This window comes from Cibotium barometz, chromosome 4 (assembly GCF_041138505.1).
Source record: "Cibotium barometz isolate CiBa-2024 chromosome 4, ASM4113850v1, whole genome shotgun sequence".
Taxonomy (NCBI): domain Eukaryota; kingdom Viridiplantae; phylum Streptophyta; class Polypodiopsida; order Cyatheales; family Cibotiaceae; genus Cibotium; species Cibotium barometz.
Genome location: NC_141049.1, coordinates 27,513,971 through 27,586,059, shown reverse-complemented (window position 1 = coordinate 27,586,059; position 72,089 = coordinate 27,513,971). Strand labels below are relative to the sequence as shown.

Below are 72,089 nucleotides of genomic sequence, written 5' to 3'. Positions count from 1 at the left end.
GAAGATATGTAAGTGCCAGCTAATATCAATCTCGCCAGTGATATAAATGTCGAACGGTCATGCAGGCGCCTCGTGATGAGTGTCAGCTCATGTTGAGCTTGAGATCTCAACACTCTCCCTCAAGCTCAACTCGAGCTTATGAACTCCAAGCATATCTCAAAATCTACGGAGCTTCTCAGCTCCCAAGGCCTTCGTGAAGATGTCAGCCTGTGTGCTGACATAGGCCAAGTCGATGTCGCTTGCCAAGACTCTCTCTGATGAAGTGGTAATGCACCTCAATGTGTTTCATCTGCGCATGAAAAATTGGGTTCCTGGCTAACTATATGCTGCTAAGATTGTCACAATATATGATAATCTTTCTATCCACATGCAACCCCAAATCAACAAGTAGCTTGCGTAACCAAGCTACCTCACATGCTGCCACCGCAACTCCTCTATACTCTACCTCTATACTCGATAAGGCAACTATGGGTTGCTTCTTGCTGCTCCATATCACATCAACACTCCCCAATGAAAACATAAATCCACTGGTAGATCTTCTGTCTGAAATGCTACCTGCCCAATTTGCATCTGTGTACCCATATATAGCTCTAATTGTACACCTACTGCATAAAACAATTCATAATCAACAGTGGCCCTCAAGTACCAAAGTGTGCGTCGCACACATCAAGATGTGGTTTGTGCGAAACCTGCACAAACTAGCTCTCTAAGCCAACGGTGTAGCTCAAATCTGGCCTGTTGATCGTAACATAGATCAAACTCCCCACAATCTTCCTCTATATAGTGGGATCCTCTAACACAACCTGCATTTGCACTAAGCTTGCCATTTCGATCTAATGGCACCGAGATTGGCTTACAATCAGCCATCCCATACTTGGATAACATGTCCAATGCATACTGTCGCTGTGACAGCCAAATACCCTCAGGTGTGCGAAGAATGACCTCAATTCCCAAAAAGTAACGCGCAAATCTCCCAAATCCTTCATCTCAAACTTCCTTTTGAGAAGACTTTTCCCCATGCTCAATCTCTTCCAAGTTGTCACCCCCAATAATAAGATCATCTACATATATGGTGATGATCACAATACCCTTATCACTCTTACGTACATACAAAGAGTGATCTGCATCTACCATATGAAAACCAATAGTGACCAAGATTCTCAGCAATCTTGTCATGCCATGCTCGTGGAGTTTGCTTCTTTAGCCCCCATACAAGGCCTTATGAAGCTTACACACATCTCTAGGTGACTTGTATCCACAAAACCTAGTGGCTGATCCATATACACCTCATCTTGCAAGTCACCATGCAATAACGCATTTTTGACATCCATCTGATGGAAAAACCAGCCTTTAGCTGTAGCCACCACAATCACAACTCTCACAGTTGCCATCTTTGCAATTGGGAAAAATGTCTCCCCCCATAATCAATCACATGTGTCTGCGCATATCCTTTAGCTACCAATCTAGCCTTGTACCGGCTTATGCTACTATCACTGTTATGTTTCACCTTATACACCCATTTACAGCCAATAGCTTTCTTGCCTTCAGGCAATGGCACCAAATCCCAAGTCTCATTTCCATACAATGCATCCATCTTCTCATCCATATCTTTCTCTCGACACACATTTCCAATAGCCTCATCAAATTGTGGGTTCTACAACTTGCACAACTTTTGCCATATATGCATAGTGATGTGCCACATAACCATCATACGTCAACCTCTGCACATGATTTTTGACTCTTCAAGATCTTTGAAACTTTGCATTCAAGGCTTCCATAGCCTTCTTCACACCAGGTGTCCTCATTGCTGGAATCCCAAGCTCCTCATCAAGGCTCATCTCCGAGCTGCTAGAATCTCCATTAAGAATGCCCTGCAGAAATGTCAGGCATACTAAGGGACTCAACCACTTTCTCTTTTCCTTTATGTGATGTACCAACTACATTTTCAGGACTGGTATTATGACACAACCTGCCACTCCATGGTCTATCAATAGAACCACTAGATGAGGAGCCTCTTAGTCCACTCAATAACTGTGATTGCTGACCTGCATTCTGTGCAACCACATTTCCACTTATATCAGCCCCAATAGCATCCTTTTCAGTAGCATACCAGCTACTCATCTCATCAAATACAACATCCCTGCTACTTACCCTCAATTCACGTGTCGCAGGACTACTTACTCTCAATTCACGTGTCATAGGATTATAACATCTATATCCCTTTTGCTCAAGGGAATACCTAATAAACACACATTTTTCTGCTTTTGGATCCAGCTTAGTACGTAACTCATCTGGCACATGCACATATGCAATACATCCAAAAACTTTCAAAAGTGAGATGAATCAGGTTTCTTATGCTAGTAAACCTCTCCTCTGGCATTACATCATATATGGCTACAGTAGGAGTCATGTTCATGATATAAACTGCTGTAGACACAGCCTCAGCCCAATAGCTATGTGGCATACTCTTCTCAGCCCATCAACGCTCGTGCTATCTCTCTGCAATATGCCTATTTTTTCACTCAGCAACTCCATTTTTGCTGCAAAGTGTATCTACATGTAAATTATCTCTGAATGCCATTCTTTCGCAGAGAACTCATTATAGAGAAGTATTCTCCCCCTCCATCTGACCTTATGCACTTCACATGCTTTCATGTCTGTTTTTCAGCCCATAACTTTGAAATTTTGAAAATGAGTGAACATTTCACTCTTCTCCTTCATGAAGTACACCCACACTTTCCTCGTGTGGTCATCAATGAATGTTACATAGTACCTACGGCCACCCATAGACATAGTCTTCATCGCAAGACCCCATACATCCGAATGCACAACAGCTAGTACATTCTTGCTCACATTTCTGTCATGTGAAAATACATGTTTTGTTTGCTTTCCAAATTGACATGCTTCACAAACTTTGGATGAAGTCCTAAGTGATGTACTTCATGGATATATTATGAGAGTAGTCATTGTAATAGCATTAGGCCTCTTATGAGCCTAAAGTGCCCAGCTGGCCATAGTTAAGTGTGAACACTTATGGCCATGTATATAAGTGAATTTCTCTCATAATACAACAGACTCTCCCATTGTGCAATTGAGTCTTGCTCTTGCTAATCCTCTTACTAATCTCTCTCCCTAATGCATGCTAGTGAGTGTTTGTAAGTGAAGTGAGAGGAGAGGAGGAATGAGTGCAACGCGGCGGTGTGACAACGTTCGTGGAGACGCGGTGGAATTGCTTCTCAAGGAGTTATAGAGCTTGGAGACCTTAAAGGTTACGAGCTCGGCCATTGGAAAGATCCTCACGACAGTTGTGGTTTACTAGGTAATCTCTTTTTGGATGTGTTTCAAGGAGGGTTAGGGTGAGCCATAACATTTTTGGCGCCGCCATCCCTTGGCTTTTTCCATTGTTTTGCCTCTAATCTATGCATACTCCATTGCTCATTATCTTTATTAATGGTTTTCCATGAAAAAGATGTGGAATTGATGGTGATTTGTGTGAGATTTGGTTTAGAATAGCTCTCTTTTTTGTTTTTGAAAAGAATGCTTTTTGCTTATTTTTAAGATTAATTTGTGTTTTTGTGGTTTTTCATGTTCTCAGGGCTTGCACATAGTTTGTATTAGGCTTAGTTTGCATCCATTGCATCAAACAATGCAAGAGAATGAATTTCTTAGTGAATGTTAGCTCTCTTTAATTTAAACATAGATCTAAGATCATTAATTCTAGTTTAATTGTGTGTTTTTGTTGAAATTGTTTGGATTAGAGTATTAGCAAGCATTAGGAGTAGCTTAATCTTTCAAAAAATTTCTTAAAACCATAAAAAAACCTTTGAATTTGACTAATTTCTCTTAATGGACTGGTTTTTATCATTAAGGGTAATTAATCTCATTCAAGAGACTAAAAATTTAGAAAATATGTTAATTGGGGTCTAAATTGATCATATAAGTAGTCAAAATTGGTGTTTTTGAGTGTTTTGAGAGCATCTAGATGTATCAAATCACCTAATCATATCAAATGTTTGATCAATTGGAGAAATTTGACTGAGACCATGATTAAGAGTCTAATTAATTTTTTATTTTAGATTAATTTACATAATTGTTGATGCACAAAGATTAGCATTCCCTTGCTCTACCCAATGATGTGCTCAATTGTGTGAATTAATTAGGGATTAATGGTTAATTTAGAGTCCTTGATTAGTGTAAAAGAGGAAAAGATTAGTAAAAAGATTAATCTTGGATTAATTTTTAATCACTTTTTTACATAACTCATTAAGGCTAATGAGAATTCAATTAGTAGATACTCATGAGTTGTCAAAATTATCCATTTTGGGAATCATTTATAAAGGGTGTAAGGTGTCATTAAAAGGTTGACTTTTTTTATTCCCACTTACCTTTTTGGAAAAATGCCCATATCCTTTTCACTTTAAATTCAAAAATATTCCTCCCTAAAAAGGGAAATTCGTATTTCCCACTAGACTCCCAAAAAAAAGAGAGAGAGAGAAAAAGGGTGTGAAAAGCCAAGCCGTGTGAAAAGGTCCGGCGTGAAAGTGCAGGCACGTGAACGGTTGGGACGTGAATGGCTTTACACATGAACGGCTTGGGCGTGAACGGCTGGGACGTGAACAGCTGGGACATGAACAACTTGGACATGAACGGATGGGATGTGGCACGTGAACGGCTGGAGACGTGAATGATGACATATACAAAACACAAAAGGCAAGCTCAGGAGAGCATGCTTAGCTTAGTTGAATGTCTTACAGGGTCACCGGTTGTGATTGAGCCTCATAATGCCAATCCTAAAATAACAACCCAAGATTCAAAGCCTAGAAGAGTACCGCCTTCCCTTTCAAGAGGAAGACATACTCTCTACAGAAGAGTCATTTGAGACAGACAATACAAACTATAGGCTTGAGAAAGCACGTGAGGAATTCGATAATTCCCTTACAAGATTAAAACAGTCTCTCAAAACCTCATTCGGAGGAATGTTCTTCTCTCATAATAAAGCCAACATCACATCAACACTTGCACCTTTAATAGCTCAACCTAAGTTATACAAGGACATAATGAACTCCATAAAACAGGACTGTGAGGATTCGCAAGTTTCCAAATAGCCCTCATTAAGAACTGTCAAAGGGCCAAGTGTGCCAGTGTACGCATTGGGTACTCTTGAAATAGCTCTGACCCAAACATAGGATAAAAGTGAATGGGAATATGAAACAGGAACAGGATCTAAATCTGAAACAATAACTGAAACACCCATGGTTCCTTTGGAAGATTCTATCATGGTATGGTTGGATTTCCCTACAGGCAATGATGTTCAACGTAAACGCCCTCAAGCTAGTCATAACATCGTGAGACAATAGACACTTGGGTGTCATTGGGACAACCTAAACTCATCCCTACAAGCAATAGTCTTGCAAGAGGAGACAATGGACAAAATATTGAAGTTCCAGGTTCCTTTAGTTACCCTACTCAAACAATCGATGGCGATATGGAATTTACATTCCATGTTACCCTAGAATCCTTTGAGTATGATGTCGTCTTTGGTGGACCTTGGATAAGTGAATCATTGTATTCACTAGATGAATCCATGTAAACAGTCACCTTTTGAACACTCCTATAGGCAATGTACATACGGGAGGAAGAAACCTTGCAGAAGCTAGAACTTCCAACATATCTTACTGAAAAGATCCTTAGGATTTTGGTTGGATTGGAAATTGCAAATAAAATCACCACAGCTCAAGCACAGCTTTATCCAACACGAGAACACAATCTCATGACCCTTGAGCTATGGGATTTGTTAGGTTAACCAACACTCACGGCACACTCTAAAAGGATTACCTTTACACAAGACTTGAACATGCCATGTATGGGGTACTTTGAACATACAATGTATATTGAAACTAACCCCCTCACTTGTAAGTTTTTTGTGGTCGAGTATTCACTAGATGAATCCATGCAAACAGTCACCTTGAACACTCCTATAGGCAATGTACAATTGCTATTACGAGAGGAAGAAACCTTGCAGGAGCTAGAACTTCCAACATATCTTATTGAAAAGATCCTTAGGATTTTGGTTGGATTGGAAATTGCAAATAAAATCACCACAGCTCAAGCACAGCTTTATCCAACACGAGAACACAATCTCATGACCCTTGAGCTATGGGATTTGTTAGGTCAACCAACACTCACGGCACACTCTAAAAGGATTACCTTTACACAAGAGTTGAACATGCCATGTATGGGTACTTTGAACATACAATGTATATTGAAACTAACCCCCTCACTTGCAAGTTTTTTTGTGGTTGAGTATGTGTTGGAAGCAGATTTGATCTTAGGTCATAAATGGACTGTTGCTTCCCAAGCACCACTGTGCTTTGCTAGTGATAGAGTCATCATGATGGTCAACTACAAAAGTTGACAATAACATACTACCAGGAAGAGGATCCAACTTTAATGGATATCTATGATGCTGAACGCAAAAGGATACAAGCCTCTTCCACAAAAGCCCCTCTACACAATGACCTACCATCTGCGTCAACAATCAACTTCGATAAAGCCTCTATTCCTTCAACCACCCCATCCTCACCTACGAAGTTCAATGCCAAAACCTCGCAATCAACATCTATTCCTAAAGAAGTTCCCACAGCCCAACCATCTATCTCTAACAAGGAACTCAAAGGAAAGACCCTGGAGCCTATGCATCTTCATCGGCAAACCTCACCAAAGGAGACAACCACATGCTCAAAGGCCTCGTCAATCATCAAAACAGACACTCCATAAGAGACTCTAACCTCATCATCATCAACAATGCCCATGAGTCTCAAACCCGCAGCCTCAGCGCCAACCAAAGACAAGGAGGATCCTAAACCTTCCACATCAACCCAAACGAAAACTCCACCACGACAACCACAATCAAGGTATCTTAATAGTATCAAAATGTGGGTGGAGAAGTAGCTACTTGTAGCTCAAGGCTACTATGAAGGTGCCAATCAAATTTGGGTGCCTCGACAGTCACAACCTCTTTCTCAACGCAGCACTCGAAAGCCAAGGAAAAAGAAAAGTACTCCACAACACCATCCACAAAAGCCTATGCAAGTTCCTCAAAGAACTCCACCAATGCAACAAGTGTGGGTACCAAAAACACTACTGCAAGCACAAGGATACTACCAAAGAAATACCAAAGCTTGGGTCCGCAAGCACATAACAAAGTCCCCTAAGCTTGTTCAAAGAAGAAGGCCTCAACACCAAGCACATCGGCCACCAAGTTACAGTGTTCATCAAAGATGGGTGCCTCTGCATGTACTTCAACAACAAGGATACTATGATGGTAATTCCATCATATGGTTGCCAAAATCGAACAATGTGAAGAAAACCTCACCACCGACTTCAACCCCAACAACTTCACCTAAAGTTTGACAAGAATGGAGGCCCAAGAAACAGCAAGCAAATCACTCAACCACTCTCGTGCATTCAACACCAACACAAGAGCTTGTCTGTTCAAGCAAACAATCAGCAGTCTTCCCCCTACTACCTCGATATCATTTCAGCAAATTCAAGAAGCAATACGGAGACTTACGAGCACATCAAGAACAGAATAACAATGCTCTTGTCACCCCTCTGAAAGTAAGAAATGAGCGCATAAGAAGTTGTTGCTTGCAAATAATGACATAGATGACCTATAAAATCCAAAAAAAGGGGGGGTCTAAATCTACAAATTCACGGAATTCCATCTCATGGAATTACAATTCACGTAGCTCCATCTCACGGCTTAAGAACCTGCATTTTCATAATTTAAGCCTCATCACACGGATTAAGACATTTCACGCATTAACCTTTTCCAATAATCTTCAATATCCATTATATATATGTTAGCTTATTGCTTACTATTCTTTTGGCTAAATTAATGTAGCAGCTACTCCATGAGTAAATACCCATACTCATGCACTAGAGAACAATTGCACCAAAGCCTCACCATCAACTTCCAGGTACATCTCTGGATGGGGGGCCATGGTGGGCGAAAGCCTGGTCAATGGTACAACCCATCACCTAGAGATTTTCCTTCAAATTACAAACCTCTCCAAACAACTCCACCATCTTCACAAATCAATGATCTTCAATCCTTAGTGAAGATGTCTATATTAGCCTCGCAAGTCAACGTAATTCTTTCAATCCTCACCAATAAGTGGCTACTTCAACAAACACAGAGCAGTTCAATAAGAGTCTATATGACTGAATTCTTGTACTTCATGAAAATCTACTTCTAAGAGCACTTAATTATGCATAAAAACATAAAAAGCATATGGGCAAAAGAAGACAAGATCAGGTCCTACTCAACAACATTTGACAAGAATCCAGCCACACAAAGGGACATCATCACAAGCCAATTACTTTAAATGATGAATGTCGCTTTTCAATGAATCGAATGAGGAACTGAGAATCACTATCTCGTTCTGATGATTAAGTCTACGTTTCTTCGGATCCTTCTCTCTCTTCTCTCTCATTATTAACATCTCTTCTCTCTTCTCTCCCATTATTAACATCTCTTAGTGTCCCCACTAACAAAAATCACATGTAACTTTGCCGATGATTGCCAAAAACAAAGTGGGCCCAAAAAAAAAGGGACTCACACAAATATAAAAATGCAATCATTCGCAAAAACCCCCCAACCCGTTAGGAATTCCCAATACACAACTAACCTCTTCATTCATTAACTAGCTTTTCTTATTTCCTCCGGAGGAACAAAGACCATTGAACGTCATTCAACATCAAAGCCATCGACAAGCTTGTTCATTCTCCCCACACAAAGGTCTTCAACGCGATCATGCGGACGAGATCGCCATTAGGAAGGGAAAAATGTTAATCCAATTCTAGGATTAACAAGAGCTACTGCCATTATCTTACATCAAGGAGTCATGGTAGATACACCAAAGGGTCATACATTCAAGATATAAAGCAATAGTGTCCAAAGCTACAACTTGGACGGGCGCCCGTAATGGTGTGACAGAGTATTTATGGTGATTCCCGCTTCAAGAGTGTGTGGTAGTAAGATAGGATGAAGTCCTAAGTGATGTAGTAAGATAGGATGAAGTCCTAAGTGATGTACTTCATGGATGTGTGGTAGTAAGATAGGATGAAGTCCTAAGTGATGTACTTTATGGATATATTATAAGAGTAGTCATTGTAATAGCATTAGGCCTCTTATGAGCCTAAAGTGCCCGGTCGACCATAGTTTAAGTGAGTGTGAACACTTATGGCCATGTATATAAGTAATTTCTCTCATAATACAATAGACTCTCCCATTGTGCAATTGAGTCTTGCTCTTGCTAATCCTCCTGCTAATCTCTCTCCCTAATACATGCTAGTGAGTGTGTGTGAGTAAATTGAGGTGAGAGGAGGGACGAGGACCCGTAGTGCGACACGACGGTGTGACAACATTTGCGGGGGATTGGTGGAATTGCTTCTCAAGGAGTTGTAGAGCTTGGAGACCTCAAGGGTTACGAGCTCAGCCATTGGAAAGATCCTCACGATAGTTGCGATTTACCAGGTAATCTCTTTTTGGATGTGTTTCAAGGAGGGTTAGGGTGAGCCATAACACAATTTACCATCTTGCATAGACAATGGCACATCTCCAACATGGGCAATTAGATGAGCAGTGTCATCCCCTGTTTTTCAACAAAACCTGGTCACTCAAGACTCTTCATTTCCTTGAACCACTCACCATGACTTGTCATGTGGTTCAAAGCACATGAATCAACATACCATACATCATCCTTACATGCTGCTACATCATTTCCAAACATAGCATTAACCACATGTTGCATAACAAACAACCTCTCATTATCCTCATTATTTCTGCTAGAGGATACATAGTTGTTTTGCTGCACTTTTCCATTTCGCATGTCACTCTACTTCTTATAGCAATCTGCCTGCACATGCCCAAGCTTACCACAGTTTAAATAGCCTCGTGTATCATTATGCTGCCTTTGCCAATTACAACGACCTCGTTGACTCCCCCTGCCTCTAAACTGGCCTCTTCCACCTGTACGTTATTCTTGTGAATTCTGGGATTGTTGTTGCTGCTAACCATAATTCTGATTACCTATTCGGCCACCACCTTGGCCACATCCACGAGTTCTACCTCGTCCTCTACCTGCACTTGTGTAGAAGGCTTGATGCGATGCTCTCAACTGTTTCTGTTTTTGTGAAGACTGTTGATCTTCACCCAGGTTCTTCATTGACACCAAATCTGTGAAGTTGGGAATGTTCTCTCGAGTCTGAATAAACGTCTTGAATGCCTTGTATTGTGGCCTGAGACCACGCAGTAGACACACTTCCACCTTATCATCATCATCCACAAAAACACCAATTTATGCAAGGGATTCCACAATGCCCTTGATCTTCAAAGCATAATCATTCACGGACATATTCTTCTTCAATTGAATTTTTCGTGCCTTGGTGTTGGTTTCATACAACTTCACCAAGGTGTCCCAAGCCTCCTTAGGTGACTTGGCATCCTGTATATGCCCAATCATAGTGTCATGTATACTGATAGAAAGCCAATACATGACTTTCCTTGCTCCTTGATTCCAATCCTTAATCTCTTATATCTGCAGTTGGATTATTCTCCAGTATTTTCGGTGCCTCCTCATGTTCAGTTTCAGTAATCTTTTCCCATCAAGAAATTGGTCAATCTAAACCTCCAAGCATGGAAGTTATTCTTGTCAAGCTTCTCTTCTGCAATAATGTGGTTTATTCCATCATTCATCTTTTTTGCAACACAAATTTACCAACAAACAGCACTCTTGCTTGACCTACACAAACTGTTGTATTCTCTGCAGCAAACAGCGGTACTATACTACACCCAAACTATCACAACCCCAGTGACCTTACTTTGCATACATACACCCAATGGCAGCTTTGAGACCTCTTTGTAGCACACACAGTGTCTGCACAACCAATCGCCCTTCCTACATTTCCAAAAACAAAGTTCTGCAGAGAATCGAAACTTACTCATAATGCTTGTGAACACTTGTTTTGCGAACTGAAAAACAGAGGTCCAGATGCGCCCGAAACATGTTTTTGGCCTGAAATTTTTTGTCTAATAGGACGCTATAATTCCCCTGTAGCTTTTCTCCCGTGAAGAAAACTCCTCAATCGAAATTCGTTTACCGATGCCTATGGCGAATTACTAGGAGTGTTGTAGACTAGTACATGTATGATGATAGGGATTCGTCCACTGTAGAAAAAAAAGTGATGAAGGATACATGTAAAATTAGGGGAGCATGCACCTTAATATGTTAAGCTATAAAAGAATTTGGTTCAAAGGTTATTTGTTGAGATAAATGTAAGCAGAAGAAGTAAGAAGGGTAGAAGCCAAAGTCCAAGAAGGTAGATTCCCAAGTGATGTAAGCAATGAGGTGTCAAAGTGTCCCTTAAGCTTGTGAAGAGGTGGAGTGACCTTTGGGAGATGGAAAAGCTAGAGTTGATCGTGGATCTAGATGATTCCACGAGAAGCTATATAATGATGCATTCCTATGCTCATTTAAATACAGAGTGAGCTTGATTAATAAAATCATCATGTGATTAGTGTCTTGATTAAGATTTATGTTATTTAAGTGGTTTTTTATTATTTCATCATGAATTTTATTGCTTGTTGCTATGGGCCTCCCTAGGCATGCTAAATTTTTGTAGGAAGCTATGCTACTACATCATTGAGCATATATATGCATCATTGACCATCATTGAGAAATCTTCCAAGAATAGCATGTTATCCACTCCTTCCTCAAGTCTTCATTTGATTAATCATATCCTTATAATTTTATCTTCATCACCTTGAGATGCTTAGCCTTGGGACACCTCTTTTTCTCAACAGTTGGCTTGGGGTAATAAGCTCCTTCACTTGAATATGAGCTTATTGTCTCCTCCAATTCTTTTGAGCATTGTCAATGTCTGTTTCTTTAACTAAAGATTGCATTGTTTCCTCCCATGCCTTTTCTTTTTCTTCTTGTGGTGTTGCCTTTATAACAACTTTGCTTTTGTGTCCTCAAAATTGATAAATCTTCTCCAAGAATAGCAATGTTATCCAATCCTTCCAAGTCTTCATATGATTAATCATATCTTAACAATTTTGTCTTCATCACCTTGAGATGATCCTCCTTAGCCTTGGGATACCTCTTCTTCTAAACATCCAGCTTTGGGTAATAATCTCCTTTACTCTCCTCTCCAATTCTTTTGAGTCAATGACAATTTATGTTTCTTTGACTAAAGATTGCATTGTTTTCTTCCCTTGCCTTTTCTTCTTCTTCTTGTGCTACATTTGTATCAACTCTACTTTTGTGTCCTCGATATAACTATATGGAACTAGAGATTGTGGAAGAGGCCTTATCATCAATAACTATATTATTCCTCCAGCAAATGGTACACCAAACAGCATCAGTTACAATGCATGTTAGGAGAGTTGGCACTACTATTTTTGCATCATTGGCACCAAACAACATCATGTTACAATTACAACTTAGAAGGGCTGGCACTCCTATTTTTACATCATTGGAACCAACTCCTTGGATATCTTAGCTACTCCATCTTGTGGGTCAATCTCATTCCATTTGCTTTTGGCAACTAGAACTAGAGGTTGTGGAAGAGGCAACTAGACCTAGATGTTATGGAAGAGGCCTTAGCATCAGTAACTCAACAATCATAGTCAAGATAATCTTCCACCAAAATAGCTATTTTGGAAGTAATACTTCTAAATTAGCTCTTTTTAAGTAATCATCTATTTTTGGCAAGAGTTCCACTTCTTCCATCCTATATAGCTCCCACCAAATTTTGCATTTAAGACCAAAATGAAGTATTTCTTTAAGCCCTAGTCCCTTAGAATTTGGCAATGAGACTTTAAGCTTTTACAATAATGTAGTATCTCACCTTGTTTTTTTTTGTTCTAGTTTTTTTTTAAAAGTGGAAAACTAGTTAGTCCCAAATACTACAAGTTTTTATGGGCATTTTGAAAGATAATGTTCACTTATTTAGCACCTAAAACACATTCTCATTTGTTTAGGTGTTATCATGTTTATATGGCTGTAGACTAAGGTTCTTATATGGTGATTATCATAATGTATAGAGGATATAAACAATTATGGTGAGGGATATTTAAGCAAGCCAAAGTTGTTATATTTGATACACACACATACACATACATGTACACTATACACACTCAATACACACAATGAATGAGTCCATTTTATGATCTTCTAATCATGAATAAAATCTATCATGTTATGATGATGTTTACTTGATGAGCTCCTTTCAATAGATTGGTATTTAGAGCTTGATAGGTATGGGGGGAAAGAAGAGCCTTATTATGGCATTAACCTTTTATATGACCTTGGGTAGATAGTTAGAGTTTCTTACCTCCTTGATAGTTTTAAGTTGTAGGAGAGGATAGACTAAGTCTCAAACTATCCTTTGGTAAAAATTTTGGTTCTCTTTATCTATTACATCTTTCTATACCTTTTTAGACTGATATGGTAGCAAAAGAAAGGCATGTTGCTCTTAAATGATGCAGATTTTGAAGAAACTTTCTTCTACAAAGTTGTAGAGGACATTGTGCCCTCAAAATTTGAGCTACATATGAATTTGGAGCTAGGAGATATCCAATCTACAATAAGGTGTAGGTTTGTATTAATTCTAGTTTTTAGGTCTTTAATAAGCCAATGTTTACATGCAATATCATATTATGGCATTGGGGTTTTTTGCTCTTCATTTTACAACATAATATTTACCCATAAATCTTGTAATTAAGGTGCTTTATAATTCTTCCAATGGCTTACCCTATCACTGTGTTTGAATTGCAAACTTGAGGTTTTTGCTTATCTCTTTCTCACATAAGCTTTTCTCTCGAGCTCCCCACAATGTGGGATATTGGCATAGTTAAGGTGACGACAAGAGTCATTTCCCTCAATTACAAGTTATTCAAGCATAATCCAAGTGCTCGAGGATGGGAACCAAAGAAAGAGAACCCCACAAGAGCAAGCCCACATTAATCGCATGTGGAGAGGAGCCATACCTATTTTGCATGTATTTGTGCCAAGTTTGGCTGAGAGACCATGGCTGTCTCAAATATTCTTGTACATGGCTAGCTAGGCCCCTTTCATTCCACCATCCCTCATCTGTATTGGCTATCTCACCATATTCATCGACTCCACAGCCTCAATGGGGATGTTACCTTCTCTATTCTCTATGGCACTGTCGTGCTCTTTGACTCCATTGGCCACCATCAACACTAATGCCTGCTGACTTCTCAAACCTTTGTGACCCTTCTCTAGCCACCATCACTATCAGTGCCCTCTGAGACCTCCAACTTCACCAATTCACAACTTCTATGACCGTAGACTCCATCAATGAAGGTCGTGTGCCTTCTCACGACGTGCATGCCACCACCTTGGGCTAAGTGATACTCATCACCACCTTGGGATAAGTGATAATTGTCATACATCTTCTCCAATAGTTCTAGGGCTCATACCATCCTCTAATAGTGGTGGGCATCAATGCCAGTCTATGTGCAATGCTTGTAGTGGTGGGTGCATACGACAATATAACCAAAGTGTCTACTAAGGCCATAGTGTGCTTCATTGCCCCTAGGGTGATGACGAAACCAATTCACCAAAAAGCCAGAGAGCTCCAAAGGCTTTGGAACTCCAGAGGGCTTGGAGGCCCCGATGGCTCCGATGCCTTAGGTGACTCAAGTCCTAACCCCCCCTTGCATCTCAATTTGAGTTTGCACCGTGCCCCTTTTTTGCCTCCCACCAATAAGTTCCCCCTTGTTTTCCCTACCTCCCACCAACCAAAGCTCTTCCCCCCTCACCAACAAAGAAGCCCTTCTACCTTTATATCTTCTTCGTCATCACCTCCATCTCTATTGTCCACCATTGGGTCCATCGTCACCACCTTCATCTCATCTCCATCTTCGGTCTCATCCCTATTACCTAGTTTATTACTATCGTCATCTCCATTTCCATCTAATTATTGTCAAGTCCAACCGTCACCGTCATCACCTTCATCTGTACTTCGTCCCCACCGATTGCGCATGCCACATCGGCCACCACCATCACCACCTCCGTCTTGTCTCTACCTGTCGGTCTAGAGTATCACCTCTAACTCTACCCATATTGTGTGTAGTTAACAAAGTAACTTCTCTGTTAACTACCTTTCTATGCATTTAGACATGATTCGGGTGCATTTCAAGCCCATTTTAGCTTTGTAAGTTTTTCGTAGGAACTTTCTTGGTGGATGTGTGTTTATGTGACTAGTTCATATATAATTGCAATATTTCAAGTTTACAATATTGTTGTGTTGTGTTGGAGATTACAAGTTTGCTCACCAAGCGCAAAAGTTTTTTGCAAGCACTATTTGGTAAGTTGCTGTAGGTAATTATGTATGACAGTCTATCCCAGGATTGTGAGCGACAAGCTTAAGAAGAATAACTTCTAAGCATGAAAATTCAGGATGACCAATTTCCTTGTGGAAAAAGGATATTGGGAGTTCATCACAAGTGAAGAAAAGGAACTATAGATTACTAAAGAAAATCCCACCCCAATTTCCTTGATATTGGGAGTTCATCAACAACCAACAGGTGATGAAAAGGAGCCACATATTGCTGAAGAAAAGGAGCCACATATTACTAAAGAAAATCCCATAGGTGATGAAAAGGAGCCACATATTGCTGAAGAAAATCCCACCCCTGGCAAGTGCAGGCATATAAAGCATGGTATGAAAGAGCCAAAAAGGTGTTATATTGCAGTGTGACAGATTCTATGATTGTGCATATATAGGATGCACAAATTCCTAAGAAGGCTTGGGACACTGTGATGTATAGCACAAACGCTCACAAGCTCGAAAGATGAAACTAAAGCAAGAGTTGCATAATGTGACTAGGGGAAAGCTAAGTATAAATGATTACTTATAGTGAAGCTTATAGATGTCCTTACTTCTATTGGATCACCATTAGATAATGATGATATAGTTTCAATGATCTTGAATGGTCAATACAACTAGTTTCAGACCTTCATTGGAGCCTAAGAGAACTTTTCTAATTTTCATGAACTCTTCTCATCCGTGAGGAGATGAATATTAGGGGAGATTCATCCTCTGAAAATTCATGAGCTTCTACTAGAGGCCAAGGTGCAGGCCATTTTGGAAACAAAAAAACATGGGCAACAATAACAACAAGAATTTAATGTACAAACAAGTGGAAGAGGCCACTCTAGAGACAAGGGGAGCTAGAGAGGTCAAGGTGGCTAGCAAAGAAATCATGGTGTAAATAGCATGAGTACTATTAGTGTGGCAAAGCAGGGCACATGGCAAAGGACTGCTATAAAAAGAACATTGGTATCAACAGTGAAACAGGGTGATGACAGAAGTGAGAATCTATTTGTGATGTAGCACACGCTCAATTCCATGAAGAGAGATGTGTTAGCATCGGGAGATATTTAATATATGGAAGACTTCAAAAATCGGTGTCGCTTGGTTACAAAGGGTAACAAAAATAGCAGGATGTTTACTTTAGATGTAAACATGTATGGGGTGAAGGAAGCAAAGCCATGTTTGCACATGAGACAAGTGTCATTGTAGATATTGATATATGGTATGTAGATTAAATACCTAAGATCAGATTGTAGGGGATAGTAATTTTCTAATGACTTTAGTGAGTTTTCATAGGGAATCAAGAGAGACAGTTTACATGCAGGTACACTCTACAACATAATGGCATTGTGAATAAAGAAAAAACATGCACATTGCAAAAGTGGCACGTGCCTTGACGTCTGAAAAGAATATCCTATATTATTTTAGGGTTAAGGCAGTAGCAACTGCTATTTTCATAATGAAAAGGAACCCCATTATAGTTGTTCATGACATGACACCTGAACATAAGTATACAGGCATAAAACTAGATGCGTCTCACTTGAAAGTGTTTAGATGTATTGCATATGTGCATGTTCCTAAGGAAATGAGAACAAAGCTAGATCTAAAAGCAAATAAATGCATCTCTATTAGTTACGTTTTGGAGAAGAAAGGTTATATATGTTATAGCCTACCACTCGTGTGATGCGAGTAAGTAGAGATGTTATCTTTGATGAGTAGCTGGTATATACAAGTGAAGGAAGATGCAGATATAAGAAGTAATGATGTTGTCACACATGTAGAGAAACATTCACAGGTGCTTAGTGAACCTCAAGAGTCCTCTAGCATTAGATCCAATGTTAGTCCATAGATGGAGGTACATATATATTATGCTGTTTGAGGATAGATGGAGGTACATATATATCATGCAAAGGGAAGGAAAATGTAGATCAATCTTTTATGCGTGATTTGTTAGCAGGTCACTCATATGTGGATGGTGAATCTAGTGGCTCTGAGCAGAGCTTTGATGAGGAGCTTGGCATTCTGCTCTTGGTGCAAGGAGAACTATAACTATTTTGAGGTCTATAAGGGTTCCTGATGATAGGTTGGGATATGATGGGCACACAACCCATCATTATGCTTACATGGTTAAAGCAATATAAGAGTTGGAGCCCACTTGTTTTGAGTAAGCACTTGGAAATTAAAAATAGAAAGATGCCATAGATAAGGAAATGGCAACATTGGATGTAAATGCAACATGTGATTCTCACTGGTGATAGTGATGTTGACATACATGATGTTAGGATGCTTTTGAAGTAGAAGTTTAAGATGAAGGATTTGGGTAAGCTACGGTATTTCTTGGGTACAGAGGTGGTGAGATCACCTCACGGTATTTTTTTTATTATACAGGTAGTATGTCACGTTGTCCAAGTATGGTTTGATAGGTTGTAAGCCTATTTCAGTGCCATTGGAGCAAAACACAAAGCTTTTCACAAATATAGGTGAGCTTTTGGAGGACCCCACTCTCTACATGTGCATAGTGGGTAGCTTGATCTACATGACCATTACTAGGCCAGGCTTAAGCTATGAGGTTGGACTTGTGAGTTAGTTTATGTAGGCCCCTAGGAAGCCACATTGGATGCAGCTAGATGGATTCTCAGGTGTAGCTACATGGGTACACACATCTTAATTGGGCTCGTAGTGTCGTAGACAGGAGGTCTACCAGTGGCTTTATGTTTTCTTATAGAAGTGCTACTGTCAGTTGGAGCAGTAAGAAATAGTTGTCTTATTGAATACAGAGATAGAGTACAAGGGTGCTACTACTATGAGATAGAGAATCAAGAAATAGTTACCATATCGAATATAGAGATAGAGTACATGGGTACTACTATGGCAGCTTATGAGGTAGCTTGGTTTTAGAAGCTACTTGGTGATATGGGTGAGCTTGTTGGATAGGGTCGTTGTCATTTATTATGACAACATGAGCATCATAAAGCTGGCAAGTTACCCGTTCTATCATGCTAGGATAAAGTATATTGAGGCACATTATCACTTTATGAGGAAGAAGGTTCTAGCAGGTCATGTTGATTTGGTATATGTTAGCACAGAGGATCAGGTGAATGACATCTTAATGAAGGCATTGGGTATAGAGAAGCTTTGTAGGTTTTGGAGATTACTTGGAGTGAAGTGTGTGGGTGATAGCTTCCGTACTTATGCCACTAGCACATTTGGTGTGTGGAGTTGAGCTCGAGAGGAAGTGTTAAGAAATCGAGATCAACTAGTGCTGCAAACATTGATGACCCACTTGGGTGATAGATTTTGTATGTTTGGTGTGATTATGGTTAATATGCCACCAATGGATGATAAGGGTGACAACCACATTTGGATTACTAGAGTATGACATACTTGTAGCGCCAAGTCATATAGTCAAGTTCACACTATGGATCGACCATTATATGTTATAGTATGAGAGTACTTTCCCTCATAGTATGTACTCTAATCTCTTTAGTTTATGGTTGTAAGCTTATGGTTGTAAGAGAAGAGAAGAAGATATAAGAAAATTCGGCCATCCATCTCTCTCTGGTGTCTTGCTCTCTCTTGTGTCTGTGTTTGCTTGCAAGGAACTCAATCTCTCTCCCCCCCCATACTATGTTTTATACCCCTCGCTCTCGGCTGCTCAACTTCTCCATTCTCCATCATCGACAACCATGCCACATTCATCATGCCCTCAAGTGCGGGTGTGTTCATCTTCACCAACCGCCATACCGCCATTTTTTATTTTTAAAAAATGCTTGGGTTATCTCGCTAGATGTGTTACCTGGAGGATTGTAACCTATATGGAGCACAGTGTGTGTATATTAAAAAGGGAGTCACTATGCCCCCACTGAAGGGAGCAGCATATTGTACGAATTCCTCTCCTCTTTGAGCTATGAGGAAGATGGTCTATGCATTGTATAAACTCATAGTCGAATGAATATCGTGTTGCTCATCTCTTATTGCTCTGATGTGTTAGAGAGGTGTGGTATGATTGTGAGAGAAGCTAATTTGAGAGGTTATGCAGTGTAAGGTAGTTGGGTTGCAAACAATAATAGATAGTGTCAAGTAGAGGGCTTATGGGTCTAGGTAGTGAGCAACAACTAGTCCTTGGTGGGTATACTTCCCAAAGAGAACCCCTTCTCCCCCATCTCCATCTCCTTCTTCTTCATATATGCATCTATCTATAGGTGAGCCGAGATCAAGTGGCAATGAGACTAATTGATGGAGTCATCTACATAATTTTGATGGTAAGATCTTTTCATTTGAACCTTTACAAAAAGATGGGCGAAAGATTGGATGTATTAGTGTTGCCTAATAATAATAAGTTGAATGGTAAAAAATATCAAGCATGGAAGCTCAAAATGAAAACTTGTTGGTTTTGAGGGACTTTTAAGAGATCGCCACCACAAGTTTAAAGAGAAGACCTTTGATGCCCATTTGGAAGACACCTAAGAAGGGGGTGATGGGTCTAGGTAGTGAGCAACGACTAGTCCTTGGTGGGTATACTTCCCAAAGAGAACCCCTTCTCCCTCATCTCCATCTCCTTCTTCTTCATACATGCATCCATCTATAGGTGAGCTGAGATCAAGTGGCAATGAGACTAATTGATGGAGTCATCTGCACAATGTTGATGGTAAGATCTTTTCATTTGAACCTTTACGAAAAGATGGGCAAAAGATTGGATGTATTGGTGTTGCCTAACAATAATAAGTTGAATGGTAAAAAATATCAAGAATGGAAGCTCAAAATGAAAACTTGTTGGTTTTGAGGGACTTTTAAGAGATCACCACCACAAATTTAGAGAGAAGACCTTTGATGCCCATTTGGAAGACGCCTAAGAAGGGGGTGATTAAAATCAAAGAAGGGATCTCACTTGTAGGTATTTAGCCCACACTCAAAGAGAAAGCAAAATTTTGAAGCCGAGATTTAATAAAAGGTATTAGAGTTTGGTTGAAGAGCTCGAAGAGCATTATGCATGATTAGTATGTTTGTGCAGGACCATATCATTTCACAAATAAATTTGGCAAATTCCCTAATGGAGGCTTGGAATACCCTCTACAACACTTATGAAGCAATGAATACAACTTGATTGCTTTACTTGAAGCACAAGCTTCATAATTTGAAGATGAAAGAGCATAAAAGCAGTGGCATCTTTCTTAACAGACCTTAGAGAGATATGCAATGACTTGCGTGGAATTGGAGATGAAGTTTATGTTGAAATTTGAGCATAATGATGAGCTATGGTGGATCATACACTAGAATCAACATGATTAAGAAAGTGATTAGCAAATGATTAAGACGTAATTAGTGAATAATTAGCAAATAGATTAATGTAGGCATGGATACTCAAAAACCAGCAAATTCTCATTAGGGCTATGCCTCAATTTATAGAGTTTACATCAAGCATCAAATCCCATTGATTTCTCCATGATTCACTCCCAGAATATCTCCACCTTTTACCTGATTCTCTCCACCTCTTCTCTTTTCCCTGAATATCTCCCATAATAACTCCACACTCCTAAATTCTCTCATGCTACCCTTTATTCTCTCCCAGTAGATTCTTCTCACCTTTTCACAGGTTCTTTCACAATTACATCTTCTCTTTTACAGCCTCTATCCAAGAGCTTGTTCCCACACACACCCTATTCACTTGTATTTTCAACAGTTTATGATGTGGACATGGTAACACTTGCACTTAATGCTCTACCTCGCAATTATAAAAGTTTGCATAGAGCTTTGATGGTTCATGAGTACACTCCCTCCTTCGAAGAAGTGCTAGGCATTTTCCTCCAACAAGTGTTGAGGCTCTATGGAGATAAACCCCAAGGGTTCAAGGGGGAGTGAAGAAGCATACAATGTGGGATTAAAATTTCAAAGTTGAAGAGGAGGTCGAGACCATTGAAGAGGCAAATTAAAAAATCCTTCCAATCAACCAATGAAAAGCCAAGGTGAAAAAACTTCTTTTGGTCATCCAAGTCAAAAACAACAAAGGTACAATTCATCTAGAGGAAGAGGAAGTTTTAGATCATCTAATAATCATGTATTTCAAAGCAAAGGTCCTTGTCATTATTGCAGAAAAGAAGGGAATGTTGTGAAAGGGATGGTTGCATCAAGCAACAAGCAAAAAATGTAAATGGAGGAAGGGGAAGAGGAAGAAAATTTCCCAATCAAGGAAGGCAATCTTCAAACTTTGTTGATCAAACAGAGCACAAAGATGATGGCAACAAACAATTTGGTAAATTCATATACATCTTCTCATATGAAATTTCAAGAGGATTAGTTTCCAAGTTTTGTGGGAGAGGATCACAAGAATAGTGTTATTCTTGGAGATAATAGTGCTCAGGGATATGGAAGAGGATTACAAGAATAGTTTTATTTTTAGAGGTAATAGTGCTTAAGGCATCTAGGGATATGGAGACATCCCAAGTCCAACTTCCTTCCGATGAGAAAGGACATGTTAAAGATGCTTTGTTGATTCCAAATTTTTAGCAAGAATTTTACTTTTATTTGGTTGTATTATTAAGGTATGAAAGTGGATTTTTACAAAGATAGGTTACTAAGGTTGATAATCATTGACAGCTCGACGTTAGATATTGCTTGCTTATAGATTTCAAATGCTTAGTGCTTTTGAAAGTTTTCCCCCTTAAAGGCTAATCAAATTAGATTGTGCAATCTAATCAAATTAGATTGTGCAATCTAGAGGCTTCAACTATTTTAGGCAAATCCCTACACCCATAACACATTGCTTATAGTAACACCCGTGAGTCCCTACACTTTTGTCCAACCAAACTAACCCACTGTTAATGATAGCCCACAAACTTGCTAAGATGACATTAGCTTAGCCGTAATCTATTGTAGACAAAGTGATCCACCTTCTCATGTAGCCAACCAACTAAATTGAGGGGCTTGCTTTTTGTAAAAAATTGAAATTAGAGGGTGCTCCTTGTTCCATAGAGCACCAAACGTGCTTCCTTGCTTTCCAAGATCGTTGTTATGTTGCCCAAGCAAAAAATCAGAACAATCTTAGAGGATTAATTTGGTCCAAGTCTTAATTGTTGTGAGTGAGAACCCTTTACTAGAGTGAAGATAAGTTTTTAGTTGTTGTCTTTGAAATAGGAGGGCCTTACAAACACCATTGTGTCATGTCCTTAGCACCATGTTCATAGTAGCTGGGCCTTCAAAACCTTGATTTTGCAAATCATAGAAACCAATTAGAAACTTGCAACAATTTAGACAAACCCTAATTAATTAAAGCAATTAGACAAACTCAATTGCAAATCAAAGCAAAAAATCCAAAGTGAAAACATTAGAACAAAAAGAGAGATAATATTGTTCATAGTAGAGCTGAGCCTTTGAAGCATTGTTGTCACATCCCCATTGTGTCCACTCGGCAATAGTAAGGCCTTTGAAAATGCAGTGCTTGATGTCCCGATGGCTGGGGCAATGTTGTCCCTCCTTTGATGCCATGCTATTCCTAGGTGGGAACAAGAGAGACGAGGTGTGATTGGAAGGGTTCTCATCTTCGTCCGGACTTCAAGAGAGAAATGGGCACCACACTATCGGTATGCGCTTTGCGTCACACTCACTCATGGATGTCACCAAGTGTACCTCGTTTCACTCCATGACTTCTACACACACACACACACACATATATATATGTGTGTGTGTGTGTGTGTGTCGGGGCGTGGGCGTGGGCGCGGCGTATGCTATCAAGGGGGGCATTTCACATGCGAGGGCAACACCACTACCCTAATAAAATCTCAATCTCTTCTCTCTCTCTCTCTCTCTCTCTCTACACGCACACGCACACGCACATACGTATGCGCCAACACAGAAATCTCCTCTCTCTCTCTCTCTCTCTCTACACACACACACACACGCACATACGTATGCGCCAACACAGAAATCATCCGTCTTGACGATGGCAGGGGCTTCGATTGCTGCAGCTTTGCCGGCCATAAAGTTTAAAGCGGAGTTGGAGGTTCAGAAGCTTAAATCCTTGTCTCTTTTCACGGTATGTTGTCTAAACTGTGTTGATGTTAAAGAAGGAAACGCACCCGACGACAGTGCAGAAACCATACAAACCCAGATTGATAACACCAGACAGAAGACTTACGACAGTGCGGGCATATCAACTGACACAAAACTGGAAACCCTAGAAATCTAGCAAGGTAATGCAGGCTGGAGACACTAGGAATCGACATAATTTTTAGGATCTGATAAGAACCAGCAAGATGGAATCCCTAAGGAACCATAGGATCTGGCTGGAACTGACTGCAAACCCATGAAAATCAGCAAGATAATGCAGTCAAAAAACTCTAGAATCTGACATCATGCCCTATGAACTGATATGAAACGCTAGAAAACTAGAAAGAGAATGCACATGTCACTCTACAAGATGACAGGAAATCAAATGCTAGGAAGTGGTAAGAAGCCCTAAAAAACTAGTAAGGTAATCTCTTACCCTAGAATTGTTTGAAGACTTTTGACGCCCTTTATTTCTCGAAACTTGTAGGTGCCAAATGCTCTCAGTACATCTGAATGCGATGCTTTCATAAAGTATGCAGAGGGATTAGGCTTTTCTCACCAGAGCAGCCTTGGTCCAGCAAGAGGAGAAGCTTTTAGAGATAATGATAGAATATCTGTGCAAGATGGCATCCTTGCAGAAAACCTGTGGAGGTCAGGCTTATCCCGAGTCTTTACTGAAATCAAATTGGAAGGCAAATCTGCAGTTGGATTAAACCCTAATATTAGATTCTACAGGTAAGTCCGTGCATGGGTGCCTGGACACTTTTGCGTGTATGTATCTAAAGGCATCAAGGCGTTGGATTGATACTTATATGTAGTGGTAGTTACTTACATAGACATACATATGTAAAACAAACATGTATTTATTTACACTTCTGTCTATGTGCACATATCTGTATGCTCATATACTTGCTATACATGGGGAATACATATAAATAGACACATACATATGTAAAACAAACAGGTATTTATATACACTTTTTGTCTATGTGCACATATCTATATGCTCATATACTTGCTATTCGTGGGGAATACATATAAATAGGACATGTTATTCAAGCAAGGGTATGTGCATACGTAAAGACGTAACTCGCGCACGCACACACACACACACACACACACACACACCTGCAGATGCATTAATAAAGATATAAATATGCATACACATTCTCCCATGCATTAGATGTACCGCCATGTGTGCCTATATACAAATGCTTGATGTCTAGTTTGAGCACATACACAAACAAATGTGTATAGGTCTTAAGTGTGCATTGCATGAGTATCGTACACACAGACATGCATGTCCTAAAAAATAGGGGGCATGTGCCAATCATATCTATAACATTTATGGCTGTTTTCTTTTCCTCATTAGTTTTTTCAATTAGCAAATCTAATTAAGTGCTTGTCTTACTTTGCGAGCTTATTTATAGTTTCTAGTCAACTAAGTTTTCTCACATTTTTGGTTAACATATTCTTCTCGTATATGCATTAGATATAAAGAAGGTCAAAGGTTTGGTCCGCACATAGATGAAAGTGTTGATTTAGATGGAGGACGCCGAACGGAGTATACTCTTCTTGTATATCTTAATGGAAGTGGGAAAATGAGCAAAAAGAGTAGTGTTAAAGGTGGAAATGACATTGCACGGCAGTTACTTGGGGGTGAGACAGTCTTCTATGCCGGTCATAGAGGTGGTTCTATGGAGGTAAGGAACATATGTATTGGCGAAGTCCCAGGCTACAGTCACAGCATATTACAATTTGCAAGCTGCTTTTGTAGTATTAACTATTTTGTGCACTCGTTTTGTAGTAGTTTTAAGGTCATAAGCCTCCAGACCCTGGTTTAGATGGATGAACAGTCTTTTCTGTGTCTCATTACTCATGCCTTGCTGCTGCCTTTTTTACGTGTGTGTGTGTGTGTGTGTGAGAGAGAGAGAGAGAGAGAGAGAGAGAGAGAGAGAGAGAGATTGTATTAACGTCTCTCTCAGGCCAAAGCGAACTGGCCTAGAGACAAAACCATGTACAATGTATGTACGAGAGAGAGAGAGAGAGAGAGAGAGAGAGAGAGAGAGAGAGAGAGTAATCATAAAGAAACAAGGTAAAAGAGTACTGTTCAGTGGCAAGAGTGCTTAGATGGGAGATGCAACACATGGAGGTTTGTTTGAGAGGTTGTGTCAAGAACGGTTACACCATTTGGAGAACAGTTAGAGAGAGAGAGAGAGAGAGAGAGAGAGAGAGAGAGAGAGAGAGATTATACCTTCCTTTATGGATAGTCATGATGTTGGCACACATTGATGGGAGACTGGCCGAACTTGGCAGTTGTGATACTGGGAGTGTCACCCTGTTGCCCGTGTTTAGTAAAATTTAAGGAGTGGCTTTGGCAGGTTCCATTGTGACCATGTGGGCTCTTGCTTTCTTTTTCTGAGAAAAAGATCTTTCCATGAGCAAAAAAACCAAAGTGCATCTTAAAGATAAGATAACAACCCTTTAATGAGGCCAGAAAAAAGAGAGGGATGGAGTGGTTGTTTGCTCTCTGAGGGAGGTTACATATGAGGTGGAGGGGGAACTTTAACGCCAAATAATCCATCAGGTCCCCATGCAAGAAAGGTATATGCTACAGTTGAGTAGAATTGCGGTCCGTTGGTCTTGCATGGTTGTGCCACCCTATAGGCTCTGCCTTCAGCAATGAAGGGTATGGTAAAGGTCATTCTAGATCAAGGAGACAGACTCTCTGGGAGGAATTGCCATCCCCTCAATGGACTTGCAGTAGCAGGTGTGCTAAATATACGACCCTGTCATGCTGCAGATTATCTCCCAGCAGGATTTGAGAGGCGTGGTTGTAGCTCATCGTGCCATGGGCATGGCTTAATTTGCTGCGGATAAGGCATCTATAGTTTAGTGGTGGGCAGGGCCAGTCTCCGTTGCCATGCAACTACACTTCAAGTTATGAAGTCGATTTGGCACCCTCTCATACCTAGGGTGTAAGGTATCACATATTTGGATTCGGAGTCTCATGTGTATGTTCCCTCATGTGTGTGTGTGGGTGTGTGTGTGTGTGAATAGTCCTTAAAAGGGTTATTGTGCTAGTAGTACGTGAACATCTCTTATGAGTGGGTAAGATAAGTGTGCCATGTGGCATAAACTTATTAGTGTGTTTATTTGTATGGGTTAAAAGATAAGGCTACAAGCCTACGAAAGCATTGTACTTGGTGGTGAATGAACATGACTTCTAACACATCGAGTCGTGCAATACTCTCTCTGTTTGTGCTTTGTTCTCTCTCTCTCTCTCTCTCTCTCTTTACACATACCATGGACATCTTCCATCCATCATAGATGATTGAAACCGATCCCTTCAAGTGGGAATAGACTCCGTTGGACACCCACACGCGTAAATAGCACAACTTAGGTATCACAATATGAATGGACAACTCAATAACAACTGAAAACTGAAATGAAATGAACTCGGCACCCATGGATCGTGGTTCTCCAGAAGCTTGGACTACCCGGCACCGAACGGGTGTTAGCAGCAGAGAGTATTCCTTGTAGGATTTACACCAAAGACCTTTGCTTGAATCTCAATCCGCTTACCTTGTAAAATAATGAATATGGCCTTCAGTAGTACTAGGCACCCACGTATGAAAGGAGAAGTCTTTATTACTGCTGTTGTTGCTAGCTTGAGAGATAGGGGATGGAGAGCCAGCACAGCTGCTCAATAGTATGGGAAGTAATATTCGCCTGTTGTGAAGCCTGTTTGCAGCCGCCTGCAAGGCAAGGGAGTGAAGTCCTGTGTGCAGCCGCCTGCAAGGCAAGAGAGAAAGAAGACTTGCGCAGCCCCTTGTGTGCAGCCGCATGCAAAGCAAGGAGAAAGAAGAAACTGTGCGTAGCCTCTTGTGCACAGTCGTCTCGTTGCAGTCACCAGCCGGCAAGATGAGAGAGGGTGGCCATGCACACCAACCTATATGCAAGAGAAGGATCACGCCTGAACGATGAAGGGGGCACACGTCGAACAGCTGGCCGACCTACCTTATTTGCATGGAGGCGGCCAATTCCAAAGTTCCCAAGGGGGAGGGTGGGTAGGTGGCCATGCACCCACCCCCACACACATGATTAAGGGAGGGCTTCCCTCTCCATGTGCAAACAATATCATGGACATATCTCCCGTTCACGGAACAAGTACTAAACATTCCTATCGGGCACAATAATGCCACGACAGAAAGTATAAATCTCGGTCTTCCATAGGTAAGACACAGATCGAGGTACGAGCCTCTCTATGGAGTGACAGTCCCATAGGCAAGACACGGCACAAATACTGGCTCTTCCATGGCGTGATAATCCCATGGATAGAACACAGTCCAGGTCATACACGGGTGGCACCAGTCTGGCTCCCGTCCATACGACACCATCTTGCTAACACACGGGTGGCACCAGTCTGGCTCCCGTCCATGTTATGCAAAAATACTGGCCCTTTCACATGAGACACCGGCTTGGCCTCAAGTGAACGAGACACAAATTTGGAGATGGACCAAATGGTCGGCCAATTGGTGACAATAATCCTTTCTGATCCTGCAACCCTAAACCAATAGTAGGTATCATAGTCACATGTCCATCGCTCATCACAATGTAAGCGCGTGGCCTCAACACGTCATTAACATGTCGCTGCCCGCCTCCCGTTGGCCACATTTGTCATCACTGCCGCCTCCTCTCCGCCGTCGTCAGCGTCCATAAGAACAGCCACCGGGGAATGCATAGCCTTATCAACAAAAATTAGGGCTTTTCAAAAATCTGGTAAAATTCATCAAATTAGTCTACATAGTTCATATCATACGTCTCATATTGTCATACGTCAAGGAGAATGATAGGTATGATAAAGTATGCTTCAACTCTTGGTGGAGTTTCATGCGTGGCCTTCAATTTGGGGCTATATATGCATGTGGGAGTTGGAACTTCAAAATATTGACAATTTGACACGTGAAAGTTGAGACTTGAAACTTGAAAGGTGAAGGCTGAAAACTTGAATGTACATAGTACATATGTACTATTCGTGCTAATAAGCATGTGTAGTACATTGGTACAATGTAGGGCTTTTTCATGGTATAGTGCCCACTTCCCAACCCAAGGCCGAGGTTCTTCACAGCCCAAGCCTAGTACCTGAAGGGTGTAAACCATCCACGGTGTCACTTTCAACAAAAAAGTCTCAAATTTTTTATTTAAAGAAAAGAGCAAGAATGACAAGCAAATTTCATACGCCATTTTACCATACGTTAGCAAAAATTTTCTTCACCAATCATACGAGTATGATATGAACTATTAATTAGAACTCATGCAAACACATATTTTTGGGGCTTTTCAAAAATTGAGTCATCCACATCAAATTAAGGATTCAACAATATCCAAAGTTTGGGCCTTTTCCAAATTGGAGCCTCTTGCTTCAAATTGAAGCCATTTTGGGTCCTTTGCCTTGGCCTTGGAGCCTAACCAAGCATCAACAGCTCGGCATCGCCGTTGAAAAAGAGCAAAAGTTCGTCGACACTCCACCAGCACGGGGAAGTTTTAAAAAACTTCCAAAAATTTATCTTTTTCTTGTTGTGTGTGTGGGTCATGGGTTCTCTGCCTAGGTGGTCCACCAAAATTGATTGTAATAATTGTTGTGTGAGTGTGTTAGTCTTTCATATGCGTTGTCTTTGTAGTGCCTTAATGTTATGAAAGGCCGCGTTTTCGTGTCATAACTTGCTTAGAGCAAGGGGGGTTGTCTTTGTAAGCTGATATAGGCTGATATGTGTGGTCAAGGTCTCATATCAGGCTTGACATGGGTTTCAAGTGTTGGCACACCTTGTTCTTTTGTATCACATGTTGCAATTTAGAGTCCAAATCACCATGGCTATTGAAGGTCTTCTCAAGCATCTCCACCCTCGCGGTTTGTTGGGATTTGGAGTTTCGTGTGTGTCTCTTTGTTTGTGTGAACCCCTGTTTGTGTATTCGTATGTGTGTGTGTGCGGACAGCCTGTAAAAGGGTTATTGTGCTAGTAGTGTGTGAACACACTCTTATGAGTTGTCATGTGCATGCCTGCGCCATGGCTAATCTTCAGCAGGAACATCATAACCATTGATTAGGACATCATTTAGAGCATCATTAGCAGTAGAATCATCATCCTCATCAGTATCAGATCAGTATCATCATCATCATGAGCATCACCACCAGTAGCTTCATCATCATGGAGGGTTTGGGAACAGCCATAAGGAGCATTCAGGCTGAAGTCGGCAGCCATTTGGGGACCTAGGTAGCAGGCAACTATTATCATTGTGAAGGACAACAAAATATGGGCAAAGCATTGATGAAGCGCAGCATTTGTCGGAATTATTTCATGAATATTCATGTCCAAAGGTGTTCGACAGTAGCATCGGTTCGCTGACCAGCACCTCAAGCATATGTAAAAGCATACAGTCCTCATTTTAGTCATTCATCAAGTCATTTCATCATTTTGAAGTAGAAGTCATCATGTCACTCCTAGGGGCTGACCAAGGGCCTAATCATGTACAACCATTCGGTAACCTTTTCAAATACAGAAAACCTTGACACCAACTATCTCTCTCTTCTTCTCTCTCCTCTGTCTTAGTCATGTTTAAATCAGCATCTTGTTCTTAATTAGGCTGAGGGTTGTGGATCAATACAACAAGGCTTGTGGAAAAATGCATCAGGGTAGCAGATGGAGTGGTCTGCAATAGGCAAAGCTAGAGGAAAGCATTCCTTCAGGGTATGTACTCAGAAGCAGTACATCATTAAGCTCTCTCAGATCAGTTCCAAAGGCCTAACATGCATGATCAATTCCAGGAGGTGATCCACTGCTGTGTTACGGGAAAGGGATAGCAAGCATGAGGACAACAGTGGAACAAATGTTCAATTCTTCAGGTCTGAACAAGGTAGTCATCTGTCAAGACCTCATCAATGTTAATGAGTTGCTCTCCTAGTCTTTTACATGCATAAGGTACTGATCGATAGAGTCACCTTCAAGCATGCGGTTAGTCTCAAGCTTGCCCCGAAGGCAAGCCTCATTGCAACCTGAATACGCCGCCGCCAAGGTATCCCAAGCACCCTTTGCAATGGTGCAGGAACGAATCTGCGGAATGATATGCTTGCGGCAAGAGAGAGCAATCAATGCATGGGCCTGAGCATCCCTAGCATCCCAAGTACGCTGTTGCTGGGTAGGAGGAGAATGAGGAGGTGGACTTGTAGGAGGGTGAGCGGGAATAACTTCACCTTCCGCTGGAGCAGGTGCTAGAGGATGCTCCTCAATGCCATCCACATATAGCCATACATTCTTGGCAACCAAAACATGACGCATCATATAAGCCCACATAGGGTAGTTATCCCCATTGAGCTTGTTCTCTTGAGATAACATGCCAAAGAGGTCATTATTACTGTTGGCCATGACAACACAACAAATCTGTCACAAGTCACCACGAGTAGGCAATGCCCAGCTAAACCGTAAGAATGCGGGAGATAAATAGCAGGATAATCAATGGACTGAAAGGGAACTCCTTCACCACAAGAAATATATATGCATGTCCCAAATCTGCAAGTGTACTGCATGATGATGCAAATCTATCAAAGTGTCCACAATGGCATACATATACAGTAGCAAACCACAAATGTATACATGTGTCGTGAAAAACACGATTAGTTGACACTTGTAAGAGTTGCAAGTGCTCAAATCCTGGCAAAATCAAAGGTAAATTGGTCGAATGCTGCAAAAATGGGCTCAATGTAGAAAAGCCCCAATTTTTAGGCAGTCAATTAGACCAAATCGGAACCGGATGTGCACCTGTAAATCTGCTAAAGCAATTGTCACCTATACCAAATGCTGTAATGCCCAAACAATTGGGGAAAATGCCCCAATGCCAAGTAAATGTGCTTGTAACATCCAAAATGCCTGCAAATGTCTATAGTAGACCTGCAAATAGTGCCAATTTCTGCAAAATCCCCAAATTTCTAGTGCAATTACACACCAAATCTGCTGAAATCAATGCCAATGTGTGTCAATGTTGCAATTGCAGGCTCAATGGTGAAAGGCCCCAAATTTCAACAGACAAAATGTGCAATTTCAGGTCAAAAACTGCTAAATCCCACAAACCTCTAAATCTGTAAACTTGTGTGGGCTGAAATTTTCAAAAAACTTCAAATGCCCGAAATTTTGTAGTGTCCAGGTGGGCGGGCGGAGATCTGTACGCTGTTAGTGCTCCCAAGGTAGCAGCGCTGTCCAGAAGCTGGTACAGTTGGGCGCACAGGGCGGCGCTAGTACAGTCGTCGGGCATAAAAGGTCGACAGTGCACAACAAGTTGTACAACAGCATGTCCGGTAGCAATGCAGGCGACAACAGCAGGGGAGAGAAAACACGACTGTAGAGAGAGGTTGTGAGCTGTTTTTGCAAAGAGAGAGAGAGTGTGGCGTGTATGCGCGATAGGCTGAAGCGGGAGAGAGAAGCCCAAAGGCAATGGAGGTAACCCTAACCCTAGTAGCACCTTGCTATGATACCAATGTTGGGTAGGAGGGCAACTAGCTTGCACACACATACACACACACAACCTCAAGCACAGAGAAACGTGAGTGCGGGAAAAGATGTACTCAATGAATGATGAAATGAAAGTACAAGTGAGTGCTAAAAAAGCCTAGGGCTAAGTGCCCAACACACACAAGTGTGTTCACACGGGGAAAAACCTGTGTCCAGTCATAGGGAAAAAACGCCCATGAGTAAGCTCGGTTCACACTTGAACTAGCCGGGAGTGGACATGGCCAACACACCCTGTCATCAAGTTTAGCAGGAGGGGATGTCAGGTGCACGTTGCCCGTGCCATGGCTAATCTCGAGCAAGAACATCATAATCCTTGACTTGGATAGCATTTAGAGCATCATTAGCAATAGAATCATCACCATCACCATCACCATCACCATCAACATCAACATCAACATCAAATCAGTATCATCATCATTAGCATCAAAATCGACACCACTATCATCATCATCAACATCAACATTAGTAGCATCATCATCATGGAGGGTTTGGGAATCCTGTCGGCAACCATAAGGAGCATTTAGGTTGCAATCGGTAGCCATCTGGGGACCTAGGTAGCAGGCGGCTAGTATCATTGTGAATGACAACAAAATATGGGCAAAGCATTGATGAAGCACAACATTTATCAGAATTATTTCATGACTACTCATGTCCAAAGGTGGCCGACAGTAGCATCTGCCAGCCGACCAGCACCTCAAGCATATATAAAAGCATACAATCATCATTTCAGTCATTCATCAAGTCATTTCATCATTTTGAAGTAGAAATCATCATCAAGCATGTAGAAGGGGCAAGAGGTCACCCCCTGACCAAGGGCCTAATCATGTACAACCATTCAGTAACCTTTTTGTACCATATTAAATATAGAAAACCCTAACACCAACTATCTCTCTCTTCTGTCTTAATCATGTCTAAATTAGCATCTTGTTGCTTAGGGCTGTGGTTGGATTAGTTCCATGCATGCAACAAGGTGGAAAGGTACGCATTCAGGTACGGGTTGAGATTTTGAGGTACGTTAAATACGTAAGGTCTGTAAAAATCTAAAAATTATACTATATAGTGTACATATATATACTTAAAAATGAATCAAAAAACAATTCATTTTTGAACATTCAACAACAACGAATGAGAGCTCCATCAGTTAACATGTTTCCTTCGCTATCATACTCTTAGCTCTAGCTCTGCAATGGCGGTGACCGCAGCAGTTGGCACCACATCATCATCATCTCTCGTTGCAATGTGTGTATCAATGAGAGGAATGGCTATGTTTGCACTTTGCATAAGTCGACTAAAATCGGCAACAGCGGTCGGACTAGGGTTTTTTTGGGCCCAAAATGTTTTTAAAAACTGCCAGGTACTTGCCAATGAGGTGATAGCTCAAGTGGTGAAGGTGTTTGCCTAGGACCAAGAGGTCTTGGGTTCAAACCCCCCCCCCCCCCCCTGGTGCTCACCTACGGATGGATAAATAAGCGGCTATAGGTGGGCACCTACTACGGGTGGTGAAAAATCGGAAACTATGGGAGGATCTTGGACCAAAGGTCAATCAGGGGAAGAACCGGGGGAGGGGGACTGCCTTGTACGGGTCCGTACAGCACGGTACTAAGCCTGGGCTATGCTTATATAGGCCCCTAGGCTCTATAATTGGCCGAGCGCTATATTTAGCTAATAATCCTGTAATCTAATAACTATGCCTCCACTTATAAACCTCCGTCGTTGTGGTTTGGATTATCTCCTACTGAGCACTTGCTACACTCGACGTGTCGTCCGAGCACCTAGTATTAACTTGTCTTGGATGTAACAATAATCTGTAACAATAATCCCTTCTCTTGTCCTTCCAAACCAAAAGCACATGGCCTTTTTGATGTTATGAGTTGCATAGATGCCAAAATCCAAGTCTCCCCTTTGTAAACATGTAAACCCAATGATATTTCTTTTTGAAGTCGAGTCCAGTCCTTTTTTCCTTTTAGGCTAATAATTCAATCTATGTAATATGTCTACCTAGCTAACGGCTAATAGGGAAAAAGCGCCCAACACCAATATGAACTTGAATAAAAAGACGAAGTGGCACTTTTTGTAATGTGGCCTCCAAAGTCGTAGGACTGTCTTGTAGATATTGAGATGGGAGAAGCTATATGCCAAAGAGTGTAAATGTAATTTGTCAAATCGGAGCTTCTATATTTGGGTCATATCATCAATCAATGTGGTATCTAAGTAGACCTAGGTAAGGTGAAGCAAGTTTGTGAGTTATCTTCCAAAGTGAGAATTGTGTATAATAGTCATAAGCATTCAGCTACGGGATATAGCTTTTTATGCTTATGTACGGTTTTCAACCTTGGTCACCGATTAAGTAAAATCCAAAATCAGCAAGCTTGTGATTTCATGCAAGATATGCAGAAAATGCTCAAGTTAGCTAAGGAAATGGTATGGACGGCTCAAGAAAGAGCCCAAACTTATGCTAACCAACGAAGATCTCCACCAGTCTTGGAAGTAGGCATGTGGGTGTAGTATTTGAGGATACCAAAGGATTCCAATGTTATGCATACAAGGAAACATTACAAGTTACCTTCCAAGTTTAGCGGATCATTCAAGGTCACAAGGAAGATTATTGATGTTGCATACTGTGCAAAACTTTCCTAGGGTGCAATGGTTCATCTGGTCTTTCATGTCAATCAACTGTCGGGTGACTCTGATGAAGTTGTTGTACATTTTATTTAGTGAGGGCCTTTGTTGTGGGTGTGCCCACCCAGGAATTCTCTCCATTTTTCCCATTTTTCGTGTCTTTTTTTCGTGTTTTTGGTCGTGGGGGCCCTCTGTTTGCTGGCCGACTCCTCTTGTCCTGGCCAACTTGGTTTTTCTGTCTTGGCCGACTGTATATATACTGGCCGACCGGTTTTTACCTAGTTGTGGACATGGAGTCATGTTGTTGGCTGTTTGTGGGCTGGCCTACCAACACTATAGGCCCTTGCTCCCCCACAGTCCACTTCCTATTTGTATTGGATCTTCGTGTATATAGCAAACTCTATATAGCTTCTCTCTCTCTCTCTACACTTTTGCGTTTTGTTTCTCACAGTAGTTGTCTCATTTTCCGCTATGCATTCCGACAGTGGAAGCGTGTTTATGAATTGATTGATTGCGATTAGTGTCTAATTAGAGGCTTGAACCCATGCATAACAAACTGCTTCTTCTTCATGTTTAATACAAAGTAGAGAGAGATGACCTAATCTACCGTGCATTACCAACATGAAGTATATACAATGCTGAATAGAGATACTCAATGGTAGCATTGCTCTTGAGTTCTCAATGACTCAATGATGACCGATTGATCAGTGAATGAATACGGCTAAGGCCTAGACTCCTATTTATAGTGTCTAATGTTGGTGAGTTGGCTACCAACTCTATCAACCCTAATAATAATATCCAACTAAGTTTGTTTACACAATAACCCAATAACTCTGTCCACATAGGGCTGCTCATTGTGCGCTTGGACAATATTACAATGATTTGGTACATAAAGCTTACAAACATGAATTCGGCCACATAATCAACCACTCAGCTGGCCAATGGGTAGAAGCATGTGCACATCACACTCGGGAGTGTGCACGTGATAGTTGTTCCTTGGAAAGAACTAGTTTGGAAAGAGCGAACATAGTATATCCCTAGAGAACCAGAGTTGGTTCTAGATCAGCGTACTAGGCAGGCCCAATTCCCCAAGTTCATTGCTAAGGACATCAATGGTCCTTAATAGGGGGGAAGTATGCTACGTCCAGAACAGGTTCATAGTAGGCGTCCGGACTAGAGGCCAGGTGTAGCAGGCGGCCAGTAGGAGATAATCCAAGTTCCAACCCACAAGAGAGGAGGCATAATTATTATAGATTATAGGGCTATTAGCTGAATATAGCACGGGGGTAGTTATAGAGCCTAGTGACCTATATAAGCATAATCCAAGCTTAGTTGTTATTACGATTGTTGAGTCAGACTCGTAGCAAATGGCCCATCGAGGGTGCTCACCTAGACAACACCTATAGGGTGTGGCCTAGTGGTATGGGATGCGGGGGAGCTCTACCCAAGATGTAGCTATGTCCTCCAGCTCAGGGTCGAGTCCGGAGTGACTCTATGGTGGGGATGTGAAGCTTAAGCCTTGCTCCTATGTGGTCCACATCAAATGATTTCTTGGGCAAGGCCATGTGAGATCGTACATTTATCGATCCTAGTTATTTGAATTCATGTTGTAGTCATGTAATTCGTTTCTAAGATTGGAATGCTGACTTAGAGAGGGTTGGGAATATTGTCGTGGGCGTGCTTCAAGTACTACGACGAGGGTGGAGAATATTGCAATACCATACGACGCCACAATGTCTTACTAAGAAAGCATCTAGATTGAAAGCCTGTAAAGTCCTCGAGGATTATTTGACATAGAACCATTGTGGATCAGGATAGAGGACATACCTGAGAAACCCTAGCAAGGTTTCCATGGACCTGACGTAGAACTCATCGCGTGACGGCGACAGATTTGTGGCTGGCGATGTCACCAACCTAGACATTTCCCAGTATGATACAAGTCTAGTGGACTCCAAGACGTCCAAATATTCGGAAAGAACAAGCTTTGGGAATGGGGGATTATCTTGAAATACAAAGGATCACACTCCTAAAATTTAGGAGAGTTGCTATTTTTGGCCCGACTCCGATGGAAATTCTATTCGTGTCATTATATCTAGAATTGAGCAGATACCAAGAGTTGCCACAGTACCTATGACAAATGGGCTACCAATTGGGATATTTTTAGAGATAAAGATTATGGGAGAATCCATCTCTTAAATTGGGACATGTGGCAGAAAGTGGATCAAAGTGAGACAAGTGGCCTCACACTTGTCATTATAGCCTTCTCTAGCCATTTTAGCTCATGGGAGGCCCAAATCTATAAATTGGAGCCCTCTCTCTTCATTTGAGGGAGGTCTCTTGCTGCACACTAACCGCTACCACCGTTACAGGCTGCCCTAATGATGGCTACTCTCTTTCTCTCTCTTGAAGGCTGCCCATGAAGATGTTGGAAGGTTGGCGATTTCGAGCGTGTGATCTATGGCTAGAAAGTGCCTTGGATTATCCCATAAGTGGAAGCATGGGAAGTTGAAGAGCCATATATAGGCTAGAGTGGCACCTTGTCATAGTTATCTCCTCCGGCCGGTGTTTTGGGAGGCAGCTCACGGGGAGATGGGAGCCCGGTGGAGGGATGCTGCAGTGCCCGTTGGGGGTGTTTGTGGTGCTCGATGGTGATGCGTCTCCTACGTGCGTTATTCTTCTGCTGGCGCATTCTGACATGGTATCAGAGCCCGGGCGTGTGTGGTCCTGGGTGGCTCGGGCGTGTGTGGTCATGGGCGACCCCCTCGCGCCTCGGTGGCTTGCGGAGCTCGAATCGAGGGAGGGTGTTTGGCGATTTCGAGCGTATGATCTATGGCTAGAAGGTGCCTTGGATTATCCCATAAGTGGAAGCATGGGAAGTTGAAGAGCCATATATAGGCTAGAGTGGCACCTTGTCATAGTTATCTCCTCCGGCCTGTGTTTTGGGAGGCAGCTCACCGGGAGATGGGAGCCCAGTGGAGGGATGCTGCAACGCCCGTTGGGGGTGTTTGTGGTGCTCGATGGTGATGCGTCTCCTACGTGCGTTAAGTCTTCCGCTGCGCATTCTGACAGAATAATACCAGCTGTTGGGGAGTGTTTTGGAGGCTTCCATCGCGAAGAAGTTCAGAAGGCAAGGGTATTTAATCATTTTATTACGATTTCTAGCCATTGTACTTGTATCAATCCTTGTACTTGTACTTGTACTTGTTGTACCAGCCATAATGCCATTGTACCGGTACACCTTGCACTTCTTGTACTTACTGTACTAGCCATTATATCGGTTGTACCAGCCATTGTACATGCTGTACTTACTGTACCAACCATTGTACATGATGTACCAACCATTGTACTTGTACCGGTTGAATGAAGAGCGGTTGAATGGAGAGCTGTACTTCTTGTACCAGCTCTATTGCATGAAGACCTCTGGTTTTTAGGGAAGAATCAGTACCTGCACAGAGGCATATGGTTTATATTGTTGGCTCGGCATTTCTATAGCTATGTGCCGGCTGAATTGTATGGTTGCCTTGTGTTGGGTTGAGTGGCATTTGTATATGGATAATCGGACATCTCATGTGGGGAGAATAAGGCCCTCAAAGCTTGTACATAATATTATTCTCCTTGAGTAATAAAATTCTCCAAGGGGAGGGGGGTCGGCCCATTCTAGCCTCTATGTGGTGTCACATGTGCAAGCTCCACTTTCAGCATTTGTGGATGTTTTGTGCAGCTTTTATGTTTTATGCAAAGTGATGATGGATATGTGTTAAGGCTATGGCCGATTTCAGGTTTAAATTGCATTAATGGTCGAGTGTTTTGCGAAACCCCGAGGCACCCCCGGAAGTTACATTGGTATCAGAGCATTGGCTCTTTCACACTCTTGTGTGAAGACGATTCTGTTGGGTTATAAACACTGGCTACTAGTGTAGTTAAAATACACCCGGCCTATCCACTTATGGGAGCAGTCATGTATCAAGGCATGTGCAAAAGACAATCTGACTTACGGATTCTCAGAATCCACTTTGGAATCGTGGAATTGGCTTTATTGCCTGTATTCTCTTCTATATGGAATTGCCTATTTATGCCTGATTTATGGATCTTATTATCAAGCTCGAAGACAACCGATATGGGAAAAATAAAAGCTAAGTATACTTTGAGTTTGCAAAGTTGGTGCTTTTGCTACTTATTATGAAGTGCTTTTGATGTTCACTAACCCTTGTATGCCTGCACAAGGAGAAATGTGTTGTTGTTTGCCTCGAGATGGTTTCAAGGAAACATTGTTTATGGCTCCCTTTATTGGGATGGATTATGTTTTTGGCTTCCTTTATTTGGGATACATTGGACTCATGGAACTCATGGTTATCTCATGGATCAAGGATTTCTATTGGCGGGCCGAAATGCTTGTAAAACTATTGGTGGCCGAAATGCCTATGAAGCACTAAGATATCTATGCCTGTGACTAATTCTTATCTTATGTTACACACTTGAGCCCACCTCTCCTCCAAGATGCGGTCAGAGCACCAATACGGAGTGCAAGTGGTAGAGTGGACATGACGCTTGGTTGGCAGGGGACTTATGTCTACGCCAAGGGTCATGTTAACTGACACCTTGTTGGCATGGAACCCAGTGGAGAGTAGCATGCATTTGTGTCACCGAGGATTGGGGAACAAGTAACTACTCCTTGGAGTTGGATTCGATTTGGAGTATGGACAGAGAAACATGATTATGATTTGGACTTATGGGACTATTTTGTCTCGCCAATTTATTTTGGGACATGATTTTGATATTGGTATTATGGAGACTTATTTAGTCTCGTCCATTTATTTGGGACATGGATTCTTTCAGTTATATTGGATTTTTGAGACTATCTTGTCTTGCCCACTTATGGGACATGCTTATATCTTGGATATATGGCTTGAAGCTTAAAGTTGCGGAATACTTTCAAGAAGTTGGGGAGGATGTCTACATGGGTTTAGATAAAACCTAAGATATTGTATCCTTTTAAAAAATTTTAGCTTCATCTAGTAGTCTAGAAAGTAGCTTAAATCTTTGATTTTGGATAACCAACTGGTGTGTCCAGTCAATAATGAATAATCTTTTTGGCTATTTTCCTTGTGCATGTCTATGCAAGATTAATGTTAATCACAAGGGCTTAAAGTCAAATCCTAAAGTATTATTCAATTCCCAAAATTTTGTATCCATGGTATATATGCTTTTTAGCATATCCTATGGACATTGCTACTTTGTTATGCATTGTTCTATTGGAAGAATGTTCTATCCAAATGAATTTTTAATACCAAGGATTCTCTTTATGGCCAAGTGGAGCTGTTTTATGCAATGGATTTGTTTTAAATCAGTTATCTTTCTAATACCTTGGCTATATCTACAGTATTTGTTATGCTATTTCCCTTTCGAAGTGGCTTAGGTGTATGGTTGTAAGACTGGATATTGACATGAGAGTTGTTATGATCGTTAACTTTGACATGTAACTTGAACCCAGCTCTTTCTTTGCAGAGTGTGATATATGTCTACCTGGGAGTTAACTGGTATATAGTCGTTGTTTATGGTTGGATGGCCTTCATTTGAGGACTCTAGTATGACTAGATCCGGGCTCATTCTTTTGGACGAGAACAACCTTGCTTTCCCGCAAGGGAGCTATCACAATTGCGGACAACTGTTTAAAAAAGCGGGGATGATGTCACCAACCTAGACATTTCCCAGTATGAAAGGGGCTGGTGGACTCCAAGACGTCCAAATATTAACAAGCTTTGGGAATGGGGGATTATCCTGGAATACAAAGGATCACACACCTAAAATTTAGGGGAGTTGCTATTTTTGGCCCGACTCTGATGGAAATTCTGTTCGTGTCTGAAACCGATCCCGTCAAGTGGAAAAGACTCCGTTGGACACCCACATGCGTAATAGCACAACTTAATACCACAATTTAATATGGACAACTTAATTACAACTTGAAATTGAAATGAAATGAAATGAAATGAGATAAATGGACACCAGCACTGGGGCCGGAACGGGCCGACCCCCCCCTCAATATATGATATATTTATTGGGAGTATTTAACAAATACAATGCTCCATGGGTTCCAAGAACCAGATGATGTCCATGTACAAATGAATACAGTACCAAACAAAAAGCTCGAAGTAGATATTCGAAGTAGAATGACCACTTGAGTGGTCCAGTCTCTACGGTCCTGTGCTTTCACTGGACTCCGCGGAGAGCGCCCCACTGGTGTTCCAAGACCACGGCTCTTGTACTAACGCCTGGCTCTCCCAATCTCAGCACCTTTGGACCGTGGTTCTCCAAGAGCTTGGACTACCCGGCACCGAACGGGTGTTTCCGTGGAGAAAGTCCCTTATCAAATTTATCACAAAATACTTTACTTAAATCTGAAAATTTACTTACCTGTGGATGGCAGAAGGAAGACCAAAACCCATGGTGTCTGTGTGTTTGCAGCTACTAGTGCTGGTTACCATGGATGTAGCCGCCTGGCTGTAGGAGTACACACACCGTCACCTGGCTGTAAATGAACACCCTGGCTACAAAGGGGAGATGGAGGCGGTGTAGGCGCCTGTAGTGGATAGGGCAAACTGTTGGAAAAACAGGCGGGGCGCAAGGTGCCTGCAAGGGGCAGAGCCGTCTGCTAGTGATGGTACTAGCCGCCTGATGGATAGGATAGTACACAGGCGCCTACAGGTGGCAGCGCAGCCTGCTAGTACTGGTACACGCTGCCTCTGACAGCAGCACAACTCGTGGTGGCAGTCGCTTGCCTAGCTGTAGGAGCAGCCGCCTGTGGTGTAGTGGGCAGCCCACTGTATAACCAGCGCAGCCACCAGTAGAGATTACAGCCGCCAGTAGAGGGTACAGAAGTGCAGCCTGTCAGCAGCCGCCTTGGAGTAGAAGCGTATATAGTTCAGCAGCCGCCTGGGAGCATGGGGAGGTGCCTGGCTGCAGCCTGCTGTGCCGTCTGAAGTGCAGAAAGAACAGCCTGCTGGTTATGGCAGGCGCAGCCTGTAGAGAAACAAAAGGAGTCGCCTCAAGGAGAAGGAGCATGCGCAGCCTGTATAACAGTGGGCGCCGCCGTCAGCTTGAGGGAAAAAAAGTTGGCGCAACCTGAAAGGAGCGAAGAGATGAACGCTAGCCTGTTTTCGATGGAGGTGGTGGCTTCCTTTTGTAAGTTTTGGAGAGGGAGTTGCACGATTGTGATTTGGCTGGCTACCCACGTTTGCATGTGGGCGGCTAGTTCCATGGGGGTGTGGGTAGGTGACCATGCACCCACCCCCCACACACAACTTAAGTGTGGCTCCCCACCTTGGCCCCTAAGTGGGTGCCCACTTTTAAGTGTATGTGAACATACAACCTTATAAATCAAAAGGTTAGAAATTAAAGTATTAAACTAACATGTGCAATATACTTACCACCTGTTCACATGCACCAAAACTCGTGTCAGAAGACAGAGCAAACTTCACGACTCACTGGCAGGCGTCCCCGCTCAGTAAGTAACACGTCAAGCAGGCAAACACAAAAATACAAGTCATGCGAAAAGAGTTTCAAACATGCAGAACATGAGTGCATGTGCAAATAGTATCATGGACATATCTCCCGTTCATGGAACAAGTACAAAATATCTGTCGGCACAAAAATGGCACGACGTAAAACATAAATCCTGGTCTTCCTATGGAGTGACAGTCCTATAGGTAAGACACAGTTCCAGGCACGAGCCTCCCTATGGAGTAACAGTCCCATAGGCAAAATACGGCACGGATACTGGCTCTTCCATGGCATGACAATCCCATGGGTCGAACACAGTCCAGGTCATACATGGGTGGCACCAGTCTGGCTCCTGTCCATATGACACCATCCTGCTAACACACGGGTGGCACTAGTCTGGCTCCCGTCCATGTCAGCAAAATACTGGCCTCTTCACATGAGACACCGGCCTGGCCTCAAGTGAACGAGGCACAAAAACTGGAGATGGACCAAATGGTCGGCCAATTGGTGACATCCCCCCAGGCTTCTAAAGAGTTGTCCTCAACTGAAAAGCCTCAAGATATGCCTGCAACAACTGTGGGTAATCAACAAAATAGTCCTCATTTACCGACTTGGCATCAATAGGCAAATAATTCTTAAACTCACAAGGTATCTCCTGGAAAGCTTCCCTGCAGGTAGCTTTCGCTCCTTGTGAAAAACAATCTGTTCTGGCTGGAGGATCTCCTCAAGCTCATCATCAATCTGTGGCGGATCTTTTGTGACAGGCTCGTCAGGATCGGGCCCCACATATTTCCGAAATAGACTCACATGAAATGCATTGTGAATCTTCCAGTGACTAGGTAAAGCAAGCCTGTAGGACACTTCATTGATCTTGTGAATCACCTTGAAGGGTCCATAATAGCGAGGAGAAAGCTTAGGATATGATCCTTCTCGTCCTGGCCTCTTCCGAAGCCTAGCCTTCTCAAATTTCAGCAAAACCCAATCACCTTCTTTGACTTGCATGTCCCTTCTATGCTTGTCAGCAGCCATTTTATGCTTATCTTGAGACCTTGCAATGGCTGTCCGCACCTGACCAAAGGCTACATCCAAATCACGAACATATTCATCAGCTGCAAAAATCTCATCCTTTGTACGAAGGATGGGTGGCAATACCATTCTGCCATAAATAATCTCAAACGGAGCCTTTCTCGTGGAGGCATGGATTGTATTGTTGTAGGCAAACTCAACAAGCGGAAGATACTGCCACATAACATTTCAACAAATCCAACACGGCTGAATTTGCCGCTTCACTTTGGCCATCCGTTTGGGGATGATAGGCTGATGAAAACGCAAGTTTAGTACCCATAGTATCAAATAAAGCCCTCCAAAAGAGGCTTGTAGTCCTGGGATCTCTATCCCCAACAATGGATTTAGGCATACCATGGTGCTTGAAAATATTAGCAAGAAAAAGCTTTACCATATGATCAGCTTTAATGGTTTTCTTGACGGGCAAGAAATGAGCTTGCTTGCTAAATCTGTCCACAATGGTCCAAATAGCATCATTCCCATGCTGGGATCTAGGCAAATCCATAATAAAATCCATAGTAATACTTTCCCAAGGTTGCGAGGGAATAGGCAATGGCTGAAGCAAACTTGGAGGTTTTTGCCTATCAAATTTCACCTTTTGGCAAGTAATACATGCACGCACATAAGCCTCAATGTCTTTACGCATGCTCTGCCAAAAGAAATATCTCTGAATCATGCGTGTAGTAGGCATGATACCTCTATGACCAGCATAAGGTGGAGCGTGACATTCGTCCATAACCTTTGGACGCAAATCCTTCACCACACGTAGGCAATTATCCTTCATAAGATAACCCTCGTTGATAACATAAGAGGCATGTGAATGAAATCAGTCCCTATATGGCAAAAATCAGCATCCAAATGATACAAATCTCTCATAGCAGATAAGTCTCCATGAGAGGCCACTGAGACTGCAGCTACATAGGGCCTCCTGGATAGTGCATCGGCCACCACATTTTTCTTTCTTGGAGTATGCACAATCTGAAAATGAAACATGGAAAGAAAGTTTGCCATTCTCATCTGCTTCTCTAAAAGCTTTGTTTGAGGTAGAAAGTATCTCAAGCTTTGATGATCTGTCTTGACTATAAATTCAGTCCCAAGAAGATAATGTTTCCATATCTTTAAAGCATGAATTACAGCCAAGAGCTCTTTCTCATAGATATCCATATGAAGCTCAGCATCATGCAAACGACGGCTCTCGTATGCAACTGCATGCCTTTCTTGATTTAGGACAGCTCCTATGCAATCACCACAAGCATCACATTCAACTACGAATGACTTGTGCAAGTCAGGAACAATCAATACTGGACCACATATAATAGCATGCTTGAGCTGCAAGAAAGCATCTTGTTTTTTTGAAGTCCATTTGAAAGTGGTTTTCTTCTTGGTGAGATCATGTAGAGGGGTGGCTATCATAGCAAAATGCCTTATGAAATGCCTATAATACGAACATAATCCCAGAAAACTACGTACTTGATGTACGTTTTGCAATTCGGGCCAATTCCGAATGGTCTCTATCTTTGCAGGATCCATTGTAACTCCATGTTTGGATACAATATGACCTAGATAATGAATCTCTGAAAGGAAGAACTCACTTTTCTTGGCATTAATGAAAAGTTTATGCTTCCGCAACTCTTCAAACACTGTGACCAAATGAGTTCTGTGTTCCTGCTCATTCTCGGAGAAAACCAAGATATCATCAAAGAATACTCCTGTAAATTTGCGATGGGGTCGGAATATCCTATCCATCATACGATTAAACGTAGTAGGAGCATTGGTGAGACCAAAAGGCATTACCAAAAATTCATATAATCCGAAGGCTGTCCTGAATGCAATTTTATGGACATCTTGTGGCACCACTCGTATCTGGTGATAACCACTTTTCAAATCAAGTCGGTTAAAGCAAGCCGAACCATCAAGCTTATCCAAAATGTCATCAATACGTGGAATTGGGAATCTGTTCTTGATGGTAAGCTTGTTTAAAGCTATATAGTCCACACACATGCGGAATGATCCGTCCTCCTTTTGAACAAGAAGCACATGAGAGCAGTAAGGTGAGGAACTGGGCTGAACCAAACCTTTCTCTAAAAGCTCGTTTACCTGTTTCATGATCTCTTCTTGTTGTGCAGCACTGACTCGGTATGCGGGTTTGTTGTGTGGAGAACTAGCTGGCACAAGATCTATGCGATGATCTTCGGGCCTTTGGGGAGGTAATTCTCCTGGTAAAGTATCAGCAAAACAGTCATTAAATGCATGAAGAAAATTCAACCTATCATTAGTTATAGCATCCACATTTTGATGATTTGGCACAAGGCTATCACGAACAAAAACCAAGTACGCAGAAAGACTCTTTTTGATTGCTTTATTAATTTGGATGTGTGATACAAGTGGGATGGAATCCCCTTCTTTGCCAGCATCAATAAAATGCATGCGGTCTTTATGCATAAAAGAAATCATATTGGACTTGTAGTCTTTGCGGGTCTCAAGCCTATGGTGCCACGGCTTGCCCAACAATACATCACATCCATTTAGTGGAGCAACTAGGAAATGTTCATTATCAAGGTAGCCCTGGATATGGATGCGCAACTTCCCTATCAATGGGGTAACCTGCACCTCTTTACCAATAAATGCAGCTTCGGCTTCAATCTGAGGTCCCATGTTCTCAACCTCAATACCCAATGCAGCTGCCGTTTGCATAGAGATGAAGTTATCGGTTGCACAGTCATCAAACATGAATAAGGCGGGCTGATCCTTGATTTGCTCCCAAGCCTTGCATACCATTCGCTCTTTTGCATCACGACTTGTATTTCCTTGCACATCAGGAACTGCATGTACATTAGCCTTAGTCTGCTTGTCCTCGTGCTTAGGTTTGCGGTCAGGGCATTGTCGAAACATGTGGTCTTTGCTACCACGAGAAAAACATTTTCCCTCCTTGGCATGTTGCTCTCTTTGCTCCGGGGTTAAGCCGAATTTGTTCTTCTTTGGGCCCTGATCTTTAGATGTGGTATTTTCAGCTTTACCACCCTTGTAGGTCTCCTGGAAGTTCTTTTTAGGTGGCTGTCCACCCTTTTGCAGATTTGGGACAGCCTTGTCTTTCCCCTTTGAACCTCCTTGATCCTGTTTAATTTTGAGCACCAATTGCTCTGTAGTAGCAAGAGCAGAAGCTGTGAGCTGTTGCAAAGTATGTTTCGGGTGCAATTCAATGCCGGAACGATATGCTGGTTGCAGTCCAGAGTGAAACTTCCTCTTTCTTTCATCCTCAGTGATTTGCATAAAGGGAGGTACTTCCAGCAACACTTTCCAGAACTTGTTAACATACTGTTGCACGCTTTCATTATCTCTTTGCTTCAACTTGTCCCACTTTTTGGGTGAGAGTTTGCTCCGCATTTGGTGGCAAAAACTGAGCATAGAATCGGTCCTTAAATTCCTTCCAGGTGCAAATGGGATCCTTGGTGATCTTTTCAGTGATCCACCAATGAGCAGCAGTCCCTTTCAAAAACATGCTAGCATGGCGTACTTTAGACTTTTCAGTAAAGTCCTCATCGCTAAAAGCAATGTTGAACTGTGCCACAAATGCCAACACTTTAGAAGCATCATGTTCTTCATGAAAGACATCAAACTTAACAGATTTGTCACCTGCTTTAAATTCCTTGAGCTTTCTGGCATGAGGCTCATGGTCTTCTCTTTTTCTTTTCCCCTTATCCAACGGGGCAGCCCTATCTGCATGGGCTCCATGGGCCGTCATAGAAGTTTCATGAGGCGTGGCATGTGCTCCACGAACTTGAAACTCAGATGCATGTGACTTTCCTGCATAAGGCATTGTCTCTCCATGAGATAACTCAGAAGGCAAAATTCTTCTAGAAGCAGACCTGTCACCCTTACCATGGGATACATGTCTTGAATGCATGTGACCTTCATGCCCTCTGTGAGCACTAGCATACATATACCTGTTAGGTTTTGTGCCTTGTGGAGGAGATGCATGTCGAGAGGTGACTGTCACCTCTTCCTTTTGCATGAAAGATCTCAGCCTTTGAGATGCGAGATCTCCATGCTTCAAGCGAGGTGGATTTCTGAATTTCAGCTCTCCGTCGTCCCCCTCTTTGATATCACCTTTGCGGAGGAGGTAGGCAAGTGCCAACTCCCTTGGCTTCTTGCCCACTTCCCGTGCCATGGACTCAAAAGTTACATCTACCATTGCATCAGCTTTCCTAGCTTCAATGGCACTTTGCACATGGGGATCTTCATGCAAAAATTTCAACTCTTGCTTGTGCCTGCAAAAGTTTTCTCATATGTTCCATTTCAGCCCTCATTGCATCAGGCTCTTGTTCAAGCATGACTGTCTTTCCTCGAGACAGTTGTTCCTTTGATTCACTATCATTTACCCTTTCAAGGGGCTTGTGCCTTCCCCGTAGAGCATCAGAACCACGCGAGGCACTTGATGGGCCCCTCGAATTAGGCACTTCCAAAGGGTTGCCTTGGCTGTCCATTGTGTTAAGTGTGCTAGAAGCGGGGTGTCCAGTACACAGGTTTGTTTCCCCACTAGGAAGAGGGAAACAACCGTGCTCTGATACCAATGAAACCGATCCCGTCAAGTGGGAAAGACTCCGTTGGACACCCACATGCGTAATAGCACAACTTAAAACCACAATTTAATATGGACAACTTAATTACAACTTGAAATTGAAATGAAATGAAATGAAATGAGATAAATGGACACCAGCACTGGGGCCGGAACGGGCCGACCCCCCCCTCAATATATGATATATTTATTGGGAGTATTTAACAAATACAATGCTCCATGGGTTCCAAGAACCAGATGATGTCCATGTACAAATGAATACAGTACCAAACAAAAAGCTCGAAGTAGATATTCGAAGTAGAACGACCACTTGAGTGGTCCAGTCTCTACGGTCATGTGCTTTCACTGGACTCCGCGGAGAGCGCCCCACTGGTGTTCCAAGACCACGCACAAACAAGCGCTCTCGTACTAACGCCTGAAGGGGGTGGTGTGGGAGGTGGAGGCAGGTTGAGGGAAATTATGGATGGAAACAGGGGAAGAAGATGTAGTGCGGGTGGAGTGGTGGCGAAGAGGCGGGCAAGTAGCTCTCCCGATCTCAGCACCTTTGGACCGTGGTTCTCCAAGAGCTTGGACTACCCGGCACCGAACGGGTGTTTCCGTGGAGAAAGTCCCTTATTAGATTTATCACAAAATACTTTACTTAAATCTGAAAATTTACTTACCTGTGGATGGCAGAAGGAAGACCAAAACCCATGGTGTCTGTGTGTGTGCAGCTACTAGTGGAGGTTACCATGGATGTAGCCGCTTGGCTGTAGGAGTACACACACCGTCGCCTGGCTGTAAATGAACACCCTGGCTACAAAGGGGAGATGGAGGCGGTGTAGGCGCCTACAGTGGATAGGGCAAACTGTTGGAAAAACAGGCGCAAGGCGCCTGCAAAGGGGCAGAGCCGTCTGCTAGTGATGGTACCAGCCGCCTGATGGATAGGATAGTACACAGGCGCCTGCAGGTGGCAGCGCAGCCTGCTAGTACTGGTACACGCTGCCTCTGTAGACAGCAGCACAACTCGTGGCGGCAGTCGCTTGCTGATTACGTGTAGCACCTAGCGGTAGGAGCAGCCGCCTGTGGTGTAGTGGGCAGCCCACTGTATAACCAGCGCAGCCACCAGTAGAGATTACAGCCGCGCCAGCAGAGGGTACAGAAGTGCAGCCTGTAAGCAGCCGCCTTGGAGTAGAAGCGTATATAGTTCAGCACCGCCTGGGAGCATGGGGAGGTGCCTGGCTGCAGCCTATGCCGTCTGAAGTGAAGAAAGAACAGCCTGCTGGTTATGGCAGGCGCAGCCTGTAGAGAAACAAAAGGAGTCGCCTCAAGGAGAAGGAGCATGCGCAGCCTGTATAACAGTGGGCGCCGCCGTCAGCTTGAGGAAAAAAAAGTTGGCGCAACCTGAAAGGAGCGAAGAGATGAACGCCAGCTTGTTTTCGATGGAGGTGGTGGCTTCCTTTTGTAAGTTTTGGAGAGGGAGTTGCACGATTGTGATTTGGCTGGCTACCCACGTTTGCATGTGGGCGGCCAGCTCCATGGGGGTGTGGGTAGGTGACCATGCACCCACCCCCACACACACACAACTTAAGTGTGGCTCCCCACCTTGGCCCCTAAGTGGGTGCCCACTTTTAAGTGTATGTGAACATACAACCTTATAAATCAAAAGGTTAGAGATTTAAGTATTAAACTAACATGTGCAATATACTTACCACCTGTTCACATGCACCAAAACTCGTCAGAAGAAAGAGCAAACTTCACGACTCACTGGCAGGCGTCGCCGCTCAATAAGTAACGTGTCAAGCAGGCAAACACAAAAATACAAGTCATGCGAAAACAGTTTCAAACATGCAGAACATGAGTGCATGTGCAAATAGTATCATGGACATATCTCCCGTTCATGGAACAAGTACAAAATATCTGTCGGCACAAAAATGGCATGACGTAAAACATAAATCCTGGTCTTCCTATGGAGTGACAGTCCTGTCAGAATACGCAGCGGAGATGATGACCAAATCTGGGAACACAAGAGCAAAAACGCAGGCAGAAAAACAGCACAAGAGAGAGAGATGTAGGCGTGTAACTCTGCTCTATATACACAAGAAGATTCCGAGAAATGATACAAATAAGGTATGGGGACTGGGGGCCTATTTATATGCCCCCAGATAGGCAGTCGGCCTGCTGAAGAGGCCTCCACGACTGCATCAACAGTCGGCCAGCAGCAGATCAAGCCCACGACTGCATACATCCAGTCGGCCAGCATCACAGAGGTCCACGACTGATGTCCAGGTAGTCGGCCAGCTATTGATCCTCCAGCCGCCTCAGGGCTACCTCCCAAGCCTCAGAAAAATGGGAAAAAATAGGGGAAAAATGCGGGGAGTGAGGAAAAATGATAAAACACTTGATAAGGGTGGGCACACCCACAACAAAGGCCCTGGTGTATAAATCTAGACAGGAGATGACTTCTAACACCCCCTCTCAGCTCCTGGCTGTGAAACCAACCACTGGGAGCTGGGGTGCCGCCTGAGCAAATCTTGAGATAGCGACTTCGTGAAGAGGTCCAGCGTACTGTCCTCCGTCGAACAGAACTCTAGCAAGATGTCATCAGCAATGATCTGTTCACGAACAAAGTGCCTCGGGATGACCATGGGTTCCTCCAGTGGAAGCCCAAACCTGCAATGTAACCTCCTGCTGCTCCGTAAAACTGCTCATGGGCCATAAGTAGATCTCCTCGTGTCCGAATCTCCTCCCCAAACCGAGGCACTCCAACCGTGGAGTCGGACTCCATCCAACAACCCCCCTCCTGTGTACAAGAGTCCATGATCCTTTGCATGCTGCAGAAACCACAGGAAACGCAATCCTGCCTCCCAAAGAGTCATCCGCAACCATGAGCTCAATCGCCTCATCAGGAAGCTCTCGTCCAATCTAGTGTCCATCAACCAGATCAATGAACCATACAGCTTCTGAGTCACAGAGACATCACACTGCTCACAAGGATCAACACCTGTTACGGTGCACAAACAAGTCCTGGAAACCTGATGAAACCTGTCAACCACCCCCTCTGAATCCGGAACCACAAAGCCTGGAGAAACCACCTCCTTCTGCAAGTAAGCACCTGTCACCTGCCTGGCTTTCCGAAAGGTCCCCGTGGAAAGAACATCCTCAACAACTGAAAGTTCTATGTCCCGAACACTACGAGACATCAGGGCATAAGTGACCTGTTCAGCTTCCTCTGACTGACGAAAACAAGAACTACCAACATCAGTACTGGAAAGTTCTTGCCAACTGCTGCCATCTACTTGCAAGCTATCCATCATCTGGTCCCGGAAAGCCCGCACCTGCAGCGTATCCACACTTAAGTGGCCATTACCAGACTACCACTCATCACAAACCTGAGGACCTGGGAGAGAGAGTGCTGAAAGCCTGTAAACTCCATTCTCCACTCCGCCTTCCCAAACCACTTGGCCTGTTGCTTTGTCCCGGAGAGCAACAAAATGCTCATCAAACTCCACCCGTACGCCAGTCTTGCAAACCTGATGCACTGACAACAGATGAAAACCAAGTGCCGGAACATACTTTTTTTTTTTGTAAAGCTTCACGTCATTAATTACAGGTGGGAAACCTCAAAACGAGGAAAACCCACCAAAAAGACCATTTACAAGGGAGACTAGTAGAGTGTTCACTATGTTCAGTGTGAACATAGTTAAACATCTAAAAAACAATCTGTAAAAAGAGCATACAGAGATGAGTCAATCTCATGAAGAGAGAGACAGTCATATAAAGATTGCTGAAGAGAGGAACGGAAGAATGAGTAAGCATCCAAATGAGGCCCAGCAAAAACTATCCTGTTGCGAGACTGCCAGGTAGTCCATAAAGCCCAATAACGAACCCAATCAAAGAAGACTTTATAGGATCTAAAGGGTGATGGGAGAAGACCGAAGATCCAAAAGTATTTCCCAAAGGGTGCCTGTCTGAAGCGGGCTCTCAAACGTGCAGCAATCTGATCCAAAAAAGTCCTGGTGAGAGGACAACTCCACAAAAGATGAAAGACTGTCTCTTGAGAAGCACCACAACTATGACAAGTTGAAGGTGCCAAAAGTCGCCTAGCCAAGAAAAGCCCGACTGGCAAGACTCCAATCAAGCATCTCCATAAAAAAAGTCTACTTTTCAAAGGCAGACCGCATTTCCAAAGAGAATGAAGCCGCTGTTTCCACCAAGTCTAACTTTTATGAAGATGCCAAATCTGATTCGCATGTTCTTGAACCCAAGAGGCAGGGAACAAGAGATGATATATCGAACGAACCGAAAGTTTAGCCATTGATAAAGGGCCTCGTGCAGGTTGTTCTCTTCTAAGGCTCCAATCAACCAAACGATCAGAACGATCCAAATCTGCAATTGGTTCAAAAGGAGCAAGAAGCTCTCGAATAAGCTGCCAGATTGTTCTATAATGCATTCCGAGACCAAATTTTCTGGCAGCAACCACAAAAGAAAGCACATGGCCACCAGCATCCAAAACATCATCAATAAGATAAACTCCTTTCTTTGAAAGGAAATATGCCTTCCTAGGCTCACGTAGAGCCAAGGGTACATCAAAAGCCTTTGACCAATGAATACTCTCAAGGCGAAGCGAAGAAGATTGCCCATTAAGCCTGGGATTCCAAAAAAGATATTGCGTAACCTGTTTCCAGGCAGAAATCAACTTAGATGAAAGAGCACAGCCGACAATTTTTCCATCGAAATGGCTGAAAATTGCATCCCAATACGTAACAGTCCACTTTCCAAAAGCAGATGAAGACATTGACATACACATATGACCCAACATAATAGCCCATGGCTGGCGCTGTTGTACAAATTCCAACAGCAAAGTGGATTTACGAGCAAGCACATGAAAATGAATATTCAATATGTTCAAGCCACCATGTATCTTTGGAGAACACATCTTTGGCATTGACAAAAGACGAAGACCCTTTTTATGATGTTGAGTTTTCCACACAATTGCCATTGCCAGAGACATAAACCGATCTATATCAGCTTTCCTCCACATAATCAATGGAAGAAAGAACTGTATGTAAGCCATTACAATAGCCTGCACTATCCTGAGACGTACATGAAGAGGCCAAGTGGAAAGCTGCCAATAATCAATTTTGCGATTCAATTTTAGCATAACCCATTGAATCATTTGTGAAGATGACATCTGCCAACCCAAAGGGTAACCCAAATGACGAACGATATGTCCACCAGGAGGTATTCCACCGGGCCACAATACATGATGCCATTGCTGTACATTAAGCGCAAGCAAGGTAGACTTATGGAAGTTTACTTTCAAACCAGCAGCCAGACCAAAAAGTTCCAAAGCCTCCATTAATCTTTGAAGATCTTGTTGCGTATTCTTGGGCATAAAAAAAGAATCATCAGCATAAACCTGAGCCAGGAAAGTATGCCCAGCAGGAAGCTGTAAGCCATGCAATTCATCAGTAGCTTGCAAGAAATCCAAGTAGCAAAGAAAAGGATGTGTGGCAATAGCAAACAACAGGGAACTAAGCGGACAACCCTGGCGAACTGAACGTCCCAATTTCCAAGAATCTGATAGAGAAGAGCTCAAAATCAAAGAAGCATCACTGTCATTATAGAGCCAATACACAATATTTTGCCACTTTGCACCAAAACCAATATAACTCATAGTCATAGCTATATAATCCCAATGCACAGAATCAAAAGCTTTCTCAATATCAACCTGCAAAATGAGTACATCCTGCTTAGTGTATTTGGCATATTCAATGGCAATATAAGCATTAGCCAAATTATCATTGATTTGCCTGTGAGGCACAAAACCATATTGCGCAGGATGCAAACCATCATGTAAAAATCCTTTAATACGATTTGCCAACATCTTAGTCAGAAGCTTATAGATGACGGGCATAAGAGTAATGGGCCTCCAATCAGAAAATGCTTCACAAAGATCCCGTGTAGGGAAAAGCTTAACCAATCCTCCTTTCCAAGAAGATGGTAGTACATCATTTGCCCAAGCTTCATTGATCATATACAACAATGATTGTTCCAGCTGAGGCCAAAACGCATGGAAAAATTCCACTGTCAATCCATCCCATCCGGGAGATTTCCATCGACCCATTGAACGCAAAGCATCTTTAAGTTCAATATCAGTGAACGGAGATTCTAATTCCAAAGCATCCTGTGGAGAAATAATGGGCCGAACATGATGCAATAAAGCATAACGAGCATTAAGTATGTCAGGTGAAGTTGTTGGCGGTTTAGCAAAAAGAGCTGCAAAATGCTGACTAGCAATGTACGAGAGCTCCAACAAAGAATGAGTCCATTGACCATCAGATTTTTTCACCCTTCTGATGCATTCCTTTTGTCTTGAAGCATGTAGATTTTTGAAAAAATCTTTGGAAGAACAACCCTTATCTATGATAGCTCGATGTTGCGAACGTGTCAACCATTTTTGCAATTTTCTTTGATCATTTAGCATGAGGAAGTGCTTAGCCTGCATTAAAGATTCTTGTTCATTGGTATTTAAAACCCGAAACTGAACAAGATCAGCCATAGATTGACATGTTTCTTTAGCCTGCAAGATCCGATTCCGCAAGTCGGCCATGTAATAACAACCATAATCACAGATCACAGCCTGCATGCGCTGAACAAATTGAAACCAAGCAATGTCAATATCCTCATGTATTTGAAGGGGCAAAGGCTCAATGGCTTGGAAAACCATTTCCTTGAAATCAGCATGCACAAGGTAACTGTTGTTTAAAAGCAACAGCCTATGTTTCTGAAGAATAGAAACATCCTGTGGCATATCAAAATAAAGGCCTAACCATAAAGGAGAATGATCAGAGAGTAACATGGAGCGATCAATCCATAGCTTGCAAACAAAATCATCGTATTGGTCTGCATGTAACAAGTACCAGCGATCCAGACGTGTCCAGATATGCGGAAAAGCATTGTGATTAAAGGTAAACCCTTGCAGACGAGGGAATACATGTTGCCATAGGTCCAGAATATTGCAGGAAGAGAGCAAATCATTCCATGTTCTGCGTTTAGCTCCAAGCATATGAGTTCTTCCAGTGGAATTAAATTCAGGAGATGGAGCATTATTAAAATCTCCACAAAGGAATGCATTATGGAGCCAGGGATAAGCCAACATTTGCGACCATATATTTGCCCTGTCAGCTGAGCTTTGTGGCGCATAAACTGTTGCAAATTCATAAATTTGTCCATACAATGAACATTGAATGACCATCCATCTGCCAGCAGAATCATTGTAGGCCAACATTGGTTGCAGATCATGCTTAACAAGCATAAAAACTCCTGAGTAATGCTAAGTGCCCGCATAAAATATATCATAACCAGCAAAGTGACCTGATTGACCCACTAAGGTATGCTGATTGTGTTCTTGCACACACACTAGATGAGGTTGCATTTTATGTACATAGTGCCAAAACAACCTAAATTTACCAGGATCACAAAGTCCTCTAATATTGTACGAGAGACATTTTATTGGAGCATCAAACATCAAATCTGTACAAAGGTATATACAGTGAACAGCCAGCCAAAATCAATGCTGCATAACAGCAACTGAGTCAGGGAGAGAGCCCTCGCCCTGAATCAAGAGAGACTCATGCATATTCGTATCAACACACATATCCAAAGGATTTACATCGGCATCCATACTTGAGGAAGCACCTCGAACTACATCTGACCATATTCTAGAAAGCATAGTCGAAGAAGTGGAAGACTGTGCAATAGTGGCAGATGCAGTCCAATTACGTGAAGGAATGGGAGCACGATGAACCATAGTAGCTTTTTTCGGAGTTTTCCATTCAGCCGAAGATATTTTATCTTTTCCTTTATCCTTGGGTTGATTAGGCACGGCCAAAGAAGAAACAACTTGTGGAATAACTTTAGCTTTTCCTTTTTCTTCCTCCTTTTGAGTATTTCGAGTGGCTTGATTTGTTGGTATCTCCTTAACTTGAGTAGGCTGCACATTTGCAGTGCCGGAACATACAACACATGGGAGGAATGCTTCCCCCCTCTGCCATCGGGAACTATCTCCATCCTGCCCTCACTATGAACTGGGATAGTGGACGTATCCCCAGTAAGAATATGACCAGAACACCTGCAGAGATCCTGTAAACCGGAACGGGAAGGAGTCATGTGCCTGGAAGCACCACTATCGAGAATCCACTCCCGAGAGTCCTCCAATCTCCTCCCTACCTGAAGAAAATGAAGCATCGGTGTCCACCACCTCCAGGTACACAAAAGCCGGAGTCTTCATGATTGCTGCTGAGGAGTCTTCACCCTTCTCGGTCTTCCGCTTGGGACACTGCCTCAATCGCCTCATCAGAAAGCTCTCGTCCAATCTGGTGTCCATCAACCAGATCAATGAACCATACAGCTTCTGAGTCACAGAGACATCACACTGCTCACAAGGATCAACACCTGTTACGGTGCACAAACAAGTCCTGGAAACCTGATGAAACCTGTCAACCACCCCCTCTAAATCCGGAACCACAAAGCCTGGAGAAACCACCTCCTTCTGCAAGTAAGCACCTGTCACCTGCCTGGCTTTCCGAAAGGTCCCCGTGGAAAGAACATCCTCAACAACTGAAAGTTCTATGTCCCGAACACTACGAGACATCAGAGCATAAGTGACCTGTTCAGCTTCCTCTGACTGACGAAAACAAGAACTACCAACATCAGTACTGGAAAGTTCTTGCCAACTGCTGCCATCTACTGGCAAGCTATCCATCATCTGGTCCCGGAAAGCCCGCACCTACAGCGTATCCACACTTAAGTGGCCATTACCAGACTGCCACTCATCACAAACCTGAGGACCTGGGAGAGAGAGTGCTGAAAGCCTGTAAACTCCATTCTCCACTCCGCCTTCCCAAACCACTTGGCCTGTTGCTTTGTCCCGGAGAGCAACAAAATGCTCATCAAACTCCACCCGTATGCCAGTCTTGCAAACTTGATGCACTGACAAAGATGAAAACCAAGTTCCGGAACATACAACACCTGGGAGGAATGCTTCCCCCCTCTGCCATTGGGAACTATCTCCATCCTGCCCTCACTGTGAACTGGGATAGTGGACGTATCCCCAGTAAGAATATGACCAGAACACCTGCAAAGATCCTGTAAACCGGAACGGGAAGGAGTCATGTGCCTGGAAGCACCACTATTGAGAATCCACTCCCGAGAGTCCTCCAATCTCCTCCCTGCCTGAAGAAAATGAAGCATCGGTGTCCACCACCTCCAGGTGCACAAAAGCCGGAGTCTTCATGATTGCTGCTGAGGAGTCTTCACCCTTCTCGGTCTTCCGCTTGGGACACTGCCTCCAATAGTGGCCTTTCTCGCCACAATCATTACAGGTCCTCTCTGCCTTCAGTTTCTCGCGGTCAGCGTCGGACTTCTTCTCAGAAGACTTCTCCGATGAAGCCTTCCCTTTGCCCGAGTTACGGCCTTTCGACCGTTGGCCAGTTAAGGCCTTGGAACCTCCACCCTGAGGAGGGTCCATGAATCGTTCCTCCTGGTCCAGGACCATGGGCACAAGCTCCTCCCACGTGATGGTGCTGAGCCTGCCACCACTGGTAATCAAAGAGGAGTAAAATGCTGAGTACGAAGAGGGCAAATGTGCCAGCAACGTGATGGCCATGTCCTCTGACGATATCTCCTTCCCAGCCTGAAGAACTTCCTGCTGAAGAGCCTGCAGCTTGTTAATATGCTCCCGCATCGTCGCCGACTTTGCAGGGCTCATAACCCGCATCTGTACTTCCAAGGAAATCCTCTTCATGGGCGATACCCTGTTGTAAAGTGAGGCCAAATGCTGCCATATACCTCTGGCCAGCGTCATATGCTTTACATGATTGATTACCTGCGGTGTGCAGTTGAGGAAAATAAATGAACGGACCCTGGCGTTGACACGATCCCACATCTGTGTCTGGGCCTCCCGGTCCTTTCGGGTTGACGGTAACTCCCCTTCCTCTACTTCCGGCCGTGGAACACCAACAACGACGAAATCGGCGAGGTCGTAGGACTCCAGAACAGATTCCATCATCACCTTCCATATGCCGTAGTTGCTCCCGTCCAACTGACGGTCCACCGGGAACGTGGGGAGTGTCGGGATCTTCACATGTCTCTCGGCCATCTCAAACAGATCTGCCATCGCGGGGATGTACTCTGAAAAGGGTGGGTGGGTGGGAACAAAGAAGAAATAAAACCTGCAAGTGGCTGTCCAGCAAATCAGCCCGCCTTCCTCTTGCACCTTCTCTTCCCGATCAGCCCAAAACAGTCCACCAATCAGCCACAAAACAGTCCCCCTCTTGCTCACACAAATCCCAAGAACTATCTAGAGCCTAGGGCTCTGATACCATGTCGAATACGCAGTGGAGATGATGACCAAATCTGGGAACACAAGAGCAAAAACGCAGGCAGAAAAACAGCACAAGAGAGAGAGAGATGTAGGCGTGTAACTCTGCTCTATATACACAAGAAGATCCTGAGAAATGATACAAATAAGATATGGGGGCAAGGGGCCTATTTATATGCCCCTAGATAGGCAGTCGGCCTGCTGAAGAGGACTCCACGACTTCATCAACAGTCGGCCAGCAGCAGCAGATCAAGCCCACGACTGCATACATCCAGTCGGCCAGCATCACAGAGGTCCACGACTGATGTCCAGGCAGTCGCCCAGCTATTGATCCTCCAGCCGCCTCAGGGCTGCCTCCCAAGCCTCAGAAAAATGGGAAAAAATAGGGGAAAAATGCGGGGAGTGAGGAAAAATGATAAAACACCTAATAAGGGGGGGCACACCCACAACAAAGGCCCTGGTGTATAAATCTAGACAAGAGATGACTTCTAACAAGTCCCATAGGTAAGACACAGTTCCAGGCACGAGCCTCCTTATGGAGTGATAGTTCCATAGGCAAAACACGGCACGAATACTGGCTCTTCCATGGCGTGACAATCCCATGGGTCGAACACAGTCCAGGTCATACATGGGTGGCACCAGTCTGGTTCCCGTCCATATGACACCATCCTGCTAACACACGGGTGGCATTCTTCTGTCCACTTGAAAACTATAAGGAGTCCATAAAGGGGTACTAGAAAACTGCACACTAGCCTCCACCACCGTTTCAGGCCTACCCTAATGATGGCTACTCTCTTTCTCTCTCTCGAAGACTGCCCATGAAGAATACTGGCTGTTGGGGACTGTTTTGGAGGCTTCCATCGCAAAGAAGTACTAAAGGCAAGGGTATTTAATCATTTTATTATGATTTCTAGCCATTGTACTTGTTGTACCAGCTCCTGTACTTGATGTACTTGTGGCAACCACTGTTCCTTCTGTACTAGTTCTCGTACTTGTTGTACCAACCATTATACCGGTTGTACTAGCCATTGTACTTGTACCAGCCCTTGTATTTATTGTACTTATTGTACCAACCACTGTACTTATTGTGCCAACCATTGTACTTGTACCGGTTGAATGGAGAGTTGTACTTGTTGTACCAGCTCTATTGCATGAAGACCCATGGTTTTAGGGAAGGATCAGTACCCATACAAATGTATATGGTTTATATTGTTGGCTCGGCATTTCTACAACTATGTGCCAGCTGAATTGTATGGTTGCCTTGTGTTGGGCTGTGTTAAGGCATTTGTATATGGATGATCCGGCATCTCCTGTGGGGAGAATAAGGCCCTCAAAGCTTGTACATGATATTATTCTCCTTGGGTAATAAAATACTCCAAGGGCGGGGGGGGAGGGGGGGGTCGGCCCATTCCAGCCTCTATGCAGTGTCACATGTGCAAGCTCCACTTTCAGCATTTGTGGATGTTTTGTCCAGCTTTTATGTTTTCCGCAAAGTGATGATGGATATGTGTTAAGGTTGTGGCCGATTTCAGTGTTGAATTGCAAGAATGGTCAAGTGTTTTGTGAAACTCCGGGGCACCCCGGAAGTTACAGGTGACACACCACCCAACCGTAGGTTCAATACCTCAAACCACCCTTAGGTCAGATTGTCGCGAGCCTGCCACATTGATAACCCCCAACCTTTGCGTCCCATACAAGCTGAATCACGCACTGACAGCTCCATGGCCGAGAGATCCTGCACGCTCCTCGGTAACTCTAGGCACGTGGCTACTGGATCTTGTGTCTAATAAGTGACCCCAAGACACTTATATAGTAAAAACCTCGCTACAAGTGGCTTGCTTTCATTTATAAAGCTTTTTTTGCTTTATTTATAAGCTTTTAGCCATTATTAACCCTAGGTTATTAATTATTAGCTCTTAGCCAATCTAGACCTCTTCTTGCTAGGGCCTCTAGCCCATGTGTGAACCCTCTTAACTCTCCATACCCTTGGCTAAGCCTTAACACTAACCCAAATCTCGGGTTAGTCCACATGTTAATTCCACGTTTCCCTGCCCTAGCCCTAGGCTGGTCAGGGCATAACAAAACCACCTCAAGAATGTGGTTGATAGGGGTGTGAAATTGTAGAAACTCCCAAATTGGATTCCGGATAGGCCACGGCATACATGAACTTCCTTACTAAGAAATTAAGTTAAAAGATCTAGATAGCAGAAGTATTTTCCTTATAACCAATAATTAAATGTACTGAATTGTCTAGAGGACCATTTTAGATCATAGAGATGCATCCACCCTTGACACTTTCATTGGTGGGTCTGAATCTCCACCATACAGCTGGTTGCTGTAGTCACTGGTCTTGGATTTGATGGGGAGAAACCTGAATTAGGGTTTAGAGTTCATTCATGGGAGACATACACAGAGAAGCAAGGGAGAGAGAGAGAGAGAGTTGTGGGGATAAGTCAACTCATGAAAAGCATGAGTGTGTGACTCCCCTATCACACATGTATATTGCACTAGTACACATAGTGCACTTAGTACATTAAAAGTACTAAGTGTACTATGTACTATAACTTATGGGCTTGTACACACTATAAGGGTGGGCATAACGCCTTTACCCCAACAACCTCCCACTTAAAGGCAAAGTGCCCTTAAGTAAAGGAAAAGAAAAATCAGCATGTACATGATAATATACAAGGCCATATCAAGGCTGAAAATGGCCTCATCCAATGCCCATCAAGTGTCTGCAATGAGCAAACCGCTCCGGAGGCAAACTCTTCGTCAACAGATCAGCCGGGTTGTCATCCGTATGAATCTTAACAAGCTGAATTTGCTTGTTCTCTATCACCTCTCTGATGAAGTGATACTTCACATCCACATGCTTCGTCTTTGCATGAAAAACAGGGTTCTTTGCCAACTGAATGGCACTCTGACTGTCACAATGCAACAATGGAATATCCCCTGTATAGCCCAAATCAACCACTAACCGAGATAGCCATAATGCCTCCTTGCAAGCCTCTGTGGCTGCAATATACTCGGCCTCTGTAGTAGATAAGGCAGTGCACTTCTGCATCCTGGATATCCATGACACAGCACCTCCTGTGAATGTAAATACATAACCGGTAGTAGACTTCCGGTTATCTGGATGACCGGCATAATCCGAATCCGTGTAACCATGCACTAATGCATCCTGTTTGCCAAAGCAAATGCACAAATCCTGTGTGCCCTTCAGGTATCTCATGACACCTTTCACTGCTTCCCAATGCTTCTTGCCAGGGTTGGCCATGTATCTAGAAACCACTCCCACTGCAAATGCAATGTCTGGCCTAGTAGCAACCATGGCATACATGAGACTGCCACAAGCTGAAGCATACGGAATCTTGGCCATATCAGCCCTGTCACTATCCGACTGTGGGCTGTCCTTAGCACTGAGTTTCACATATGGAGGCAAAGGAGTACTAGCTTTCTTCCCCCCGTCCATATTGAACCTCTGCAAGACTTTGCCAATGTATTCCTTCTGAGACAAATACAACACATGCTGATTTCTGTCCCGAAGTATCCGCATACCCAAAATGTGATTTGCATCACCCAAATCCTTCATATCAAAGGTTTCATGCAGCCTCTTTTTCAAAGCATCCATCTCTTTACGAGATTTCCCGGCAATCAACATATCATCAACATACAAAATGAGAATCAATAGACTGCCATCCAAAGCTTTCTTGGTGTACAAGCAGTGATCTATGTCACCTCTCCTGAATTTCTGTGATTTCATGAATGTATCAAATTTATGATACCATTCTCTTGGTGCCTGTTTGAGCCCATAAAGACTCTTTTTCAGCTTGCATACAAGCTTCTCCTTTCCACTTACTGCATAACCCTCTGGCTGCTGCATATATATCTCCTCATGGAGATCACCGTGAAGAAAAGCAGTCTTCACATCCATCTGAATCAAGTCCAGATCATCATGCGCAACCAAAGCCAACACAGCTCTAAGTGTGGTCATTTTGACCACTGGAGAGAAGATCTCATCAAAGTCCACACCATATTCCTGCTTGAAGCCCTTAGCCACTAACCTGGCTTTGTATCTTGGCTTAGCATCTGATGCAACTTTGAGCCTGTATACCCACTTGCATGGCAAAACCTTCTTGCCTGCAGGCAAAGGCACCAACTTCCATGTTCCATTTTTATGCAGAGAATCCATCTCTGACTTCATGGCACGCTCCCATAGAGCTTTGTCTGCCCTCTGTAAAGCCTCTTTATAACATGAGGGCTCCCCACAGTCAGTGAGCATCAAGTAGTCAACCCCTGGAACAAACCTGTCAGGGACTCTGGAGGGTCTTGTGGACCTCCGTACCCAATGACCATCATTTGCAGGTTGCTGTCCAGCCTGCATATCACCCATTGGTGGCTCCTGTTCCATGCCATAAGGCTGAAATATCATGCCCGGTATATCCTCCAACTGTGGTATATCCATAGGGATATCTTCTGCCATGTCTGGCTGTCCATTTGGACCATTTTCAGCACCATTTAAGGGCTGGTTTTCCTGCTGTAATGGCTGATTTACAGCCCTTTGTTGTTGTCCATGATGTCCATCATCATCAAAGATGACTCTGCCAGGCTCCTGTTGCCTTGCAGGCTCCTTATACATGCATGTTTCATCAAAAATGACATCATTGCTGCGTATGATCTTTCTATTCATGGGATCCCAAAGTCTATACCCCATTTCACCTCTGTCACCATATCCTAGGAATATGCATTTGTGAGACTTGGGATCAAGTTTGGTGCGCATTTCCCTGCGTATGTGCACGTACGCAACGCAACCAAACACTCTCAAGTGCTTGTATGACGGAGGCTTCCCTGTCCATACTTCTTCTGGCACTTTCCCACCAAGCCTCGTGTTAGGTGACCTGTTTATAAGGTGAACGGCTGTCATAACAGCTTCAGCCCAAAAACCATGAGGTAATGCAGCATGTGACAACATAGAACGGACCTTCTCCTGTATGGTCCTGTTCATCCTCTCTGCTGTCCCGTTTTGTGGAGGATCATAAGGAGTAGAGAGCTCCCTCTTGATGCCTTTAGCATCACAAAAGTCCTGAAACTGTTTGGACGTATATTCTCCACCATTGTCGGAACGCAAAGCCTTCAGTGTTTTGCCAGTTTGATTCTCAACATGAGCAACAAACTTCTGAAACACTGAGAATGTATCACTCTTCAAGCGAAGAGGATAGACCCACACATTGCGTGTGGCATCATCAATAAAAGACACAAAATATTTTGCACCTCCCAAAGAAAGCTGAGGCATCTCACATACATCTGTATGCACAAGCTCTAACTGAGCATCTTTCTGTCCAAGAGCTTTCTTATGGGGGCACTGTAGTTGCCTACCATATATACAATGCTCACAAAACTGAAAACTTGAAAATTTGAGAGAAGGCAAGTAACCCAAACGAGACAATTGCTCCATTCCTTTGACACTCATGTGTCCCAACCGGCTATGCCACATAGAAATTTCCGGCAGCTCGGTTGCATTTACATTAGCATGGTGACAAACACCTGCATGCATAAAGTAAAGAGTGTCCACCTTAGAGCCTCTGGCAACAACCAGTGAGCCCTTACTAATCTTCCACTTTCCACTACCAAATGTGGTAACATAATCAGCATCATCAAGCTGTCCAGTAGAAAGCAGATTCTTCTTGATCTCAGGCACATGCCTGACATCATGGAGCATAAGTTGTGAGCCATCTGAAAATACAAGCCTCACATCACCTCTGCCAAGAATTTTGCATGCATGGTTATCACCCAAATAAACCACTCCTTCATTGCCAGCAGTGTACCTGACAAACAAGTCTCTGCAACCTGTGACATGAAAGGAGGCACCTGAATCAATGATCCATGAGTGCATACCATGACCACCTGTAAGAAGTGAATGGGCATCAAGTGAAGACGTAAATAGGACCTCATCCTCACTGCCACCTGCATGTGACACATTGATTTCTTCGATCTTGACTCCACTTTTGCCCTTTGGCTTTACATCTTTGGCTTCATCCTTCTCTTTGTCTTTGCCTTTTCCCTTTTCTTTTTGATCATTTTTCCATTTGTAGCATTGCTTTTTGATGTGTCCCTTTTTGCCACAATAATGGCATTCCAAATCCTTTTTGGAGCGAGACTTGCTCCTTCCCCTTTCTTGGCTTTTCCCCCTTTGCTGGGATCTCCCACGTGCATTCATTGCATTGGACTTTCCCACAGAGTTGTTTTTCCTGTTCATCTCTTCTTGAAGAAGAGCACCCTCAACATCTGCATATGACAGCATAGCATGCGAATTACTAGTGGCTGTCCTGAATGTGTCCCAACTCTCTGGCAAAGTGCATAACAAAAAAGTGGCTTTGAACTCATCGTCCATTGCCAACTTTTGATTAATGACCTGGCTGACAATACCATTAAACTCATTGAGATGGGCTGTCATAGAAGCCCCTTCCTTCATCTGAAGACCTATGAGTTTCTTCAACCAATACACTTTGCTTGAGGCACTTTGTTGGGCATACAAGTCCTGCAATCTCTGCCACATTCCCCAAGCTGTCTTCTCTTCACGAATGCTGAAAAGTAATGAGTCTGACACAGACAACATGATAGTAGATCTTGCCAGCTCATCCATATCTTCCCACTCTTCAGCTGTAAGAGAAGCGGGCATCACACCCCTTTCTTTGATAGGCTTATGTTGCTTTTTCTGAAGCAACACATTGTAGCACTGGGTTTGCCAAATATCATAATTATGCGAGCCTTCAAGCTTCTTGATGTGAAGCAATGAAGAGCTCTCACCTGTGGTTGCCATAGCAAAATACAACCTGTAATGCCTGACTCCTTGCAAATGTGCAAACACTGCACCCAAGATGTGCAAACACTGCACCCAAAGCACACAAAGTGCTTACAAATGTTCTCCCAAGCTTTATCTCCCACTGCGGAAGCAAGAATGCAACTTTTCTCCCACTTTTTGTGATGAAAACACCAAAATCTGGTTGCTGCAGATTTTGGACAGCACCTTGAATGTGCTCTTTTGCCCTTCCAAAGTACTGTACAGCAGTACTAAGTGCTTACAAATGATGTACCAAACCTGTACCGGCAATTTCAGCAGCTGAATTTGAACCTTTTGATCACTCAAAACAGTGTATAGCCATGTCAAAACATGCACAAAGCTGTGCCAAATCTGTACCAGCAGGTACAATAGCAATAAATGCTCTCCTGGCTGTCCAAATGAGTGAAAATCAGACTTTTACAGTCCTGTACACTGCATAAAACAGTCCCGAACAGAAATTGGGCAAAAGCCCCTTGACTGCAAGCTGATTTTTGAGGATTCAAGGCATAAAAGTCTCGCCTGCTGCTTTGCCAAGCTCAACAAGCATACAAACTTGAAAAGCCCCTTGATTTGAGATCAATTTCTGATCATGCATGGTACATTGGCGCACATGAAGGCATCCAGAGTGTTCACGATGCTTCCCCCTGGCCACATATACATCAAATACATGAAAGCCCCTTGATTTACAGGCACATTGAGTGCTTGTAAGGCATCAGCACATTAACCACAGCATCAAATGCGATCGCCTGCATGCAAATCAACAAAATCGGCACAAAAGCCCCTTGATTTGCACTGCAATTTGCTGCAATTTTGCCCAAATGTGCAATTTTTCACATCATACAGCATGTATGAGTGCTTAATTGCACAATTACATCAAAAGCCCCAAATTTCGACATCCAATTTGCTGCAAATTGATCCTGATTTGACCAATTTCCTGCAAATTGATCCTGATTTGACCAATTTCCTGCAAATTTATCCTGATTGTGACCAATGTCACCCAATTTTGCCAATTTTGCTCAAAAATTGAGCAATTGGGCACCTGTACCTGCTCAATTGCTTGAATTGATAAGAAATTCGCAAAATTGAAGCAAAATACCTCTGATTTCTGATTTCTGTTTGCAGGAAAAGAGGGGGGTTATGATGATGCTGCTGCAGAAAAAGGAGGATTCTGCTGCTGCTGCTGCTGTGCTGTACGGCGGCGCCTTCAGTGCTGGGCGGCCACGTGGGCTGGCTACGTGGGCGGCCTCACTCTGTTGCTGCAAGACGATGTGGTTGGCCTTCAAGTGAAGAAGGACGGAGGCTGGATTGCAGTCCAGCCGGTGCTTCAGAGGGCCTCGGTTTGCCTGCCCTTTTCTTCGAAGAATCCTTCCAAGGATCAAGGCAGCTGCTGCACGTGAATCGCTATCCACCATGCCCCGAGTCCGAGTTGTGGACCAGCCGATCAAATGCGCTTTCACAGTCGACTTCGCACAGGTACGCGGACCAGTTCGCCTTCTACGCCAACGCTCAGCGCCGGGCGCTTCACGTATTCGTTTACGTTTCGCCTTCTACCAACTTACGCCTAGACTTACACTCCTTCCACGCTTACGACCAGTTGATGCTGCGGCTACTCCTCATGGCTGATGGTCGACGGCAGTGGTTGGCTGCACACTTGCGCTGCCATCACATAGTCGCTGCCCAAATTACATACAGGCTGCGCCCAGCACGTTGACTCCTTGCACTTCAAAGACCTTCAGAGAGGTGATAGGCTCACACAGAAGAAAAACGACCAGCAGCTCACACAGAGGCAGGAAGAGGGAAGAGGGAAGGAAGACCTAGCTCTGATACCAGTTGATGGGGAGAAACCTGAATTAGGGTTTAGAGTTCATTCATGGGAGACATACACAGAGAAGCAAGGGAGAGAGAGAGAGAGAGTTGTGGGGATAAGTCAACTCATGAAAAGCATGAGTGTGTGACTCCCCTATCACACATGTATATTGCACTAGTACACATAGTGCACTTAGTACATTAAAAGTACTAAGTGTACTATGTACTATAACTTATGGGCTTGTACACACTATAAGGGTGGGCATAACGCCTTTACCCCAACAGGATTTTTCACAATCTTTCATTTGACCATCTACCTTCACATGTCTTGAACCTTGCATAACCTTCTCCAGCAAGCTGTTTTACATTTGAAATTCCTCGTGACGTTTCAATAACCTGCCCCAAGTTTATAGATGTCATGACTGTGGTGGACCTATTATCATTCTTTTCCCCTGATGTGCCTTCATGTGCTTGGACTATTCATCAGGCCTTCAATCAATTTCAAGGAGAGGCATTACTCTTTAAGGACGTTACATTAATTGGGTCGTTTACCAAATCATTCAGTTGTCAGCTTTATATGTTTGGTGGTGACCCATCAATGATTTGCCTGACTATTTTGATGTTTGGTGAACAGGTTGCTCCAGTTATGGGCATGGCCTTATTTCACATACATGGGAAGAAATGTATGCTGCATGAGGCACGTGTAGTGTCCAAGGGTGTAAAGTATATTTTACGTTCTGATGTTGTCTTTGGTTGATGTAATAGCGGTATTCATCCCGCATGAAAGCAAGCATGCAGAGATATATTGAAGAACTGGCCAGCCATTTATTGCTCAAAATTTTGAGCATGTGGTATAAGAAGGCAAAGTATGTAAGCTTCGGAAGGCTCTTTATGGTCGCAAACAAGCTCCCAGAGTTACTCTTATTATTCAGCATGGTACATAAGAGTAGTCTATGCATGACTGCCTCCCATAATCTGCCCTGCTGGCGGATTTCAAACTGCAGATCTAAGTGTAGTGACTTGGCTGGCCGATAACTGAATCAAGTTCTTGAAACCATCTTAGGTAACCAAATACATCACACTATTTGAAGTGGTGCCATAGCCCAATTTTATGGGATCCATTCAGCTTTCAAGCCACTCTCCAGAACACATTCATGCATATATAACATGTTTGTATTACACATGCTCCCTATGTGGGGTTAGTTATTCAAATAACTTCAGGAGTAGTGTTTGAATCAGGTAGCAAAGAACTAATGTTTTGCATTGCACCTGTGCATTCCTAACTTCTTTTACGCACGTAATCAATACAAGGCCATTCATACCTCATCACAGGTCCATCACTTCTTTTTTTTTGAACTGGACTTAGTATGTATGTTGTATCCAATAGATGTTATGTGGGACTCTCTCTCTCTCTCTCTCTCTCTCTCTCTCTCTATATATATATATATATATATATATATATACACACACACACACACATATGATTAGGTTATAATTTTTGTCAAAGGAATTTTGGAGAATTTTAAAAGTACCATGGGAGTCAAGCAGGGGTGCTGGTTCTCTGGTAGGATAGGCTCTTGTTGCTATTTTGCTGTATGCAGATGATATTGAGATGACTCTTCAGTAGAAGGGGTTCAAAAGAAATTGGGTGCACCAGAGGCATTTTGAGAGTAAAAAGGGTTTGGAAATAAACCTTAACAAAAAAACAAAGGTAATGATCATTTGCCGCTCTAGGGTGGGATCCAGCATGCATAATTTCACATAGACAAGGGGAAGGTTAAGAGGTGGGGAGGTTCCTACGCATACTTGGACTAATGCTTTTCTTTATTGTGAGAAATGTGGTTGAACCGCACCTTGGTAAGGGATATTGTTCTCATGTACAACGAGAGAGGCCATGCTTTAAGTTCATTTTCAAGATTCACAACTAACTATTCAGTTCAAAGACATGATTAGCTTAGAGGTCATTTTTTTCATCCTCATTTATGCAATCTTTGTAGAAGTCTAAAGGTTTTTGCAAGGTCAAATACCTTGAAAATTCAAGAGAATCTTCTAGAATCTTTTATTGAATGCACGTGATGGTGGAACCTTTCAAATGTCTTGTTGGATTACCCCGCATCGAATCTATCCGAACAGGATTTTCAAGTGATGCTCTTTCCACTATGGGGAGACAGAATTGGAATCTGCGTCTAGATAATTCGAGTCGTGGGAGAGGTTCAAATAAAGATATTGGTGAGAGTATTTCAAGATACATTTCCGCTAGCCGTAGCACATCCAATGTGCAAGATGCGTCCCCTATGATGTGCTCCAACAACTGCACCATCGTGGATTTCCCCGTGGCCCCTGGGCCCCAAAGGTACAGGCAAAACTGCTCGGTCGCTGTTATCATGAGTGAACAGCAAGCGCAGGAACGCCCGTTGAAACTCAAGTTGCAAGACAAGTGGTTCCACTTAGAGGACTTAAAGTTTGGAATGGTCATGTGAACAAAAAGAAAGTGAGAATGCATCAAAAAATCTTCATGGGGCATCGTGCACATGCTTGTAATGGCTTGCCCAATATTTCATGGGGCATCATGTGCACACATTTACAGGACTTGGAAGTTTGGAATGGTCATGTGAAGTTTCAACAAGAAGAAAGCTAGAATGATTGTGCATCAGCTTCATGGGGCAACGTGTACACACTTGTGATTGCCCAATATTTTATGAGGCATAGTGCACACACGAGGACTTGAAGTTTAGGATGGACATGTGAACAAGAAGAAAGCTGGAATGATTGTGCATCATCTTCGTGGGGCATCGTGTACACACTTGTGATTGCCCAATATTTTATGAGGCATCGTGCACACACGAGGCCATGAAGTTTAGGATGGTCATGTGAACAAAAAGAAAGCTAGAATGATTGTGCATCAATCTTCATGGGGCATTGTGCACACACTTGTAATTGCCCAATATAATTTGACCATGTGCAAAATCTTGACAATTGATATAGCTTTTATTATCTCCACATCCCTTTGTTGAATTCACTTTTGAAGTTGGAGATAAAATGGGGGTGGGTGAAGCTAAGCGTCTTGTTTTGAAGGATAAATAGCTTGATGGGGATGCAAGGGGAACAATGGGAGAGCTCTAATCTTTCTAAGAATCACCAAGATAATTGTTCACCTTTTTCTAGCCTTTGATTGTAGATCCATCTCCGTTTCTTCTCAATGTAGAGATAACAGAGATCATACTTAACGTGGCAAATAACTTTTCTTGTTAACAATCAAGAATGTTACTTTTTATTAGATATTATAATGGTTTTTGAACTAAGGGAGGTCAATATTTTGTGAAATCTTGCAAAGTTGTGAATTCAAATTTTGGTAGATTATAAGGAAAAATGAGTTGTGTGAATTCTAGGAAGTTATGGAGGATCAAGGCAAATTAGCCTAATCATGATTGAGTGAAGAGAGTAAATAACACTTGATCGGAAAGAGAATTGACAAGAAAATATACACAAAATGCCATCAATCTCTATTCATAAGCATTTTCTCTAATGAGAACTCCCAAGTACATCCATATGTACTTGATCTTCATCAACAATTCAAACATGTTTTACACTTTGACACAACTAGTGTGACTAGGACATTAAATAAGATCCTCTTATAAAGGCTAAACAACCAATTTTTGACCTTAGAAAGCACAACACAAGTGATATAGAGTTGGAGTTAATAAATTATTATGTTACATGCATCATGTCTATTTGATTGCATGGACTATTCTCAGATTAAAACACACACCACCATATGAGTTTCAGATGCTAATGATAAATGAGACCACCACAAAGCGGACATAGACATGCCATGCAAACATACAATTAATTTTGGCATGCTAGCTCAGGACAAAGAGTTGGATGATGGAATTAATTTTCGTGGTAGAAAATGTTGTACCTTTAACTATGTGAATGAATCCATTCTAAATCCACCTCTTTTACTCCACTAGATTGCGTCAGACACAGCCATCGGAAGGTTCTGCAAGGCCACGAAAGTTGAAGACAACAATTGGGCAACCCTATGCTTTGCCAAACTGTTGCCTAGAATGCAATTATCTTGTATGTATAATTGTGTACATTATTCACCTTGTCAATTGTACTCGCATGCAATGATATAAGGTCACATGCAAAGGCTTCAAATGACATACAATCACATGAAAAGGCATGCAATGACATGCAATGTTCTATGCAAAGGACAAGAAGTACCATGCAATGACATGCACATGTAATAACATCCAGATGCCATGCCATGCCATGCAATGCAATATATTGTAATGGCACATACATGCATTGACATGCAAAAGGATAATAAAGAGCACGCAATGTCATGCAAACGTAAAAATACAAATGTAGAAAATAAACTCACATGTAATATTATGCAAAGTCATGTGAAGATGAAGGAGAGAGAGAGAAACGAGGTGAAAGAGAGACAGGGGGCAAAGGGAGGGAAGAAGAGATTATGCATAGGGAGGGTGGGACAAGGAGAGAGAGAGAGAGAGAGAGAGAGAGAGGGAAGAGGGTGGGATAGGAGAAGGAGGGAGGGTGGGAGAGTGAAAGGGAGGGAGGGAGAGGGAAATGAAGGAGAGAGAGAGAGAGAGAGAGAGAGAGAGAGAGAGAGAGGGAAATGAAGGAGAGAGAGAGAGAGAGGGGGGGGGAGGGAAGAGGGTGGGACAAGGAGAGTGAGGGAGGGTGGAAGAGTGAAATGGAGGGAGGGAGAGGGAAATGAAGGAGAGAGAGAGAGGGGGTGAGGATAGAGAGAGCTACTAGAGAGAGCGAATGATAGAGAGAGTTAGCAAAGATAAGGATAGAGGAAGTGAGAGAGAGAGAGAGAGAGAGAGAGAGAGAGCAAGAGCCAAGAGAAGGATATAGAGAGAGAGAGGGGGAAGGATAGAGAGAGTGAGAGGTGGAGGATAGAGAGAGTGAGTAAAGAGAAGGATCGAGCGAGTGAGAGGGGGAGAGTTAAAGGGAGAGAGGGAGAGGGAGATAAAGGAGAGTGAGAGGGAGGGAGGGTGGGAGAGTGAAAGGGAGGGAGGGAGAGGAAGGGATGGTGGCAATAGATAGAGAGAGAAAGGAAGGAGCAAGGTTAGTGGTGTGGGATGGGTTGGGCGGTGGTGGGTGGAGATGGTGGTGGTAATAGTTAGAGAGAGATTGTTCAAGTAGAGAGAGAGGGCAACCAAGAAAAGCTCCCTCAAAAATCACATTCGTGCTCAACATAGTTGCAGGTGTTTGTCATAATATGCTATAATATTGCTATTTTTATTTAAAATAAAACGGAAG

At 43.0% G+C, this 72,089-nt stretch overlaps 1 protein-coding gene across 1 annotated transcript; it reads left to right on the top strand.

The window, feature by feature from the left end:
* The first annotated feature begins 23,229 nt into the window (after positions 1 to 23,229).
* LOC147639116 (2-oxoglutarate (2OG) and Fe(II)-dependent oxygenase superfamily protein) lies at positions 23,230 to 68,115 on the top strand. The gene is made up of 4 exons (XM_086787603.1): positions 23,230 to 23,443; positions 23,945 to 24,192; positions 24,950 to 25,160; positions 67,426 to 68,115. Exons 1-4 carry the CDS (start codon positions 23,351 to 23,353, stop codon positions 67,546 to 67,548), a joined length of 675 nt encoding a protein of 224 aa, XP_086643729.1. The 5' UTR covers positions 23,230 to 23,350; the 3' UTR covers positions 67,549 to 68,115.
* Positions 68,116 to 72,089: the final 3,974 nt, after the last annotated feature.

Coding starts and splice junctions, on each gene's coding strand:
- LOC147639116 (XM_086787603.1), top strand. CDS start 23,351: ATGGCAGGGGCTTCGATTGCTGCAGCTTTGCCGGCCATAAAGTTTAAA. Junction 23,444..23,944: donor AATCCTTGTCTCTTTTCACG/GTATGTTGTCTA, acceptor CGAAACTTGTAG/GTGCCAAATGCTCTCAGTAC. Junction 24,193..24,949: donor CCTAATATTAGATTCTACAG/GTAAGTCCGTGC, acceptor TATATGCATTAG/ATATAAAGAAGGTCAAAGGT.